This window comes from Phyllobates terribilis, unplaced genomic scaffold (genome assembly GCF_046119375.1).
Source record: "Phyllobates terribilis strain yellow unplaced genomic scaffold, ASM4611937v1 Scaffold_42__1_contigs__length_11168841, whole genome shotgun sequence".
NCBI classification, from domain to species: Eukaryota; Metazoa; Chordata; class Amphibia; order Anura; family Dendrobatidae; genus Phyllobates; species Phyllobates terribilis.
The window spans coordinates 1,515,014-1,587,102 of record NW_027362802.1 but is presented as its reverse complement, the minus strand read 5'-3'; positions in this window follow the sequence as shown (position 1 = coordinate 1,587,102).

The window sequence follows — 72,089 nt, the reverse complement described above, 5'->3', positions numbered from 1 at the left end:
CTTAGAGGAGCATGAAAAAGCAAAAAATTTCAGAATTGCACCTTGTAATGCGGAGAAATTACTGTTTGTACATTGACATTATTCATTGATTTTTGCCATGAAAAACAGCATGTTACTCATATACCAGAAATGTTTGAAGGTACTGGCTGAAATAAAGAAGCTGGCAACTCACTCTCTTTGAATCTTCTTTAGCATGCTAAGAGGAGCAGGAAAAAGCAAAAAATTTCAGAATTGCACCTTGCAATGCAGAGAAATCAATGTTTGAGCATTGACATTATTCATTGATTTTTGCCATTGTAAAACGTCCAGAAATGTTTGAAGCTACAGACTGAATGAAAGGAGCTGGCATCTCACTCTCTCTGAATCTTCTTTAGCATTCTAATAGGAGCATAAAAAAGCAAAAAATTTCAGAATTGTACCTTGCAATGCGGAGAAATTACTGTTTGTACATTGACATTATTCATTGATTTTTGCCATTGAAAAACATCATGTTACTCATATACCAGAAATGTTTGAAGGTACTGGTTGAAAGAAAGGAGCTGGCATCTCACTCTCTTTGAATCTTCTTTAGCATGCTAAGAGGAGCAGGAAAAAGCAAAAAATTTCAGAATTACACTTTGCAATGCAGAGAAATCAATGTTTGTGCATTCACATTATTCATTGATTTTTGCCATTGTAAAACGTCCAGAAATGTTTGAAGCTACTGACTGAAGGAAAGGTGCTGGCATCTCACTCTCTCTGAATCTTCTTTAGCATGCTAAGAGGAGCATGAAAAAGCAAAAAAATTCAGAATTGCACCTTGCAATGCGGAGAAATTATTGTTTGTACATAGATATTATTCATTGATTTTTGCCATTGAAAAAGATCATGTTACTCATATACCAGAAATGTTTGAAGGTACTGGCTGAAATAAAGAAGCTGGCATCTCACTCTCTTTAAATCTTCTTTAGCATGCTAAGAGGAGCAGGAAAAAGCAAAAAATTTCAGAATTGCACCTTGCAATGTAGAGAAATCAATGTTTGAGCATTGACATTATTCATTGATTTTTGCCATTGTAAAACGTCCAGAAATGTTTGAAGCTACAGACTGAATGAAAGAGCTGGCATCTCACCCTCTCTGAATCTTCTTTAGCATTCTAAGAGGAGCATAAAAAAGCAAAAAATTTCAGAATTGCACCTTGCAATGTGGAGAAATTGCTGTTTGTACATTAACATTATTCATTGAGTTTTGCCATTGAAAAACATCATGTTACTCATATACCAGACATGTTTGAAGGTACTGGCTGAAAGAAAGGAGCTGGCATCTCACTCTCTTTGAATCTTCTTTAGCATGCTAAGAGGAGCATGAAAAAGCAAAAAAATTTCAGAATTGCACCTTGCAATGCGGAGAAATTACTGTTTGTACATTGATAATATTCATTGATTTTTGCCATTGAAAAAGATCATGTTACTCATATACCAGAAATGTTTGAAGGTACTGGCTGAAATAAAGAAGCTGGCATCTCACTCTCTTTAAATCTTCTTTAGCATGCTAAGAGGAGTAGGAAAAAGCAAAAAATTTCAGAATTGCACCTTGCAATGTAGAGAAATCAATGTTTGAGCATTGACATTATTCATTGATTTTTGCCATTGTAAAACGTCCAGAAATGTTTGAAGCTACAGACTGAATGAAAGAGCTGGCATCTCACCCTCTCTGAATCTTCTTTAGCATTCTAAGAGGAGCATAAATAAGCAAAAAATTTCAGAATTGTACCTTGCAATGCGGAGAAATTACTGTTTGTACATTGACATTATTCATTGATTTTTGCCATTGAAAAACATCATGTTACTCATATACCAGAAATGTTTGAAGGTACTGTTTGAAAGAAAGGAGCTGGCATCTCACTCTCTTTGAATCTTCTTTAGCATGCTAAGAGGAGCAGGAAAAAGCAAAAAATTTCAGAACTACACCTTGCAATGCAGAGAAATCAATGTTTGTGCATTCACATTATTCATTGATTTTTGCCATTGAAAAACATCATGTTACTCATATACCAGAAATGTTTGAAGGTACTGGCTGAAAGAAAGGAGCTGGCATCTCACTCTCTTTGAATCTTCTTTATCATGCTAAGAAGAGCAGGAAAAAGCAAAAAAAATCAGTATTGCACCTTGCAATGCAGAGAAATCAATGTTTGTGCATTCACATTATTCATTGATTTTTGCCATTGTAAAACATCCAGAAATGTTTGAAGCTACTGACTGAATGAAAGGAGCTGGCATCTCACTCTCTCTGAATCTTCTTTAGCATGCTTAGAGGAGCATGAAAAAGCAAAAAATTTCAGAATTGCACCTTGTAATGCGGAGAAATTACTGTTTGTACATTGACATTATTCATTGATTTTTGCCATTGAAAAACATCATGTTACTCATATACAGGAAATGTTTGAAGGTACTGGCTGAAAGAAAGGAGCTGGCATCTCACTCTCTTTGAATCTTCTTTATCATGCTAAGAAGAGCATGAAAAAGCAAAAAATTTCAGAATTGCACCTTGCAATGCGGAGAAATTATTGTTTGTACATTGACATTATTCATTGATTTTTGCCATTGAAAAACAGCATGTTACTCATATACCAGAAATGTTTGAAGGTACTGGCTGAAATAAAGAAGCTGGCATCTCACTCTCTTTGAATCTTCTTTAGCATGCTAAGAGGAGCAGGAAAAAGCAAAACATTTCAGAATTGCACCTTGCAATGCAGAGAAATCAATGTTTGAGCATTCACATTTTTCTTTGATTTTTGCCATTGAAAAACATCATGTTACTCATATACCAGAAATGTTTGAAGGTACTGGCTGAAAGAAAGAAGCTGGCATCTCATTCACTTTGAATCTTCTTTAGCATGCTAAGAGGAGCATGAAAAAGCAAAAAAATTCAGAATTGCACCTTGCAATGCGGAGAAATTACTGTTTGTACATAGACATTATTTATTGATTTTTGCCATTGAAAAACATCATGTTACTCATATACCAGAAATGTTTGAAGGTTCTGGCTGAAAGAAAGGAGCTGGCATCTCACTCTCTTTGAATCTTCTTTAGCATGCTAAGAGGAGCAGGAAAAAGCAAAAAATGTCAGAATTGCAACTTGCAATGCAGAGAAATCAATGTTTGTGCATTCACATTATTCATTGATTTTTGCCATTTTAAAATGTCCAGAAATGTTTGAAGCTACTGACTGAATGAAAGGAGCTGGCATCTCACTCTCTCTGAATCTTCTTTACCATGCTAAGAGGAGCATGAAAAAGCAAAAAAATTCAGAATTGCACCTTGCAATGCGGAGAAATTATTGTTTGTACATTGACATTATTCATTGATTTTTGCCATTGAAAAACATCATGTTACTCATATACCAGAAATGTTTGAAGGTACTGGCTGAAAGAAAGGAGCTGGATCTCACTCTCTTTGAATCTTCTTTATCATGCTAAGAGGAGCAGGAAAAAGCAAAAAATTTCAGAATTGCACCTTGCAATGCAGAGGAATCAATGTTTGTGCATTCACATTATTCATTGATTTTTGCCATTGAAAAACATCATGTTACTCATATACCAGAAATGTTTGAAGGTACTGGCTGAAAGAAAGAAGCTGGCATCTCATTCACTTTGAATCTTCTTTAGCATGCTAAGAGGAGCATGAAAAAGCAAAAAAATTCAGAATTGCACCCTGCAATGCGGAGAAATTACTGTTTGTACATTGACATTATTCATTGATTTTTGCCATTGAAAAACATCATGTTACTCATATACCAGAAATGTTTGAAGGTACTGGTAGAAAGAAAGGAGCTGGCATCTCACTCTCTTTGAATCTTCTTTAGCATGCTAAGAGGAGCAGGAAAAAGCAAAAAATTTCAGAATTACACCTTGCAATGCAGAGAAATCAATGTTTGTGCCTTCACATTATTCATTGATTTTTTCCATTGTAAAACATCAAGAAATGTTTGAAGCTACTGACTGAATGAAAGGAGCTGGCATCTCACTCTCTCTGAATCTTCTTTAGCATGCTAAGAGGAGCATGATAAAGCAAAAAATTTCAGAATTGCACCTTGCAATGCGGAGAAATTATTGTTTGTACATTGACATTATTCATTGATTTTTGCCATTGAAAAACAGCATGTTACTCATATACCAGAAATGTTTGAAGCTACTGTCTGAAAGAAAGGAGCTGGCATCTCACTCTCTTTAAATCTTCTTTAGCATGCTAAGAGGAGCAGGAAAAAGCAAAAAAATTCAGAATTGCACCTTGCAATGCAGAGAAATCAATGTTTGTGCATTCACATTATTCATTGATTCTTGCCATTGTAAAACGTCCAGAAATGTTTGAAGCTACTGACTGAATGAAAGTAGCTGGCATCTCACTCTCTCTGAATCTTCTTTATCATGCTAAGAGGAGCATGAAAAAGCAAAAAATTTCAGAATTGCACCTTGCAATGCGGAGAAATTACTGTTTGTACATTGATATTATTCATTGATTTTTGCCATTGAAAAACATCATGTTACTCATATGCCAGAATTGTTTGAAGGTACTGGCTGAAAGAGAGGAGCTGGCATCTCACTCTGTTTGAATCTTCTTTAGCATTCTAAGAGGAGCATCAAAAAGCAAAAAAAATCAGAATTGCACCTTGCAATGTGGAGAAATTGCTGTTTGTACATTAACATTATTCATTGAGTTTTGCCATTGAAAAACATCATGTTACTCATATACCAGACATGTTTGAAGGTACTGGCTGAAAGAAAGGAGCTGGCATCTCACTCTCTTTGAATCTTCTTTAGCATGCTAAGAGGAGCAGGAAAAAGCAAAAAATGTCAGAACTACACCTTGCAATGCAGAGAAATCAATGTTTGTGCATTCACATTATTCATTGATTTTTGCCATTGAAAAACATCATGTTACTCATATACCAGAAATGTTTGAAGGTACTGGCTGAAAGAAAGGAGCTGGCATCTCACTCTCTTTGAATCTTCTTTATCATGCTAAGAAGAGCAGGAAAAAGCAAAAAAAATCAGTATTGCACCTTGCAATGCAGAGAAATCAATGTTTGTGCATTCACATTATTCATTGATTTTTGCCATTGTAAAACATCCAGAAATGTTTGAAGCTACTGACTGAAAGAAAGGAGCTGGCATCTCACTCTCTCTGAATCTTCTTTAGCATGCTTAGAGGAGCATGAAAAAGCAAAAAATTTCAGAATTGCACCTTGTAATGCGGAGAAATTACTGTTTGTACATTGACATTATTCATTGATTTTTGCCATTGAAAAACATCATGTTACTCATATACCAGAAATGTTTGAAGGTACTGGTTGAAAGATAGGAGCTGGCATCTCACTCTCTTTGAATCTTCTTTAGCATGCTAAGAGGAGCAGGAAAAAGCAAAAAATTTCAGAATTACACTTTGCAATGCAGAGAAATCAATGTTTGTGCATTCACATTATTCATTGATTTTTGCCATTGTAAAACGTCCAGAAATGTTTGAAGCTACTGACTGAATGAAAGGTGCTGGCATCTCACTCTCTCTGAATCTTCTTTAGCATGCTAAGAGGAGCATGAAAAAGCAAAAAAATTCAGAATTGCACCTTGCAATGCGGAGAAATTATTGTTTGTACATTGACATTATTCATTGATTTTTGCCATTGAAAAAGATCATGTTACTCATATACCAGAAATGTTTGAAGGTACTGGCTGAAATAAAGAAGCTGGCATCTCACTCTCTTTAAATCTTCTTTAGCATGCTAAGAGGAGCAGGAAAAAGCAAAAAATTTCAGAATTGCACCTTGCAATGTAGAGAAATCAATGTTTGAGCATTGACATTATTCATTGATTTTTGCCATTGTAAAACGTCCAGAAATGTTTGAAGCTACAGACTGAATGAAAGAGCTGGCATCTCACCCTCTCTGAATCTTCTTTAGCATTCTAAGAGGAGCATAAAAAAGCAAAAAATTTCAGAATTGCACCTTGCAATGTGGAGAAATTGCTGTTTGTACATTAACATTATTCATTGAGTTTTGCCATTGAAAAACATCATGTTACTCATATACCAGACATGTTTGAAGGTACTGGCTGAAAGAAAGGAGCTGGCATCTCACTCTCTTTGAATCTTCTTTAGCATGCTAAGAGGAGCATGAAAAAGCAAAAAAATTTCAGAATTGCACCTTGCAATGCGGAGAAATTACTGTTTGTACATTGATAATATTCATTGATTTTTGCCATTGAAAAAGATCATGTTACTCATATACCAGAAATGTTTGAAGGTACTGGCTGAAATAAAGAAGCTGGCATCTCACTCTCTTTAAATCTTCTTTAGCATGCTAAGAGGAGCAGGAAAAAGCAAAAAATTTCAGAATTGCACCTTGCAATGTAGAGAAATCAATGTTTGAGCATTGACATTATTCATTGATTTTTGCCATTGTAAAACGTCCAGAAATGTTTGAAGCTACAGACTGAATGAAAGAGCTGGCATCTCACCCTCTCTGAATCTTCTTTAGCATTCTAAGAGGAGCATAAATAAGCAAAAAATTTCAGAATTGTACCTTGCAATGCGGAGAAATTACTGTTTGTACATTGACATTATTCATTGATTTTTGCCATTGAAAAACATCATGTTACTCATATACCAGAAATGTTTGAAGGTACTGTTTGAAAGAAAGGAGCTGGCATCTCACTCTCTTTGAATCTTCTTTAGCATGCTAAGAGGAGCAGGAAAAAGCAAAAAATTTCAGAACTACACCTTGCAATGCAGAGAAATCAATGTTTGTGCATTCACATTATTCATTGATTTTTGCCATTGAAAAACATCATGTTACTCATATACCAGAAATGTTTGAAGGTACTGGCTGAAAGAAAGGAGCTGGCATCTCACTCTCTTTGAATCTTCTTTATCATGCTAAGAAGAGCAGGAAAAAGCAAAAAAAATCAGTATTGCACCTTGCAATGCAGAGAAATCAATGTTTGTGCATTCACATTATTCATTGATTTTTGCCATTGTAAAACATCCAGAAATGTTTGAAGCTACTGACTGAATGAAAGGAGCTGGCATCTCACTCTCTCTGAATATTCTTTAGCATGCTTAGAGGAGCATGAAAAAGCAAAAAATTTCAGAATTGCACCTTGTAATGCGGAGAAATTACTGTTTGTACATTGACATTATTCATTGATTTTTGCCATGAAAAACAGCATGTTACTCATATACCAGAAATGTTTGAAGGTACTGGCTGAAATAAAGAAGCTGGCAACTCACTCTCTTTGAATCTTCTTTAGCATGCTAAGAGGAGCAGGAAAAAGCAAAAAATTTCAGAATTGCACCTTGCAATGCAGAGAAATCAATGTTTGAGCATTGACATTATTCATTGATTTTTGCCATTGTAAAACGTCCAGAAATGTTTGAAGCTACAGACTGAATGAAAGGAGCTGGCATCTCACTCTCTCTGAATCTTCTTTAGCATTCTAATAGGAGCATAAAAAAGCAAAAAATTTCAGAATTGTACCTTGCAATGCGGAGAAATTACTGTTTGTACATTGACATTATTCATTGATTTTTGCCATTGAAAAACATCATGTTACTCATATACCAGAAATGTTTGAAGGTACTGGTTGAAAGAAAGGAGCTGGCATCTCACTCTCTTTGAATCTTCTTTAGCATGCTAAGAGGAGCAGGAAAAAGCAAAAAATTTCAGAATTACACCTTGCAATGCAGAGAAATCAATGTTTGTGCATTCACATTATTCATTGATTTTTGCCATTGTAAAACGTCCAGAAATGTTTGAAGCTACTGACTGAATGAAAGGTGCTGGCATCTCACTCTCTCTGAATCTTCTTTAGCATGCTAAGAGGAGCATGAAAAAGCAAAAAAATTCAGAATTGCACCTTGCAATGCGGAGAAATTATTGTTTGTACATTGACATTATTCATTGATTTTTGCCATTGAAAAAGATCATGTTACTCATATACCAGAAATGTTTGAAGGTACTGGCTGAAATAAAGAAGCTGGCATCTCACTCTCTTTAAATCTTCTTTAGCATGCTAAGAGGAGCAGGAAAAAGCAAAAAATTTCAGAATTGCACCTTGCAATGTAGAGAAATCAATGTTTGAGCATTGACATTATTCATTGATTTTTGCCATTGTAAAACGTCCAGAAATGTTTGAAGCTACAGACTGAATGAAAGAGCTGGCATCTCACCCTCTCTGAATCTTCTTTAGCATTCTAAGAGGAGCATAAAAAAGCAAAAAATTTCAGAATTGTACCTTGCAATGCGGAGAAATTACTGTTTGTACATTGACATTATTCATTGATTTTTGCCATTGAAAAACATCATGTTACAAATATACCAGAAATGTTTGAAGGTACTGTTTGAAAGAAAGGAGCTGGCATCTCACTCTCTTTGAATCTTCTTTAGCATGCTAAGAGGAGCAGGAAAAAGCAAAAAATTTCAGAACTACACCTTGCAATGCAGAGAAATCAATGTTTGTGCATTCACATTATTCATTGATTTTTGCCATTGAAAAACATCATGTTACTCATATACCAGAAATGTTTGAAGGTACTGGCTGAAAGAAAGGAGCTGGCATCTCACTCTCTTTGAATCTTCTTTATCATGCTAAGAAGAGCAGGAAAAAGCAAAAAAAATCAGTATTGCACCTTGCAATGCAGAGAAATCAATGTTTGTGCATTCACATTATTCATTGATTTTTGCCATTGTAAAACATCCAGAAATGTTTGAAGCTACTGACTGAATGAAAGGAGCTGGCATCTCACTCTCTCTGAATCTTCTTTAGCATGCTTAGAGGAGCATGAAAAAGCAAAAAATTTCAGAATTGCACCTTGTAATGCGGAGAAATTACTGTTTGTACATTGACATTATTCATTGATTTTTGCCATTGAAAAACATCATGTTACTCATATACCAGAAATGTTTGAAGGTACTGGTTGAAAGAAAGGAGCTGGCATCTCACTCTCTTTGAATCTTCTTTAGCATGCTAAGAGGAGCAGGAAAAAGCAAAAAATTTCAGAATTACACTTTGCAATGCAGAGAAATCAATGTTTGTGCATTCACATTATTCATTGATTTTTGCCATTGTAAAACGTCCAGAAATGTTTGAAGCTACTGACTGAATGAAAGGTGCTGGCATCTCACTCTCTCTGAATCTTCTTTAGCATGCTAAGAGGAGCATGAAAAAGCAAAAAAATTCAGAATTGCACCTTGCAATGCGGAGAAATTATTGTTTGTACATTGACATTATTCATTGATTTTTGCCATTGAAAAAGATCATGTTACTCATATACCAGAAATGTTTGAAGGTACTGGCTGAAAAAAAGAAGCTGGCATCTCACTCTCTTTAAATCTTCTTTAGCATGCTAAGAGGAGCAGGAAAAAGCAAAAAATTTCAGAATTGCACCTTGCAATGTAGAGAAATCAATGTTTGAGCATTGACATTATTCATTGATTTTTGCCATTGTAAAACGTCCAGAAATGTTTGAAGCTACAGACTGAATGAAAGAGCTGGCATCTCACCCTCTCTGAATCTTCTTTAGCATTCTAAGAGGAGCATAAAAAAGCAAAAAATTTCAGAATTGCACCTTGCAATGTGGAGAAATTGCTGTTTGTACATTAACATTATTCATTGAGTTTTGCCATTGAAAAACATCATGTTACTCATATACCAGACATGTTTGAAGGTACTGGCTGAAAGAAAGGAGCTGGCATCTCACTCTCTTTGAATCTTCTTTAGCATGCTAAGAGGAGCATGAAAAAGCAAAAAAATTTCAGAATTGCACCTTGCAATGCGGAGAAATTACTGTTTGTACATTGATAATATTCATTGATTTTTGCCATTGAAAAAGATCATGTTACTCATATACCAGAAATGTTTGAAGGTACTGGCTGAAATAAAGAAGCTGGCATCTCACTCTCTTTAAATCTTCTTTAGCATGCTAAGAGGAGCAGGAAAAAGCAAAAAATTTCAGAATTGCACCTTGCAATGTAGAGAAATCAATGTTTGAGCATTGACATTATTCATTGATTTTTGCCATTGTAAAACGTCCAGAAATGTTTGAAGCTACAGACTGAATGAAAGAGCTGGCATCTCACCCTCTCTGAATCTTCTTTAGCATTCTAAGAGGAGCATAAATAAGCAAAAAATTTCAGAATTGTACCTTGCAATGCGGAGAAATTACTGTTTGTACATTGACATTATTCATTGATTTTTGCCATAGAAAAACATCATGTTACTCATATACCAGAAATGTTTGAAGGTACTGTTTGAAAGAAAGGAGCTGGCATCTCACTCTCTTTGAATCTTCTTTAGCATGCTAAGAGGAGCAGGAAAAAGCAAAAAATTTCAGAACTACACCTTGCAATGCAGAGAAATCAATGTTTGTGCATTCACATTATTCATTGATTTTTGCCATTGAAAAACATTATGTTACTCATATACCAGAAATGTTTGAAGGTACTGGCTGAAAGAAAGGAGCTGGCATCTCACTCTCTTTGAATCTTCTTTATCATGCTAAGAAGAGCAGGAAAAAGCAAAAAAAATCAGTATTGCACCTTGCAATGCAGAGAAATCAATGTTTGTGCATTCACATTATTCATTGATTTTTGCCATTGTAAAACATCCAGAAATGTTTGAAGCTACAGACTGAATGAAAGGAGCTGGCATCTCACTCTCTCTGAATCTTCTTTAGCATTCTAATAGGAGCATAAAAAAGCAAAAAATTTCAGAATTGTACCTTGCAATGCGGAGAAATTACTGTTTGTACATTGACATTATTCATTGATTTTTGCCATTGAAAAACATCATGTTACTCATATACCAGAAATGTTTGAAGGTACTGGTTGAAAGAAAGGAGCTGGCATCTCACTCTCTTTGAATCTTCTTTAGCATGCTAAGAGGAGCAGGAAAAAGCAAAAAATTTCAGAACTACACCTTGCAATGCAGAGAAATCAATGTTTGTGCATTCACATTATTCATTGATTTTTGCCATTGAAAAACATCATGTTACTCATATACCAGAAATGTTTGAAGGTACTGGCTGAAAGAAAGGAGCTGGCATCTCACTCTCTTTGAATCTTCTTTATCATGCTAAGAAGAGCAGGAAAAAGCAAAAAAAATCAGTATTGCACCTTGCAATGCAGAGAAATCAATGTTTGTGCATTCACATTATTCATTGATTTTTGCCATTGTAAAACATCCAGAAATGTTTGAAGCTACTGACTGAATGAAAGGAGCTGGCATCTCACTCTCTCTGAATCTTCTTTAGCATGCTTAGAGGAGCATGAAAAAGCAAAAAATTTCAGAATTGCACCTTGTAATGCGGAGAAATTACTGTTTGTACATTGACATTATTCATTGATTTTTGCCATTGAAAAACATCATGTTACTCATATACCAGAAATGTTTGAAGGTACTGGTTGAAAGAAAGGAGCTGGCATCTCACTCTCTTTGAATCTTCTTTAGCATGCTAAGAGGAGCAGGAAAAAGCAAAAAATTTCAGAATTACACTTTGCAATGCAGAGAAATCAATGTTTGTGCATTCACATTATTCATTGATTTTTGCCATTGTAAAACGTCCAGAAATGTTTGAAGCTACTGACTGAATGAAAGGTGCTGGCATCTCACTCTCTCTGAATCTTCTTTAGCATGCTAAGAGGAGCATGAAAAAGCAAAAAAATTCAGAATTGCACCTTGCAATGCGGAGAAATTATTGTTTGTACATTGACATTATTCATTGATTTTTGCCATTGAAAAAGATCATGTTACTCATATACCAGAAATGTTTGAAGGTACTGGCTGAAAAAAAGAAGCTGGCATCTCACTCTCTTTAAATCTTCTTTAGCATGCTAAGAGGAGCAGGAAAAAGCAAAAAATTTCAGAATTGCACCTTGCAATGTAGAGAAATCAATGTTTGAGCATTGACATTATTCATTGATTTTTGCCATTGTAAAACGTCCAGAAATGTTTGAAGCTACAGACTGAATGAAAGAGCTGGCATCTCACCCTCTCTGAATCTTCTTTAGCATTCTAAGAGGAGCATAAAAAAGCAAAAAATTTCAGAATTGCACCTTGCAATGTGGAGAAATTGCTGTTTGTACATTAACATTATTCATTGAGTTTTGCCATTGAAAAACATCATGTTACTCATATACCAGACATGTTTGAAGGTACTGGCTGAAAGAAAGGAGCTGGCATCTCACTCTCTTTGAATCTTCTTTAGCATGCTAAGAGGAGCATGAAAAAGCAAAAAAATTTCAGAATTGCACCTTGCAATGCGGAGAAATTACTGTTTGTACATTGATAATATTCATTGATTTTTGCCATTGAAAAAGATCATGTTACTCATATACCAGAAATGTTTGAAGGTACTGGCTGAAATAAAGAAGCTGGCATCTCACTCTCTTTAAATCTTCTTTAGCATGCTAAGAGGAGCAGGAAAAAGCAAAAAATTTCAGAATTGCACCTTGCAATGTAGAGAAATCAATGTTTGAGCATTGACATTATTCATTGATTTTTGCCATTGTAAAACGTCCAGAAATGTTTGAAGCTACAGACTGAATGAAAGAGCTGGCATCTCACCCTCTCTGAATCTTCTTTAGCATTCTAAGAGGAGCATAAATAAGCAAAAAATTTCAGAATTGTACCTTGCAATGCGGAGAAATTACTGTTTGTACATTGACATTATTCATTGATTTTTGCCATAGAAAAACATCATGTTACTCATATACCAGAAATGTTTGAAGGTACTGTTTGAAAGAAAGGAGCTGGCATCTCACTCTCTTTGAATCTTCTTTAGCATGCTAAGAGGAGCAGGAAAAAGCAAAAAATTTCAGAACTACACCTTGCAATGCAGAGAAATCAATGTTTGTGCATTCACATTATTCATTGATTTTTGCCATTGAAAAACATTATGTTACTCATATACCAGAAATGTTTGAAGGTACTGGCTGAAAGAAAGGAGCTGGCATCTCACTCTCTTTGAATCTTCTTTATCATGCTAAGAAGAGCAGGAAAAAGCAAAAAAAATCAGTATTGCACCTTGCAATGCAGAGAAATCAATGTTTGTGCATTCACATTATTCATTGATTTTTGCCATTGTAAAACATCCAGAAATGTTTGAAGCTACAGACTGAATGAAAGGAGCTGGCATCTCACTCTCTCTGAATCTTCTTTAGCATTCTAATAGGAGCATAAAAAAGCAAAAAATTTCAGAATTGTACCTTGCAATGCGGAGAAATTACTGTTTGTACATTGACATTATTCATTGATTTTTGCCATTGAAAAACATCATGTTACTCATATACCAGAAATGTTTGAAGGTACTGGTTGAAAGAAAGGAGCTGGCATCTCACTCTCTTTGAATCTTCTTTAGCATGCTAAGAGGAGCAGGAAAAAGCAAAAAATTTCAGAATTACACCTTGCAATGCAGAGAAATCAATGTTTGTGCATTCACATTATTCATTGATTTTTGCCATTGTAAAACGTCCAGAAATGTTTGAAGCTACTGACTGAATGAAAGGTGCTGGCATCTCACTCTCTCTGAATCTTCTTTAGCATGCTAAGAGGAGCATGAAAAAGCAAAAAAATTCAGAATTGCACCTTGCAATGCGGAGAAATTACTGTTTGTACATTGACATTATTCATTGATTTTTGCCATTGAAAAACATCATGTTACTCATATACCAGAAATGTTTGAAGGTACTGGCTGAAATAAAGAAGCTGGCATCTCACTCTCTTTGAATCTTCTTTAGCATGCTAAGAGGAGCAGGAAAAAGCAAAAAATTTCAGAATTGCACTTTGCAATGCAGAGAAATCAATGTTTGAGCATTGACATTATTCATTGATTTTTGCCATTGTAAAACGTCCAGAAATGTTTGAAGCTACAGACTGAATGAAAGGAGCTGGCATCTCACTCTCTCTGAATCTTCTTTAGCATTCTAATAGGAGCATAAAAAAGCAAAAAATTTCAGAATTGTACCTTGCAATGCGGAGAAATTACTGTTTGTACATTGACATTATTCATTGATTTTTGCCATTGAAAAACATCATGTTACAAATATACCAGAAATGTTTGAAGGTACTGTTTGAAAGAAAGGAGCTGGCATCTCACTCTCTTTGAATCTTCTTTAGCATGCTAAGAGGAGCAGGAAAAAGCAAAAAATTTCAGAACTACACCTTGCAATGCAGAGAAATCAATGTTTGTGCATTCACATTATTCATTGATTTTTGCCATTGAAAAACATCATGTTACTCATATACCAGAAATGTTTGAAGGTACTGGCTGAAAGAAAGGAGCTGGCATCTCACTCTCTTTGAATCTTCTTTATCATGCTAAGAAGAGCAGGAAAAAGCAAAAAAAATCAGTATTGCACCTTGCAATGCAGAGAAATCAATGTTTGTGCATTCACATTATTCATTGATTTTTGCCATTGTAAAACATCCAGAAATGTTTGAAGCTACTGACTGAATGAAAGGAGCTGGCATCTCACTCTCTCTGAATCTTCTTTAGCATGCTTAGAGGAGCATGAAAAAGCAAAAAATTTCAGAATTGCACCTTGTAATGCGGAGAAATTACTGTTTGTACATTGACATTATTCATTGATTTTTGCCATGAAAAACAGCATGTTACTCATATACCAGAAATGTTTGAAGGTACTGGCTGAAATAAAGAAGCTGGCAACTCACTCTCTTTGAATCTTCTTTAGCATGCTAAGAGGAGCAGGAAAAAGCAAAAAATTTCAGAATTGCACCTTGCAATGCAGAGAAATCAATGTTTGAGCATTGACATTATTCATTGATTTTTGCCATTGTAAAACGTCCAGAAATGTTTGAAGCTACAGACTGAATGAAAGGAGCTGGCATCTCACTCTCTCTGAATCTTCTTTAGCATTCTAATAGGAGCATAAAAAAGCAAAAAATTTCAGAATTGTACCTTGCAATGCGGAGAAATTACTGTTTGTACATTGACATTATTCATTGATTTTTGCCATTGAAAAACATCATGTTACTCATATACCAGAAATGTTTGAAGGTACTGGTTGAAAGAAAGGAGCTGGCATCTCACTCTCTTTGAATCTTCTTTAGCATGCTAAGAGGAGCAGGAAAAAGCAAAAAATTTCAGAATTACACCTTGCAATGCAGAGAAATCAATGTTTGTGCATTCACATTATTCATTGATTTTTGCCATTGTAAAACGTCCAGAAATGTTTGAAGCTACTGACTGAATGAAAGGTGCTGGCATCTCACTCTCTCTGAATCTTCTTTAGCATGCTAAGAGGAGCATGAAAAAGCAAAAAAATTCAGAATTGCACCTTGCAATGCGGAGAAATTATTGTTTGTACATTGACATTATTCATTGATTTTTGCCATTGAAAAACATCATGTTACTCATATACAAGAAATGTTTGAAGGTACTGGCTGAAAGAAAGGAGCTGGATTTCACTCTCTTTGAATCTTCTTTATCATGCTAAGAGGAGCAGGAAAAAGCAAAAAAATTCAGAATTGCACCTTGTAATGCAGAGAAATCAATGTTTGTGCATTCACATTATTCATTGATTTTTGTCATTGAAAAACATCATGTTACTCATATACCAGAAATGTTTGAAGGTACTGGCTGAAAGAAAGAAGCTGGCATCTCATTCACTTTGAATCTTCTTTAGCATGCTAAGAAGAGCAGGAAAAAGCAAAAAATTTCAGAACTACACATTGCAATGCAGAGAAATCAATGTTTGTGCATTCACATTATTCATTGATTTTTGCCATTGAAAAACATCATGTTACTCATATACCAGAAATGTTTGAAGGTACTGGCTGAAAGAAAGAAGCTGGCATCTCATTCACTTTGAATCTTCTTTAGCATGCTAAGAGGAGCATGAAAAAGCAAAAAATTTCAGAATTGCACCTTGCAATGCGGAGAAATTACTGTTTGTACATTGACATTATTCATTGATTTTTGCCATTGAAAAACATCATGTTACTCATATACCAGAAATGTTTGAAGGTACTGGCTGAAATAAAGAAGCTGGCATCTCACTCTCTTTGAATCTTCTTTAGCATGCTAAGAGGAGCAGGAAAAAGCAAAAAATTTCAGAATTGCACTTTGCAATGCAGAGAAATCAATGTTTGAGCATTGACATTATTCATTGATTTTTGCCATTGTAAAACGTCCAGAAATGTTTGAAGCTGCAGACTGAATGAAAGGAGCTGGCATCTCACTCTCTCTGAATCTTCTTAAGCATTCTAATAGGAGCATAAAAAAGCAAAAAATTTCAGAATTGTACCTTGCAATGCGGAGAAATTACTGTTTGTACATTGACATTATTCATTGATTTTTGCCATTGAAAAACATCATGTTACTCATATACCAGAAATGTTTGAAGGTACTGGTTGAAAGAAAGGAGCTGGCATCTCACTCTCTTTGAATCTTCTTTAGCATGCTAAGAGGAGCAGGAAAAAGCAAAAAATTTCTGAATTACACCTTGCAATGCAGAGAAATCAATGTTTGTTCATTCACATTATTCATTGATTTTTGCCATTGTAAAACGTCCAGAAATGTTTGAAGCTACTGACTGAATGAAACGTGCTGGCATCTCACTCTCTCTGAATCTTCTTTAGCATGCTAAGAGGAGCATGAAAAAGCAAAAAAATTCAGAATTGCACCTTGCAATGCGGAGAAATTATTGTTTGTACATTGACATTATTCATTGATTTTTGCCATTGAAAAACATCATGTTACTCATATACCAGAAATGTTTGAAGGTACTGGCTGAAAGAAAGGAGCTGGATCTCACTCTCTTTGAATCTTCTTTATCATGCTAAGAGGAGCAGGAAAAAGCAAAAAATTTCACAATTGCACCTTGTAATGCAGAGAAATCAATGTTTGTGCATTCACATTATTCATTGATTTTTGCCATTGAAAAACATCATGTTACTCATATACCAGAAATGTTTGAAGGTACTGGATGAAAGAAAGAAGCTGGCATCTCATTCACTTTGAATCTTCTTTAGCATGCTAAGAGGAGCATGAAAAAGCAAAAAAATTCAGAATTGCACCTTGCAATGCGGAGAAATTATTGTTTGTACATTGTCATTTTCCATTGATTTTTGCCAATGAAAAACAGCATGTTACTCATATACCAGAAATGTTTGAAGGTACTGGCTGAAATAAAGAAGCTGGCATCTCACTCTCTTTGAATCTTCTTTAGCATGCTAAGAGGAGCAGGAAAAAGCAAAAAATTTCAGAATTGCACTTTGCAATGCAGAGAAATCAATGTTTGAGCATTGACATTATTCATTGATTTTTGCCATTGTAAAACGTCCAGAAATGTTTGAAGCTACAGACTGAATGAAAGGAGCGGGCATCTCACTCTCTCTGAATCTTCTTTAGCATTCTAATAGGAGCATAAAAAAGCAAAAAATTTCAGAATTATACCTTGCAATGCGGAGAAATTACTGTTTGTACATTGACATTATTCATTGATTTTTGCCATTGAAAAACATCATGTTACTCATATACCAGAAATGTTTGAAGGTACTGGTTGAAAGAATGGAGCTGGCATCTCACTCTCTTTGAATCTTCTTTAGCATGCTAAGAGGAGCAGGAAAAAGCAAAAAATTTCTGAATTACACCTTGCAATGCAGAGAAATCAATGTTTGTGCATTCACATTATTCATTGATTTTTGCCATTGTAAAACGTCCAGAAATGTTTGAAGCTACTGACTGAATGAAAGGTGCTGGCATCTCACTCTCTCTGAATCTTCTTTAGCATGCTAAGAGGAGCATGAAAAAGCAAAAAAATTCAGAATTGCACCTTGCAATGCGGAGAAATTATTGTTTGTACATTGACATTATTCATTGATTTTTGCCATTGAAAAACATCATGTTACTCATATACCAGAAATGTTTGAAGGTACTGGCTGAAAGAAAGAAGCTGGCATCTCATTCACTTAGAATCTTCTTTAGCATGCTAAGAGGAGCATGAAAAAGCAAAAAAATTCAGAATTGCACCTTGCAATGCGGAGAAATTATTGTTTGTACATTGTCATTTTTCATAGATTTTTGCCATTGAAAAACATCATGTTGCTCATATACCAGAAATGTTTGAAGGTTCTGGCTGAAAGAAAGGAGCTGGCATCTTACTCTCTTTGAATATTCTTTAGCATGCTAAGAGGAGCAGGAAAAAGCAAAAAATTTCAGAATTGCACCTTGCAATGCAGAGAAATCAATGTTTGTGCATTCACATTATTCATTGATTCTTGCCATTGTAAAACGTCCAGAAATGTTTGAAGCTACTGACTGAATGAAAGTAGCTAGCATCTTATTCTCTCTGAATCTTCTTTAGCATGCTAAGAGGAGCATGAAAAAGCAAAAAATATCAGAATAGCATCTTGCAATGCGGAGAAATTACTGTTTGTACATTGACATTATTCATTGATTTTTGCCATTGAAAAACATCATGTTACTCATATACCAGACATGTTTGAAGGTACTGGCTGAAAGAAAGGAGCTGGCATCTCACTCTCTTTGAATCTTCTTTAGCATGCTAAGAGGAGCATGAAAAAGCAAAAAATTTCAAAATTGCACCTTGTAATGCGGAGAAATTACTGTTTGTACATTGACATTATTCATTGATTTTTGCCATTGAAAAATATCATGTTACTCATATACCAGAAATGTTTGAAGGTACTGGTTGAAAGAAAGGAGCTGGCATCTCACTCTCTTTGAATCTTCTTTAGCATGCTAAGAGGAGCATGAAAAAGCAAAAAAATTCAGAATTGCACCTTGCAATGCGGAGAAAAAGCTGTTTGTACATTGACATTATTCATTGATTTTTGCCATTGAAAAACATCATGTTACTCATATACCAGAAATGTTTGAAGGTACTGATTGAAAGAAAGGAGCTGGCATCTCACTCTCTTTGAATCTTCTTTAGCATGCTAAGAGGAGCAGGAAAAAGCAAAAAATTTCAGAATTACACCTTGCAATGCATTGAAATCAATGTTTGTGCATTGACATTATTCATTGATTTTTGCCATTGTAAAACGTCCAGAAATGTTTGAAGCTACAGACTGAATGAAAGGAGCAGGCATCTCACTCTCTCTGAATCTTCTTTAGCATTCTAAGAGGAGCATAAAAAAGCAAAAAATATCAGAATTGCACCTTGCAATGCGGAGAAATTATTGTTTGTACATTGACATTATTCATTGATTTTTGCCATTGTAAAACATCAAGAAATGTTTGAAGCTACTGACTGAATGAAAGGAGCTGGCATCTCACTCTCTCTGAATCTTCTTTAGCATGCTAAAAGGAGCATGATAAAGCAAAAAATTTCAGAATTGCACTTTGCAATGCGGAGAAATTATTGTTTGTACATTGACATTATTCATTGATTTTTGCCATTGAAAAACAGCATGTTACTCATATACCAGAAATGTTTGAAGGTACTGTCTGAAAGAAAGGAACTGGCATCACACTCTCTTTATATCTTCTTTAGCATGCTAAGAGGAGCATGAAAAAGCAAAAAAATTCAGCATTGCACCTTGCAATGCAGAGAAATCAATGTTTGTGCATTCACATTATTCATTGATTCTTGCCATTGTAAAACATCCAGAAATGTTTGAAGCTACTGACTGAATGAAAGGAGCTGGATCTCACTCTCTTTGAATATTCTTTATCATGCTAAGAGGAGCAGGAAAAAGCAAAAAATTTCAGAATTGCACCTTGTAATGCAGAGAAATCAATGTTTGTGCATTCACATTATTCATTGATTTTTGCCATTGAAAAACATCATGTTACTCATATACCAGAAATGTTTGAAGCTACTGGCTGAAAGAAAGAAGCTGGCATCTCATTCACTTTGAATCTTCTTTAGCATGCTAAGAGGAGCAGGAAAAAGCAAAATATTTCAGAACTACACCTTGCAATGCAGAGAAATCAATGTTTGTGCATTCACATTATTCATTGATTTTTGCCATTGAAAAACATCATGTTACTCATATTCCAGAAATGTTTGAAGGTACTGGCTGAAAGAAAGAAGCTGGCATCTCATTCACTTTGAATCTTCTTTATCATGCTAAGAAGAGCAGGAAAAAGCAAAAAAATTCAGTATTGCACCTTGCAATGCAGATAAATCAATGTTTGTGCATTCACATTATTCATTGATTTTTGCCATTGTAAAACATCCAGAAATGTTTGAATCTACTGACTGAATGAAAGGAGCTGGCATCTCACTCTCTCTGAATCTTCTTTAGCATGCTAAGAGGAGCATGAAAAAGCAAAAAATTTCAGAATTGCACCTTGCAATGCGGAGAAATTACTGTTTGTACATTGACATTATTCATTGATTTTTGCCATTGAAAAACAGCATGTTACTCATATACCAGAAATGTTTGAAGGTACTGGCTGAAATAAAGAAGCTGGCATCTCACTCTCTTTGAATCTTCTTTAGCATGCTAAGAGGAGCAGGAAAAAGGAAAAAATTTCAGAATTGCACCTTGCAATGCAGAGAAATCAATGATTGAGCTTTGACATTATTCATTGATTTTTGCCATTGTAAAACGTCCAGAAATGTTTGAAGCTACAGACTGAATGAAAGGAGCTGGCATCTCACTCTCTCTGAATCTTCTTTAGCATTCTAATAGGAGCATAAAAAAGCAAAAAATTTCAGAATTGTACCTTGCAATGTGGAGAAATTACTGTTTGTACATTGACATTATTCATTGATTTTTGCCCTTGAAAAACATCATGTTACTCATATTCCAGAAATGTTTGAAGGTACTGGTTGAAAGAAAGGAGCTGGATCTCACTCTCTTTGAATCTTCTTTATCATGCTAAGAGGAGCAGGAAAAAGCAAAAAAATTCAGAATTGCACCTTGTAATGCAGAGAAATCAATGTTTGTGCATTCACATTATTCATTGATTTTTGCCATTGAAAAACATCATGTTACTCATATACCAGAAATGTTTGAAGGTACTGGCTGAAAGAAAGAAGCTGGCATCTCATTCACTTTGAATCTTCTTTAGCATGCTAAGAGGAGCAAGAAAAAGCAAAAAAATTCAGAATTGCACCTTGCAATGCGGAGAAATTACTGTTTGTACATTGACATTATTCATTGATTTTTGCCATTGAAAAACATCATGTTACTCTAATACCAGAAATGTTTGAAGGTACTGGTTGAAAGAAAGGAGCTGGCATCTCACTCTCTTTGAATCTTCTTTAGCATGCTAAGAGGAGCATGAAAAAGCAAAAAAATTCAGAATTGCACCTTGCAATTCGGAGAAATTACTGTTTGTACATTGACATTATTCATTGAATTTTGCCATTGAAAAGCAGCATGTTACTCATATACCAGAAATGTTTAAAGGTACTGGCTGAAATAAAGAAGCTAGCATCTCACTCTCTTTGAATCTTCTTTAGCATGCTAAGAGGAGCAGGAAAAAGCAAAAAATTTCAGAATTGCACCTTGCAATGCAGAGAAATCAATGTTTGAGCATTGACATTATTCATTGATTTTTGCCATTGTAAAACGTCCAGAAATGTTTGAAGCTACTGACTGAATGAATGTAGCTGGCATCTTATTCTCTCTGAATCTTCTTTAGCATGCTAAGAGGAGCATGAAAAAGCAAAAAATATCAGAATTGCACCTTGCAATGCGGAGAAATTACTGTTTGTACATTGACATTATTCATTGATTTTTGCCATTGAAAAACATCATGTTACTCATATACCAGACATGTTTGAAGGTACTGGCTGAAAGAAAGGAGCTGGCATCTCACTCTCTTTGAATCTTCTTTAGCATGCTAAGAGGAGAATGAAAAAGCAAAAAATTTCAGAATTGCACCTTGCAATGCGGAGAAATTACTGTTTGTACATTGACATTATTCATTGATTTTTGCCATTTAAAAACATCATGTTACTCATATTCCAGAAATGTTTGAAGGTACTGGCTGAAAGAAAGAAGCTGGCATCTCATTCACTTTGAATCTTCTTTATCATGCTAAGAAGAGCAGGAAAAAGCAAAAAAATTCAGTATTGCACCTTGCAATGCAGATAAATCAATGTTTGTGCATTCACATTATTCATTGATTTTTGCCATTGTAAAACATCCAGAAATGTTTGAATCTACTGACTGAATGAAAGGAGCTGGCATCTCACTCTCTCTGAATCTTCTTTAGCATGCTAAGAGGAGCATGAAAAAGCAAAAAATTTCAGAATTGCACCTTGCAATGCGGAGAAATTACTGTTTGTACATTGACATTATTCATTGATTTTTGCCATTGAAAAACAGCATGTTACTCATATACCAGAAATGTTTGAAGGTACTGGCTGAAATAAAGAAGCTGGCATCTCACTCTCTTTGAATCTTCTTTAGCATGCTAAGAGGAGCAGGAAAAAGGAAAAAATTTCAGAATTGCACCTTGCAATGCAGAGAAATCAATGATTGAGCATTGACATTATTCATTGATTTTTGCCATTGTAAAACGTCCAGAAATGTTTGAAGCTACAGACTGAATGAAAGGAGCTGGCATCTCACTCTCTCTGAATCTTCTTTAGCATTCTAATAGGAGCATAAAAAAGCAAAAAATTTCAGAATTGTACCTTGCAATGTGGAGAAATTACTGTTTGTACATTGACATTATTCATTGATTTTTGCCCTTGAAAAACATCATGTTACTCATATTCCAGAAATGTTTGAAGGTACTGGTTGAAAGAAAGGAGCTGGATCTCACTCTCTTTGAATCTTCTTTATCATGCTAAGAGGAGCAGGAAAAAGCAAAAAAATTCAGAATTGCACCTTGTAATGCAGAGAAATCAATGTTTGTGCATTCACATTATTCATTGATTTTTGCCATTGAAAAACATCATGTTACTCATATACCAGAAATGTTTGAAGGTACTGGCTGAAAGAAAGAAGCTGGCATCTCATTCACTTTGAATCTTCTTTAGCATGCTAAGAGGAGCAAGAAAAAGCAAAAAAATTCAGAATTGCACCTTGCAATGCGGAGAAATTACTGTTTGTACATTGACATTATTCATTGATTTTTGCCATTGAAAAACATCATGTTACTCTAATACCAGAAATGTTTGAAGGTACTGGTTGAAAGAAAGGAGCTGGCATCTCACTCTCTTTGAATCTTCTTTAGCATGCTAAGAGGAGCATGAAAAAGCAAAAAAATTCAGAATTGCACCTTGCAATTCGGAGAAATTACTGTTTGTACATTGACATTATTCATTGAATTTTGCCATTGAAAAGCAGCATGTTACTCATATACCAGAAATGTTTAAAGGTACTGGCTGAAATAAAGAAGCTAGCATCTCACTCTCTTTGAATCTTCTTTAGCATGCTAAGAGGAGCAGGAAAAAGCAAAAAATTTCAGAATTGCACCTTGCAATGCAGAGAAATCAATGTTTGAGCATTGACATTATTCATTGATTTTTGCCATTGTAAAACGTCCAGAAATGTTTGAAGCTACTGACTGAATGAATGTAGCTGGCATCTTATTCTCTCTGAATCTTCTTTAGCATGCTAAGAGGAGCATGAAAAAGCAAAAAATATCAGAATTGCACCTTGCAATGCGGAGAAATTACTGTTTGTACATTGACATTATTCATTGATTTTTGCCATTGAAAAACATCATGTTACTCATATACCAGACATGTTTGAAGGTACTGGCTGAAAGAAAGGAGCTGGCATCTCACTCTCTTTGAATCTTCTTTAGCATGCTAAGAGGAGAATGAAAAAGCAAAAAATTTCAGAATTGCACCTTGCAATGCGGAGAAATTACTGATTGTACAATGACATTCTTCATTGATTTTTGCCATTGAAAAACATCATGTTACTCATATACCAGAAATGTTTGAAGGTACTGGTTGAAAGAAAGGAGCTGGCATCTCACTCTCTTTGAATCTTCTTTAGCATGCTAAGAGGAGCAGGAAAAAGCAAAAAATTTCAGAATTACACCTTGCAATGCAGAGAAATCAATGTTTGTGCATTCACATTATTCATTGATTTTTGCCATTGTAAAATGTCCAGAAATGTTTGAAGCTACTGACTGAATGAAATGTGCTGGCATCTCACTTTCTCTGAATCTTCTTTAGCATGCTAAGAGGAGCATGAAAAAGCAAAAAAATTAAGAATTGCACCTTGCAATGCGGAGAAATTATTGTTTGTACATTGACATTATTCATTGATTTTTGTCATTGAAAAACATCATGTTACTCATATACCAGAAATGTTTGAAGGTACTGGCTGAAAGAAAGGAGCTGGATCTCACTCTCTTTGAATCATCTTTATCATGCTAAGAGGAGCAGGAAAAAGCAAAAAAATTCAGAATTGCACTTTGCAATGCAGAGAAATCAATGTTTGTGCATTCACATTATTCATTTTTTTTGCCATTGAAAAACATCATGTTACTCATATACCAGAAATGTTTGAAGGTACTGGCTGAAAGGAAGAAGCTGGCATCTCATTCACTTTGAATCTTCTTTAGCATGCAAAGAGGAGCATGAAAAAGCAAAAAAATTCAGAATTGCACCTTGCAATGCGGAGAAAAAGCTGTTTGTACATTGACATTATTCATTGATTTTTGCCATTGAAAAACATCATGTTGCTCATATACCAGAAATGTTTGAAGGTACTGGTTGAAAGAAAGGAGCTGGCATCTCACTCTCTTTGAATCTTCTTTAGCATGCTAAGAGGAGCAGAAAAAAGCAAAAAAATTCAGAATTACACCTTGCAATGCAGAGAAATCAATGTTTGTGCATTGACATTACTCATTGATTTTTGCCATTGTAAAACGTCCAGAAATGTTTGAAGCTACAGACTGAATGAAAGGAGCTGGCATCTCAATCTCTCTGTATCTTCTTTAGCATTCTAAGAGAAGCATAAAAAAGCAAAAAATTTCAGAATTGTACCTTGCAATGCGGAGAAATTACTGTTTGTACATTGACATTATTCATTGATTTTTACCATTGAAAATCATCATGTTACTCATATACCAGAAATGTTTGAAGGTACTAGTTGAAAAAAGGAGCTGGCATCTCACTCTCTTTGAATCTTCTTCACCATGCTAAGAGTAGCAGGAAAAAGCAAAAAATTTCAGAATTACACTTTGCAATGCAGAGAAATCAATGTTTGTGCATTCACATTATTCATTGATTTTTGCCATTGTAAAACATCCAGAAATGTTTGAAGCTACTGACTGAATGAAAGGAGCTGGCATCTCACTCTCTCTGAATCTTCTTTAGCATGCTAAAAGAAGCATGATAAAGCAAAAAATTTCAGAATTGCACCTTGCAATGCGGAGAAATTATTGTTTGTACAATGACATTATTCATTGTTTTTTGCCATTGAAAAACAGCATTTTACTCATATACCAGAAATGTTTGAAGGTACTGTCTGAAAGAAAGGAGCTGGCATCTCACTCTCTTTATATCTTCTTTAGCATGCTAAGAGGAGCAGGAAAAAGCAAAAAAATTCAGAATTGCACCTTGCAATGCAGAGAAATCAATGTTTGTGCATGCACATTATTCATTGATTCTTGCCATTGTAAAACGTCCAGAAATGTTTGAAGCTACTGACTGAATGAAAGTAGCTGGCATCTCACTCTCTCTGAATCTTCTTTATCATGCTAAGAGGAGCATGAAAAAGCAACAAAATTTCAGAATTGCACCTTGCAATGCGGAGAAATTACTGTTTGTACATTGACATTATTCATTGATTTTTGCCATTGAAAAACATCATGTTACTCATATACCAGAATTGTTTGAAGGTACTGGCTGAAAGAGAGGAGCTGGCATCTCACTCTCTTTGAATCTTCTTTATCATGCTAAGAGGAGCAGGAAAAAGCAAAAAATTTCAGAATTGCACCTTGCAATGCAGAGAAATCAATGTTTGTGCATTCACATTATTCATTGATTTTTGCCATTGTAAAACGTCCAGAAATGTTTGAAGTTACTGACTGAAAGAAAGGAGCTGGCATCTCACTCTCTCTGAATCTTCTTTAGTATGCTAAGAGGAGCATGAAAAAGCAAAAAATTTCAGAATTGCACCTTGCAATGCGGAGAAATTATTGTTTGCACATTGTCATTTTTCATAGATTTTTGCCTTTGAAAAACATCATGTTGCTCATATACCAGAAATGTTTGAAGGTTCTGGCTGAAAGAAAGGAGCTGGCATCTCACTCTCTTTGAATATTCTTTAGCATGCTAAGAGGAGCAGGAAAAAGCAAAAATTATCAGCATTGCACCTTGCAATGCAGAGAAATCAGTGTTTTTGCATTCACATTATTTATTGATTCTTGCCATTGTAAAACGTCCAGAAATGTTTGAAGCTACTGACTGAATGAAAGTAGCTGGCATCTTATTCTCTCTGAATCTTCTTTAGCATGCTAAGAGGAGCATGAAAAAGCAAAAAATATCAGAATTGCACCTTGCAATGCGGAGAAATTACTGTTTGTACATTGACATTATTCATTGATTTTTGCCATTGAAAAACATCATGTTACTCATATACCAGACATGTTTGAAGGTACTGGCTGAAAGAAAGGAGCTGGCATCTCACTCTCTTTGAATCTTCTTTAGCATGCTAAGACGAGCATGAAAAAGCAAAAAATTTCAGAATTGCACCTTGCAATGCGGAGAAATTACTGTTTGTACATTGACATTATTCATTGATTTTTGCCATTGGAAAACATCATGTTACTCATATACCAGAAATGTTTGAAGGTACTGGTTGAAAGAAAGGAGCTGGCATCTCACTCTCTTTGAATCTTCTTTAGCATGCTAAGAGGAGCAGGAAAAAGCAAAAAATTTCAGAATTACACCTTGCAATGCAGAGAAATCAATGTTTGTGCATTCACATTATTCATTGATTTTTGCCATTGTAAAATGTCCAGAAATGTTTGAAGCTACTGACTGAATGAAAGGTGCTGGCATCTCACTTTCTCTGAATCTTCTTTAGCATGCTAAGAGGAGCATGAAAAAGCAAAAAAATTCAGAATTGCACCTTGCAATGCGGAGAAATTATTGTTTGTACATTGACATTATTCATTGATTTTTGTCATTGAAAAACATCATGTTACTCATATACCAGAAATGTTTGAAGGTACTGGCTGAAAGAAAGGAGCTGGATCTCACTCTCTTTGAATCTTCTTTATCATGCTAAGAGGAGCAGGAAAAAGCAAAAAAATTCAGAATTGCACTTTGCAATGCAGAGAAATCAATGTTTGTGCATTCACATTATTCATTGATTTTTGCCATTGAAAAACATCATGTTACTCATATACCAGAAATGTTTGAAGGTACTGGCTGAAAGAAAGAAGCTGGCATCTCATTCACTTTGAATCTTCTTTAGCATGCTAAGAGGAGCATGAAAAAGCAAAAAAAGTCAGAATTGCACCATGCAATGCGGAGAAATTACTGTTTGTACATTGACATTATTCATTGATTTTTGACATTGAAAAACATCATGTTACTCATATACCAGAAATGTTTGAAGGTACTGGCTGAAATAAAGGAGCTGGCATCTCACTCTCTTTGAATCTTCTTTAGCATGCTAAGAGGAGCAGGAAAAAGCAAAAAATTTCAGAATTGCACCTTGCAATGCAGAGAAATCAATGTTTGTGCATTGACATTATGCATTGATTTTTGCCATTGTAAAACGTCCGGAAATGTTTGAAGCTACAGACTGAATGAAAGGAGCTGGCATCTCACTCTCTCTGAATCTTCTTTAGCATTCTAAGAGGAGCATGAAAATGCAAAAAATTTCAGAATTGTACCTTGCAATGCGGAGAAATTACTGTTTGTACATTGACATTATTCATTGATTTTTGCCATTGAAAAACATCATGTTACTCATATACCAGAAATGTTTGAAGGTACTGTCTGAAATAAAGGAGCTGGCCTCTCACTCTCTTTAAATCTTCTTTAGCATGCTAAGAGGAGCAGGAAAAAGCAAAAAAATTCAGAATTGCACCTTGCAATGCAGAGAAATCAATGTTTGTGCATTCACATTATTCATTGATTTTTGCCATTGTAAAAAGTCCAGAAATGTTTGAAGTTACTGACTGAATGAAAGGAGCGGGCATGTCACTCTCTCTGAATCTTCTTTAGCATGCTAAGAGGAGCATGAAAAAGCAAAAAATTTCAGAATTGCACCTTGCAATGCGGAGAAATTATTGTTTGTACATAGTCATTTTTCATAGATTTTTGCCATTGAAAAACATCATGTTACTCATATACCAGAAATGTTTGAAGGTACTGGCTGAAAGAAAGGAGCTGGCATCTCACTATCTTTGAATATTCTTTAGCATGCTAAGAGGAGCAGGAAAAAGCAAAAAATTTCAGAATTGCACCTTCCAATGCGGAGAAATCACTGTTTGTACATTGATATTATTCATTGATTTTTGCCATTGAAAAACATCATGTTACTCATATACCAGAAATGTTTGAAGGTACTGGCTGAAAGAAAGGAGCTGGATCTCACTCTCTTTGAATCTTCTTTATCATGCTAAGAGGAGCAGGAAAAAGCAAAAAATTTCAGAATTGCACCTTGCAATGCAGAGAAATCAATTTTTGAGAATTCACATTATTCATAGATTTTTGCCATTGAAAAACATCATGTTGCTCATATAACAGAAATGTTTGAAGGTACTGGCTGAAAGAAAGAAGCTGGCATCTCATTCTCTTTGAATCTTCTTTAGCATGCTAAGAGGAGCATGAAAAAGCAAAAAATTTCAGAATTGCACCTTGCAATGCAGAGAAATCAATGTTTGTGCATTCACATTATTCATTGATTTTTGCCATTGTAAAACGTCCAGAAATGTTTGAAGTTACTGACTGAATGAAAGGAGCTGGCATCTCACTCTTTCTGAATCTTCTTTAGCATGCTAAGAGGAGCATGAAAAAGCAAAAAATTTCAGAATTGCACCTTGCAATGCGGAGAAATTATTGTTTGTACATTGACATTATTTATTGATTTTTGACATTGAAAAACATCATGTTACTCATATACCAGAAATGTTTGAAGGTACTGGCTGAAATAAAGGAGCTGGCATCTCACTCTCTTTGAATCTTCTTTAGCATGCTAAGAGGAGCAGGAAAAAGCAAAAAATTTCAGAATTGCACCTTGCAATGCAGAGAAATCAATGTTTGTGCATTGACATTATTCATTGATTTTTGCCATTGTAAAACGTCCAGAAATGTTTGAAGCTACAGACTGAATGAAAGGAGCTGGCATCTCACTCTCTCTGAATCTTCTTTAGCATTCTAAGAGGAGCATGAAAATGCAAAAACTTTCAGAATTGTACCTTGCAATGCGGAGAAATTACTGTTTGTACATTGACATTATTCATTGATTTTTGCCATTGAAAAACATCATGTTACTCATATACCAGAAATGTTTGAAGGTACTGGCTGAAAGAAAGGAGCTGGCATCTCACTCTCTTTGAATATTCTTTAGCATGCTAAGAGGAGCAGGAAAAAGCAAAAAATTTCAGAATTGCACCTTGCAATGCAGAGAAATCAATGTTTGTGCATTCACATTATTCATTGATTTTTGCCATTGTAAAACGTCCAGAAATGTTTGAAGTTACTGACTGAAAGAAAGGAGCTGGCATCTCACTCTCTCTGAATCTTCTTTAGTATGCTAAGAGGAGCATGAAAAAGCAAAAAATTTCAGAATTGCACCTTGCAATGCGGAGAAATTATTGTTTGCACATTGTCATTTTTCATAGATTTTTGCCTTTGAAAAACATCATGTTGCTCATATACCAGAAATGTTTGAAGGTTCTGGCTGAAAGAAAGGAGCTGGCATCTCACTCTCTTTGAATATTCTTTAGCATGCTAAGAGGAGCAGGAAAAAGCAAAAATTATCAGCATTGCACCTTGCAATGCAGAGAAATCAGTGTTTTTGCATTCACATTATTTATTGATTCTTGCCATTGTAAAACGTCCAGAAATGTTTGAAGCTACTGACTGAATGAAAGTAGCTGGCATCTTATTCTCTCTGAATCTTCTTTAGCATGCTAAGAGGAGCATGAAAAAGCAAAAAATATCAGAATTGCACCTTGCAATGCGGAGAAATTACTGTTTGTACATTGACATTATTCATTGATTTTTGCCATTGAAAAACATCATGTTACTCATATACCAGACATGTTTGAAGGTACTGGCTGAAAGAAAGGAGCTGGCATCTCACTCTCTTTGAATCTTCTTTAGCATGCTAAGACGAGCATGAAAAAGCAAAAAATTTCAGAATTGCACCTTGCAATGCGGAGAAATTACTGTTTGTACATTGACATTATTCATTGATTTTTGCCATTGGAAAACATCATGTTACTCATATACCAGAAATGTTTGAAGGTACTGGTTGAAAGAAAGGAGCTGGCATCTCACTCTCTTTGAATCTTCTTTAGCATGCTAAGAGGAGCAGGAAAAAGCAAAAAATTTCAGAATTACACCTTGCAATGCAGAGAAATCAATGTTTGTGCATTCACATTATTCATTGATTTTTGCCATTGTAAAATGTCCAGAAATGTTTGAAGCTACTGACTGAATGAAAGGTGCTGGCATCTCACTTTCTCTGAATCTTCTTTAGCATGCTAAGAGGAGCATGAAAAAGCAAAAAAATTCAGAATTGCACCTTGCAATGCGGAGAAATTATTGTTTGTACATTGACATTATTCATTGATTTTTGTCATTGAAAAACATCATGTTACTCATATACCAGAAATGTTTGAAGGTACTGGCTGAAAGAAAGGAGCTGGATCTCACTCTCTTTGAATCTTCTTTATCATGCTAAGAGGAGCAGGAAAAAGCAAAAAAATTCAGAATTGCACTTTGCAATGCAGAGAAATCAATGTTTGTGCATTCACATTATTCATTGATTTTTGCCATTGAAAAACATCATGTTACTCATATACCAGAAATGTTTGAAGGTACTGGCTGAAAGAAAGAAGCTGGCATCTCATTCACTTTGAATCTTCTTTAGCATGCTAAGAGGAGCATGAAAAAGCAAAAAAAGTCAGAATTGCACCATGCAATGCGGAGAAATTACTGTTTGTACATTGACATTATTCATTGATTTTTGACATTGAAAAACATCATGTTACTCATATACCAGAAATGTTTGAAGGTACTGGCTGAAATAAAGGAGCTGGCATCTCACTCTCTTTGAATCTTCTTTAGCATGCTAAGAGGAGCAGGAAAAAGCAAAAAATTTCAGAATTGCACCTTGCAATGCAGAGAAATCAATGTTTGTGCATTGACATTATGCATTGATTTTTGCCATTGTAAAACGTCCGGAAATGTTTGAAGCTACAGACTGAATGAAAGGAGCTGGCATCTCACTCTCTCTGAATCTTCTTTAGCATTCTAAGAGGAGCATGAAAATGCAAAAAATTTCAGAATTGTACCTTGCAATGCGGAGAAATTACTGTTTGTACATTGACATTATTCATTGATTTTTGCCATTGAAAAACATCATGTTACTCATATACCAGAAATGTTTGAAGGTACTGTCTGAAATAAAGGAGCTGGCCTCTCACTCTCTTTAAATCTTCTTTAGCATGCTAAGAGGAGCAGGAAAAAGCAAAAAAATTCAGAATTGCACCTTGCAATGCAGAGAAATCAATGTTTGTGCATTCACATTATTCATTGATTTTTGCCATTGTAAAAAGTCCAGAAATGTTTGAAGTTACTGACTGAATGAAAGGAGCGGGCATGTCACTCTCTCTGAATCTTCTTTAGCATGCTAAGAGGAGCATGAAAAAGCAAAAAATTTCAGAATTGCACCTTGCAATGCGGAGAAATTATTGTTTGTACATAGTCATTTTTCATAGATTTTTGCCATTGAAAAACATCATGTTACTCATATACCAGAAATGTTTGAAGGTACTGGCTGAAAGAAAGGAGCTGGCATCTCACTATCTTTGAATATTCTTTAGCATGCTAAGAGGAGCAGGAAAAAGCAAAAAATTTCAGAATTGCACCTTCCAATGCGGAGAAATCACTGTTTGTACATTGATATTATTCATTGATTTTTGCCATTGAAAAACATCATGTTACTCATATACCAGAAATGTTTGAAGGTACTGGCTGAAAGAAAGGAGCTGGATCTCACTCTCTTTGAATCTTCTTTATCATGCTAAGAGGAGCAGGAAAAAGCAAAAAATTTCAGAATTGCACCTTGCAATGCAGAGAAATCAATTTTTGAGAATTCACATTATTCATAGATTTTTGCCATTGAAAAACATCATGTTGCTCATATAACAGAAATGTTTGAAGGTACTGGCTGAAAGAAAGAAGCTGGCATCTCATTCTCTTTGAATCTTCTTTAGCATGCTAAGAGGAGCATGAAAAAGCAAAAAATTTCAGAATTGCACCTTGCAATGCAGAGAAATCAATGTTTGTGCATTCACATTATTCATTGATTTTTGCCATTGTAAAACGTCCAGAAATGTTTGAAGTTACTGACTGAATGAAAGGAGCTGGCATCTCACTCTTTCTGAATCTTCTTTAGCATGCTAAGAGGAGCATGAAAAAGCAAAAAATTTCAGAATTGCACCTTGCAATGCGGAGAAATTATTGTTTGTACATTGACATTATTTATTGATTTTTGACATTGAAAAACATCATGTTACTCATATACCAGAAATGTTTGAAGGTACTGGCTGAAATAAAGGAGCTGGCATCTCACTCTCTTTGAATCTTCTTTAGCATGCTAAGAGGAGCAGGAAAAAGCAAAAAATTTCAGAATTGCACCTTGCAATGCAGAGAAATCAATGTTTGTGCATTGACATTATTCATTGATTTTTGCCATTGTAAAACGTCCAGAAATGTTTGAAGCTACAGACTGAATGAAAGGAGCTGGCATCTCACTCTCTCTGAATCTTCTTTAGCATTCTAAGAGGAGCATGAAAATGCAAAAACTTTCAGAATTGTACCTTGCAATGCGGAGAAATTACTGTTTGTACATTGACATTATTCATTGATTTTTGCCATTGAAAAACATCATGTTACTCATATACCAGAAATGTTTGAAGGTACTGGCTGAAAGAAAGGAGCTGGCATCTCACTCTCTTTGAATATTCTTTAGCATGCTAAGAGGAGCAGGAAAAAGCAAAAAATTTCAGAATTGCACCTTCCAATGCGGAGAAATTACTGTTTGTACATTGATATTCTTCAATGATTTTTGCCTTTGAAAAACATCATGTTACTCATATACCAGAAATGTTTGAAGGTACTGGCTGAAAGAAAGGAGCTGAATCTCACTTTCTTTGAATCTTCTTTATCATGCTAAGAGGAGCAGGAAAAAGCAAAAAATTTCAGAATTGCACCTTGCAATGCAGAGAAATCAATGTTTGTGCATTCACATTATTCATTAATTCTTGCCATTGTAAAACGTCCAGAAATGTTTGAAGCTTCTGACTGAATGAAAGGAGCTGGCATCTCACTCTCTCTGAATCTTCTTTAGCATGCTAAGAGGAGCAGGAAAAAGCAAAAAATTTCAGAATTACATCTTGCAATGCGGAGAAATTACTTTTTGTACATTGATATTACTCATTGATTTTTGCCATTGAAAAACATCATGCTACTCATATACCAGAAATTTTTGAAGGTACTGGCTGAAAGAAAGGAGCTCGATCTCACTCTCTATGAATCTTCTTTATCATGCTAAGAGGAGCAGGAAAAAGCAAACAATTTCAGAATTGCACTTTGCAATGCAGAGAAATCAATGTTTGTGCATACACATTATTTATAGATTTTTGCCATTGAAAAACATCATGTTACTCATATACCAGAAATGTTTGAACGTACTGGCTGAAAGAAAGAAGCTGGCATCTCATTTTCTTTGAATCTTCTTTAGCATACTAAAAGGAGCATGAAAAAGCAAAAAAATTCAGAATTGCACCTTGCAATGCGGAAAAATTACTGTTTGTACATTGACATTATTCATTGATTTTTGCCATTGTAAAACGTCCAGAAATGTTTGAAGCTACTGACTGAATGAAAGGAGCTGGATATGACTCTCTATGAATCTTCTTTAGCATGCTAATAGGAGCATGAAAAAGCAAAAAATTTCAGAATTGCACCTTGCAATGCAGAGAAATTACTGTTTGTACATTGACATTATTCATTGATTTTTGCCATTGAAAAACATCATGTTACTCATATACCAGAAATGTTTGAAGGTACTGGCTGAAAGAATGGAGCTGGCATCTCACTCTCTTTGAATCTTCTTTAGCATGCTAAGAGGAGCAGGAAAAAGCAAAAAAATTCAGAATTGAACCTTGCAATGCGGAGAAATTACTGTTTGTACATTGACATTATTCATTGATTTTTGCCATTGAAAAACATCATGTTACTCATATACCAGAAATGTTTGAAGGTACTGGCTGAAAGAAAGGAGCTGGCATCTCACTCTCTTTGAATCTTCTTTAGCATGCTAAGAGGAGCAGGGAAAAGCAAAAAATTTCAGAATTGCACCTTGCAATGCAGAGAAATCAATGTTTGTGCATTCACATTATTCATTGATTTTTGCCATTGTAAAACATCCAGAAATGTTTGAAGCTACTGACTGAATGAAAGGAGCTGGCATCTCACTCTCTCTGAATCTTCTTTAGCATGGTAAGAGGAGCATGAAAAAGCAAAAAAATTCAGAATTGCACCTTGCAATGCAGAGAAATTACTGTTTGTACATTGATATTATTCATTGATTTTTGCCATTGAAAAACATCATGTTACTCATATACCAGAAATGTTTGAAGGTACTGGCTGAAAGAAAGGAGTTGGCATCTCACTCTCTTTGAATCTTCTTTATCATGCTAAGAGGAGCATGAAAAAGCAAAAATTTCAGAATTGCACCTTGCAATGCGGAGAAATTACTGTTTGTACATTGCCATTATTCAGTGATTTTTGCCATTGGAAAACATCATGTTACTCACATACCAGAAATGTTTGAAGGTACTGCCTGAAAGAAAGGAACTGGCATCTCACTCTCTTTGAATCTTCTTTAGCATGCTAAGAGGAGCAGGAAAAGGCAAAAAATTCAGAATTGCACCTTGCAATGCAGAGAAATCAATACTTGTGCATTCACATTATTCATTGATTTTTGCCATTGTAAAATGTCCAGAAATGTTTGAAGCTACAGACTGAATGAGAGGAGCTGGCATCTCACTCTCTCTGAATCTTCTTTAGCATGGTAAGAGGAGCATGAAAAAGCAAAAAATGTCAGAATTGCACCTTGCAATGCAGAGAAATTACTGTTTGTACATTGACATTATTCATTGATTTTTGCCATTGAAAAACATCATGTTACTCATATACCAGAAATATTTGAAGGTACTGGCTGAAAGAAAGGAGCTGGCATCTCACTCTATTTGAATCTTCTTTATCATGCTAAGAGGAGCAGGAAAAAGCAAAACAATTCAGAATTGCACCTTGCAATGCAGAGAAATCAATGTTTGTGCATTCACATTATTCATTGATTTTTGCCATTGTAAAACGTCCAGAAATGTTTGACGCTATTGACTGAATGAAAGGAGCTGGATATCACTCTCTCTGAATCTTCTTTAGCATGCTAAGAGGAGCATGAAAAAGCAAAAAATTTCAGAATTGTACCTTGCAATGCGGAGAAATTACTGTTTGTACATTGACATTATTCATTGATTTTTGCCATTGAAAAACATCATGTTACTCATATAACAGAAATGTTTGAAGGTACTGGCTGAAAGAAAGGGGCTGGCATCTCACTCTCTTTGAATCTTCTTTAGCATGCTAAGAGGAGCATGAAAAAGGAAAAATTTCAGAATTGCACCTTGCATTGCGGAGAAATTACTGTTTGTACATTGCCATTATTCATTGATTTTTGCCATTGAAAAACATCATGTTACTCATTTACCAGAAATGTTTGTAGGTACTGGCTGAAAGAATGGTGCTGGCATCTCAATCTCTTTGAATCTTCTTTATCATGCTAAGAGGAGCAGGAAAAAGCAAAACATTTCAGAATTGCACCTTGCAATGCAGAGAAATCAATGTTTGTGCATTCACATTATTCATTGATTTTTGCCATTGTAAAACGTCCAGAAATGTTTGAAGCTACTGACTGCATGAAAGGTGCTGGCATCTCACTCTCTCTGAATCTTCTTTAGCATGCTAAGAAGAGCATGAAAAAGCAAAAAAATTCAGAATTGCACCTTGCAATGCAGAGCAATCAATGTTTGTGCAATCACCGTATTCATTGATTTTTGCCATTGAAAAACATCATGTTACTCATATACCAGAAATGTTTGAAGGTACTGGCTGAAAGAAAGAAGCTGGCATCTCATTCACTTTGAATCTTCTTTAGCATGCTAAGAGGAGCATGAAAAAGCAAATAAATTCAGAATTGCACCTTGCAATGCGGAGAAATTACTGTTTGTACATTGACATTATTCATTGATTTTTGCCATTGAAAAACATCATGTTACTCATATACCAGAAATGTTTGAAGGTACCGGCTGAAAAAAAGGGGCTGGCATCTCACTCTCTTTAAATCTTCTTTAGCATGCTAAGAGGAGCATGAAAAAGCAAAAATTTCAGAATTGCACCTTGCAATGCAGAGAAATTACTGTTTGTACATTCACATTATTCATTGATTTTTGCCATTGAAAAACATCATGTTACTCATATACCAGAAATGTTTGAAGGTACTGGCTGAAAGAAAGGAGCTGGCATCTCACTCTCTTTGAATCTTCTTTAGCATGCTAAGAGGAGCAGGGAAAAGCAAAAAATTTCAGAATTACACCTTGCAATGCAGAGAAATCAATGTTTGTGCATTCACATTATTCATTGATTTTTGCCATTGTAAAACGTTCAGAAATGTTTGAAGCTACTGACTGAATGAAAGGAGCTGGCATCTCCCTCTCTCTGAATCTTCTTTATCATGCTAAGAGGAGCATGAAAAAGCAAAAAATTTCAGAATTGCACCTTGCAATGCGGAGAAATTACTGTTTGTACATTGACATTATTCATTGATTTTTGCCATTGAAAAACATCATGTTACTCATATACAAGAAATGTTTGAAGGTACTGGCTGAAAGAGAGGAGCTGGCATCTCACTCTATTTGAATCTTCTTTATCATGCTAAGAGTAGCAGGAAAAAGCAAAAAATTTCAGAATTGCACCTTGCAATGAAGAGAAATCAATGTTTGTGCATTCACATTATTCATTGATTTTTGCCATTGTAGAACGTCCAGAAATGTTTGAAGCTACTGACTGAATGAAAGGAGCTGGATATGACTCTCTCTGAATCTTCTTTAGCATGCTAAGAGGAGCATGAAAAAGCAAAATATTTCAGAATTGCACCTTGCAATGCAGAGAAATTACTGTTTGTACATTGACATTATTCATTGATTTTTGCCATTGAAAAACATCATGTTACTCATATACCAGAAATGTTTGAAGGTACTGGCTGAAAGAAAGGAGCTGGCATCTCACGCTCTTTAAATCTTCTTTAGCATGCTAAGAGGAGCATGAAAAAGCAAAACATTTCAGAATTGCACCTTGCAATGCAGAGAAATTACTGTTTGTACATTGACATTATTCATTGATTTTTGCCATTGAAAAACATCATGTTACTCATATACCAGAAATGTTTGAAGGTACTGGCTGAAAGAAAGGGGCTGGCATCTCACTCTCTTTAAATCTTCTTTAGCATGCTAAGAGGAGCATGAAAAAGCAAAAATTTCAGAATTGCACCTTGCAATGCGGAGAAATTACTGTTTGTACATTCACATTATTCATAGATTTTTGCCATTGAAAAACATCATGTTACTCATATACCAGAAATGTTTGAAGGTACTGGCTGAAAGAATGGAGATGGCATCTCACTCTCTTTGAATCTTCTTTAGCATGCTAAGAGGAGCAGGAAAAAGCAAAAAAATTCAGAATTGAACCTTGCAATGCGGAGAAATTACTCTTTGTACATTGACATTATTCATTGATTTTTGCCATTGAAAAACATCATGTTACTCATATACCAGAAATGTTTGAAGGTACTGGCTGAAAGAAAGGAGCTGGCATCTCACTCTCTTTGAATCTTCTTTAGCATGCTAAGAGGAGCAGGGAAAAGCAAAAAATTTCAGAATTGCACCTTGCAATGCAGAGAAATCAATGTTTGTGCATTCACATTATTCATTGATTTTTGCCATTGTAAAACATCCAGAAATGTTTGAAGCTACTGACTGAATGAAAGGAGCTGGCATCTCACTCTCTCTGAATCTTCTTTAGCATGGTAAGAGGAGCATGAAAAAGCAAAAAAATTCAGAATTGCACCTTGCAATGCGGAGAAATTACTGTTTGTACATTGATATTATTCATTGATTTTTGCCATTGAAAAACATCATGTTACTCATATACCAGAAATGTTTGAAGGTACTGGCTGAAAGAAAGGAATTGGCATCTCACTCTATTTGAATCTTCTTTATCATGCTAAGAGGAGCAGGAAAAAGCAACAAATTTCAGAATTGCACCTTGCAATGCAGAGAAATCAATGTTTGTGTATTCACATTATTCATTGATTTTTGCCATTGTAAAACGTCCAGAAATGTTTGAAGCTACTGACTGAATGAAAGGAGCTGGCATCTCCCTCTCTCTGAATCTTCTTTATCATGCTAAGAGGAGCATGAAAAAGCAAAAAATTTCAGAATTGCACCTTGCAATGCGGAGAAATTACTGTTTGTACATTGACATTATTCATTGATTTTTGCCATTGAAAAACATCATGTTACTCATATACAAGAAATGTTTGAAGGTACTGGCTGAAAGAGAGGAGCTGGCATCTCACTCTATTTGAATCTTCTTTATCATGCTAAGAGTAGCAGGAAAAAGCAAAAAATTTCAGAATTGCACCTTGCAATGAAGAGAAATCAATGTTTGTGCATTCACATTATTCATTGATTTTTGCCATTGTAGAACGTCCAGAAATGTTTGAAGCTACTGACTGAATGAAAGGAGCTGGATATGACTCTCTCTGAATCTTCTTTAGCATGCTAAGAGGAGCATGAAAAAGCAAAAAAATTTCAGAATTGCACCTTGCAATGCAGAGAAATTACTGTTTGTACATTGACATTATTCATTGATTTTTGCCATTGAAAAACATCATGTTACTCATATACCAGAAATGTTTGAAGGTACTGGCTGAAAGAAAGGAGCTGGCATCTCACGCTCTTTAAATCTTCTTTAGCATTCTAAGAGGAGCATGAAAAAGCAAAACATTTCAGAATTGCACCTTGCAATGCAGAGAAATTACTGTTTGTACATTGACATTATTCATTGATTTTTGCCATTGAAAAACATCATGTTACTCATATACCAGAAATGTTTGAAGGTACTGGCTGAAAGAAAGGGGCTGGCATCTCACTCTCTTTAAATCTTCTTTAGCATGCTAAGAGGAGCATGAAAAAGCAAAAATTTCAGAATTGCACCTTGCAATGCGGAGAAATTACTGTTTGTACATTCACATTATTCATAGATTTTTGCCATTGAAAAACATCATGTTACTCATATACCAGAAATGTTTGAAGGTACTGGCTGAAAGAATGGAGATGGCATCTCACTCTCTTTGAATCTTCTTTAGCATGCTAAGAGGAGCAGGAAAAAGCAAAAAAATTCAGAATTGAACCTTGCAATGCGGAGAAATTACTCTTTGTACATTGACATTATTCATTGATTTTTGCCATTGAAAAACATCTTGTTACTCATATACCAGAAATGTTTGAAGGTACTGGCTGAAAGAAAGGAGCTGGCATCTCACTCTCTTTGAATCTTCTTTAGCATGCTAAGAGGAGCAGGGAAAAGCAAAAAATTTCAGAATTGCACCTTGCAATGCAGAGAAATCAATGTTTGTGCATTCACATTATTCATTGATTTTTGCCATTGTAAAACATCCAGAAATGTTTGAAGCTACTGACTGAATGAAAGGAGCTGGCATCTCACTCTCTCTGAATCTTCTTTAGCATGGTAAGAGGAGCATGAAAAAGCAAAAAAATTCAGAATTGCACCTTGCAATGCGGAGAAATTACTGTTTGTACATTGATATTATTCATTGATTTTTGCCATTGAAAAACATCATGTTACTCATATACCAGAAATGTTTGAAGGTACTGGCTGAAAGAAAGGAACTGGCATCTCACTCTATTTGAATCTTCTTTATCATGCTAAGAGGAGCAGGAAAAAGCAACAAATTTCAGAATTGCACCTTGCAATGCAGAGAAATCAATGTTTGTGCATTCACATTATTCATTGATTTTTGCCATTGTAAAACGTCCAGAAATGTTTGACGCTACTGACTGAATGAAAGGAGCTGGCATCTCACTCTCTCTGAATCTTCTTTAGCATGCTAAGAGGAGCATGAAAAAGCAAAAAATTTCAGAATTGCACCTTGCAATGCAGAGAAATTACTGTTTGTACATTGACATTATTCATTGATTTTTGCCATTGAAAAACATCATGTTACTCATATACCAGAAATATTTGAAGGTACTGGCTGAAAGAAAGGAGTTGGCATCTCACTCTATTTGAATCTTCTTTATCATGCTAAGAGGAGCAGGAAAAAGTAAAAAAAATCAGAATTGCACCTTGCAATGCAGAGAAATCAATGCTTGTGCATTCACATTATTCATTGATTTTTGCCATTGTAAAACGTCGAGAAATGTTTGAAGCTACTAACTGAATGAAAGGAGCTGGCATCTCACTCTCTCTGAATCTTCTTTAGCATACTAAGAGGAGCATGAAAAAGCAAAAAATTCAGAATTGCACCTTGCAATGCGGAGAAATTACTGTTTGTACATTGACATCATTCATTGATTTTTGCCATTGAAAAACATCATGTTACTCATATGCCAGAAATGTTTGAAGGTACTGGCTGAAAGAAAGGAGCTGGCATCTCAATCTCCTTGAATCTTCTTTATCATGCTAAGAGGAGCATGAAAAAGCAAAAAATTTCAGAATTGCACCTTGCAATGCAGAGAAATTACTGTTTGTACATTGACAATATTCATTGATTTTTGCCATTGAAAAACACCATGTTACTCATATAACTGAAATGTTTGAAGGTTCCTCGCTGAAAGAAAGGGGCTGGCATCTCACTCTCTTTGAATCTTCTTTAGCATGCTAAGAGGAGCATGAAAAAGCAAAAATTTCAGAATTGCACCTTGCAATGCGGAGAAATTACTGTTTGTACATTGCCATTATTCAGTGATTTTTGCCATTGGAAAACAACATGTTACTCATATACCAGAAATGTTTGAAGGTACTGCCTGAAAGAAAGGAACTGGCATCTCACTCTCTTTGAATCTTCTTTAGCATGCTAAGAGGAGCAGGAAAAGGCAAAAAATTCAGAATTGCACCTTGCAATGCAGAGAAATCAATACTTGTGCATTCACATTATTCATTGATTTTTGCCATTGTAAAACGTCCAGAAATGTTTGAAGCTACAGACTGAATGAAAGGAGCTGGCATCTCACTCTCTCTGAATCTTCTTTAGCATGGTAAGAGGAGCATGAAAAAGCAAAAAATTTCAGAATTGCACCTTGCAATGCAGAGAAATTACTGTTTGTACATTGACATTATTCATTGATTTTTGCCATTGAAAAACATCATGTTACTCATATACCAGAAATGTTTGAAGGTACTGGCTGAAAGAAAGGGGCTGGCATCTCACTCTCTTTAAATCTTCTTTAGCATGCTAAGAGGAGCATGAAAAAGCAAAAATTTCAGAATTGCACCTTGCAATGCGGAGAAATTACTGTTTGTACATTCACATTATTCATAGATTTTTGCCATTGAAAAACATCATGTTACTCATATACCAGAAATGTTTGAAGGTACTGGCTGAAAGAATGGAGATGGCATCTCACTCTCTTTGAATCTTCTTTAGCATGCTAAGAGGAGCAGGAAAAAGCAAAAAAATTCAGAATTGAACCTTGCAATGCGGAGAAATTACTCTTTGTACATTGACATTATTCATTGATTTTTGCCATTGAAAAACATCATGTTACTCATATACCAGAAATGTTTGAAGGTACTGGCTGAAAGAAAGGAGCTGGCATCTCACTCTCTTTGAATCTTCTTTAGCATGCTAAGAGGAGCAGGGAAAAGCAAAAAATTTCAGAATTGCACCTTGCAATGCAGAGAAATCAATGTTTGTGCATTCACATTATTCATTGATTTTTGCCATTGTAAAACATCCAGAAATGTTTGAAGCTACTGACTGAATGAAAGGAGCTGGCATCTCACTCTCTCTGAATCTTCTTTAGCATGGTAAGAGGAGCATGAAAAAGCAAAAAAATTCAGAATTGCACTTTGCAATGCGGAGAAATTACTGTTTGTACATTGATATTATTCATTGATTTTTGCCATTGAAAAACATCATGTTACTCATATACCAGAAATGTTTGAAGGTACTGGCTGAAAGAAAGGAGTTGGCATCTCACTCTATTTGAATCTTCTTTATCATGCTAAGAGGAGCAGGAAAAAGCAACAAATTTCAGAATTGCACCTTGCAATGCAGAGAAATCAATGTTTGTGCATTCACATTATTCATTGATTTTTGCCATTGTAAAACGTCCAGAAATGTTTGACGCTACTGACTGAATGAAAGGAGCTGGCATCTCACTCTCTCTGAATCTTCTTTAGCATGCTAAGAGGAGCATGAAAAAGCAAAAAATTTCAGAATTGCACCTTGCAATGCAGAGAAATTACTGTTTGTACATTGACATTATTCATTGATTTTTGCCATTGAAAAACATCATGTTACTCATATACCAGAAATATTTGAAGGTACTGGCTGAAAGAAAGGAGTTGGCATCTCACTCTATTTGAATCTTCTTTATCATGCTAAGAGGAGCAGGAAAAAGCAAAAAAATTCAGAATTGCACCTTGCAATGCAGAGAAATCAATGCTTGTGCATTCACATTATTCATTGATTTTTGCCATTGTAAAACGTCCAGAAATGTTTGAAGCTACTAACTGAATGAAAGGAGCTGGCATCTCACACTCTCTGAATCTTCTTTAGCATACTAAGAGGAGCATGAAAAAGCAAAAAATTCAGTATTGCACCTTGCAATGCGGAGAAATTACTGTTTGTACATTGACATTATTCATTGATTTTTGCCATTGAAAAACATCATGTTACTCATATGCCAGAAATGTTTGAAGGTACTGGCTGAAAGAAAGGAGCTGGCATCTCAATCTCCTTGAATCTTCTTTATCATGCTAAGAGGAGCATGAAAAAGCAAAAAATTTCAGAATTGCACCTTGCAATGCAGAGAAATTACTGTTTGTACATTGACAATATTCATTGATTTTTGCCATTGAAAAACATCATGTTACTCATATAGCTGAAATGTTTGAAGGTACTGGCTGAAAGAAAGGGGCTGGCATCTCACTCTCTTTGAATCTTCTTTAGCATGCTAAGAGGAGCATGAAAAAGCAAAAATTTCAGAATTGCACCTTGCAATGCGGAGAAATTACTGTTTGTACATTGCCATTATTCAGTGATTTTTGCCATTGGAAAACATCATGTTACTCATATACCAGAAATGTTTGAAGGTACTGCCTGAAAGAAAGGAACTGGCATCTCACTCTCTTTGAATCTTCTTTAGCATGCTAAGAGGAGCAGGAAAAGGCAAAAAATTCAGAATTGCACCTTGCAATGCAGAGAAATCAATACTTGTGCATTCACATTATTCATTGATTTTTGCCATTGTAAAACGTCCAGAAATGTTTGAAGCTACAGACTGAATGAAAGGAGCTGGCATCTCACTCTCTCTGAATCTTCTTTAGCATGGTAAGAGGAGCATGAAAAAGCAAAAAATTTCAGAATTGCACCTTGCAATGCAGAGAAATTACTGTTTGTACATTGACATTATTCATTGATTTTTGCCATTGAAAAACATCATGTTACTCATATACCAGAAATATTTGAAGGTACTGGCTGAAAGAAAGGAGCTGGCATCTCACTCTATTTGAATCTTCTTTATCATGCTAAGAGGAGCAGGAAAAAGCAAAACAATTCAGAATTGCACCTTGCAATGCAGAGAAATCAATGTTTGTGCATTCACATTATTCATTGATTTTTGCCATTGTAAAACGTCCAGAAATGTTTGAAGCTACTGACTGAATGAAAGGAGCTGGATATCACTCTCTCTGAATCTTCTTTAGCATGCTAAGAGGAGCATGAAAAAGCAAAAAATTTCAGAATTGCACCTTGCAAAGCGGAGAAATTACTGTTTGTACATTGACATTATTCATTGATTTTTGTCATTGAAAAACATCATGTTACTCATATAACAGAAATGTTTGAAGGTACTGGCTGAAAGAAAGGGGCTGGCATCTCACTCTCTTTGAATCTTCTTTAGCATGCTAAGAGGAGCATGAAAAAGGAAAAATTTCAGAATTGCACCTTGCATTGCGGAGAAATTATTGTTTGTACATTGCCATTATTCATTGATTTTTGCCATTGAAAAACATCATGTTACTCATTTACCAGAAATGTTTGAAGGTACTGGCTGAAAGAATGGTGCTGGCATCTCAATCTCTTTGAATCTTCTTTATCATGCTAAGAGGAGCAGGAAAAAGCAAAAAATTTCAGAATTGCACCTTGCAATGCAGAGAAATCAATGTTTGTGCATTCACATTATTCATTGATTTTTGCCATTGTAAAACGTCCAGAAATGTTTGAAGCTACTGACTGAATGAAAGGTGCTGGCATCTCACTCTCTCTGAATCTTCTTTAGCATGCTAAGAGGAGCATGAAAAAGCAAAAAAATTCAGAATTGCACCTTGCAATGCAGAGCAATCAATGTTTGTGCAATCACCGTATTCATTGATTTTTGCCATTGAAAAACATCATGTTACTCATATACCAGAAATGTTTGAAGGTACTGGCTGAAAGAAAGAAGCTGGCATCTCATTCACTTTGAATCTTCTTTAGCATGCTAAGAGGAGCATGAAAAAGCAAATAAATTCAGAATTGCACCTTGCAATGCGGAGAAATTACTGTTTGTACATTGACATTATTCATTGATTTTTGCCATTGAAAAACATCATGTTACTCATATACCAGAAATGTTTGAAGGTACTGGCTGAAAGAAAGGAGCTGGCATCTCATTCTCTTTGAATCTTCTTTATCATGCTAAGAAGAGCAGTAAAAAGCAAAAAAATTCAGAATTGCACCTTGCAATGCAGAGAAATCAATGTTTGTGCATTCACATTATTCATTGATTTTTGCCATTGTAAAACATCCAGAAATGTTTGAAGCTACTAACTGAATGAAAGGAGCTGGCATCTCACTCTCTCTGAATCTTCTTTAGCATGCTAAGAGGAGCATGAAAAAGCAAAAAATTTCAGAATTGCACCTTGCAATGCAGAGAAATTACTGTTTGTACATTGACATTATTCATTGATTTTTGCCATTGAAAAACATCATGTTACTCATATACCAGAAATGTTTGAAGGTACTGGCTGAAAGAAAGGTGCTGGCATCTCAATCTCTTTGAATCTTCTTTATCATGCTAAGAGGAGCAGGAAAAAGCAAAAAATTTCAGAATTGCACCTTGCAATGCAGAGAAATCAATGTTTGTGCATTCACATTATTCATTGATTTTTGCCATTGTAAAACGTCCAGAAATGTTTGAAGCTACTGACTGAATGAAAGGTGCTGGCATCTCACTCTCTCTGAATCTTCTTTAGCATGCTAAGAGGAGCATGAAAAAGCAAAAAAATTCAGAATTGCACCTTGCAATGCAGAGCAATCAATGTTTGTGCAATCACCGTATTAATTGATTTTTGCCATTGAAAAACATCATGTTACTCATATACCAGAAATGTTTGAAGGTACTGGCTGAAAGAAAGAAGCTGGCATCTCATTCACTTTGAATCTTCTTTAGCATGCTAAGAGGAGCATGAAAAAGCAAATAAATTCAGAATTGCACCTTGCAATGCGGAGAAATTACTGTTTGTACATTGACATTATTCATTGATTTTTGCCATTGAAAAACATCATGTTACTCATATACCAGAAATGTTTGAAGGTACTGGCTGAAAGAAAGGAGCTGGCATCTCATTCTCTTTGAATCTTCTTTATCATGCTAAGAAGAGCAGTAAAAAGCAAAAAAATTCAGAATTGCACCTTGCAATGCAGAGAAATCAATGTTTGTGCATTCACATTATTCATTGATTTTTGCCATTGTAAAACATCCAGAAATGTTTGAAGCTACTGACTGAATGAAAGGAGCTGGCATCTCACTCTCTCTGAATCTTCTTTAGCATGCTAAGAGGAGCATGAAAAAGCAAAAAATTTTAGAATTGCACCATGCAATGTGGAGAAATTACTGTTTGTACATTGACATTATTCATTGATTTTTGCCATTGAAAAACATCATGTTACTCATATACCAGAAATGTTTGAAGGTACCGGCTGAAAAAAAGGGGCTGGCATCTCACTCTCTTTAAATCTTCTTTAGCATGCTAAGAGGAGCATGAAAAAGCAAAAATTTCAGAATTGCACCTTGCAATGCGGAGAAATTACTGTTTGTACATTAACATTATTCATTGATTTTTGCCATTGAAAAACATCATGTTACTCATATACCAGAAATGTTTGAAGGTACTGGCTGAAAGAAAGGAGCTGGCATCTCACTCTCTTTGAATCTTCTTTAGCATGCTAAGAGGAGCAGGGAAAAGCAAAAAATTTCAGAATTACACCTTGCAATGCAGAGAAATCAATGTTTGTGCATTCACATTATTCATTGATTTTTGCCATTGTAAAACGTCCAGAAATGTTTGAAGCTACTGACTGAATGAAAGGAGCTGGCATCTCCCTCTCTCTGAATCTTCTTTATCATGCTAAGAGGAGCATGAAAAAGCAAAAAATTTCAGAATTGCACCTTGCAATGCGGAGAAATTACTGTTTGTACATTGACATTATTCATTGATTTTTGCCATTGAAAAACATCATGTTACTCATATACAAGAAATGTTTGAAGGTACTGGCTGAAAGAGAGGAGCTGGCATCTCACTCTCTTTGAATCTTCTTTATCATGCTAAGAGGAGCAGGAAGAAGCAAAAAATTTCAGAATTGCACCTTGCAATGAAGAGAAATCAATGTTTGTGCATTCACATTATTCATTGATTTTTGCCATTGTAGAACGTCCAGAAATGTTTGAAGCTACTGACTGAATGAAAGGAGCTGGATATGACTCTCTCTGAATCTTCTTTAGCATGCTATGAGGAGCACGAAAAAGCAAAAAATTTCAGAATTGCACCTTGCAATGCGGAGAAATTACTGTTTGTACATTGACATCATTCATTGATTTTTGCTATTGAAAAACATCATGTTACTCATATACCAGAAATGTTTGAAGGTACTGGCTGAAAGAAAGGAGCTGGATCTCACTCTCTTTGAATTTTCTTTATCATGCTAAGAGGAGCAGGAAAAAGCAAAAAATTTCAGAATTGCACCTTGCTATGCAGTGAAATCAATGTTTGTGCATTCACATTATTCATTGATTTTTGCCATTGTAAAACGTCCAGAAATGTTTGAAGCTACTGACTGAATGAAAGGAGCTGGATATCACTCTCTCTGAATCTTCTTTAGCATGCTAAGAGGAGCATGAAAAAGCAAAAAATTTCAGAATTGCACCTTGCAATGCGGAGAAATTACTGTTTGTACATTGACATTATTCATTGATTTTTGCCATTGAAAAACAACATGTTACTCAGATACCAGAAATGTTTGGAGGTACTGGCTGAAAGAAAGGAGCTGGCATCTCACTCTCTTTGAATCTTCTTTATCATGCTAAGAGGAGCAGGAAAAAGCAAAAAAATTCTGAATTGCACCTTGCAATGCAGAGAAATCAATGTTTGTCCATTCACATTATTCATTGATTTTTGCCATTGTAAAACGTCCAGAAATGTTTGAAGGTACTGACTGAATGAAAGGAGCTGGATATCACTCTCTCTGAATCTTCTTTAGCATGCTAAGAGGAGCACGAAAAAGCAAAAAATTTCAGAATTGCACCTTGCAATGCGGAGAAATTACTGTTTGTACATTGACATTATTCATTGATTTTTGCCATTGAAAAACATCATGTTACTCATATACCAGAAATGTTTGAAGGTACTGGCTGAAAGAAAGGAGCTGGCATCTCACTCTCTTTGAATCTTCTTTAGCATGCTAAGAGGAGCATGAAAAAGCAAAAAATTTCAGAATTGCACCTTGCAATGCTGAGAAATTACTGTTTGTACATTGCCATTATTCAATGATTTTTGTCATTGAAAAACATCATGTTACTCATATACCAGAAATGTTTGAAGGTACTGGCTGAAAGAGAGTAACTGGCATCTCACTCTCTTTGAATCTTCTTTAGCATGCTAAGAGGAGCAGGAAAAAGCAAAAAATTTCAGAATTGCACCTTGCAATGCAGAGAAATCAATGTTTGTGCATTCACATTATTTATTGATTTTTACCATTGTAAAACGTCCAGAAATGTTTGAAGCTACTGACTGAATGAAAGGAGCTGGCATCTCACTCTCTCTGAATCTTCTTTAGCATGCTAAGCTGAGCATGAAAAAGCAAAACATTTCAGAATTGCACCTTGCAATGCGGAGAAATTACTGTTTGTACATTGATATTATTCATTGATTTTTGCCATTGAAAGACATCATGTTAGTCATATACCAGAAATGTTTGAAGGTACTGGCTGAAACTAAGGAGCTGTCATCTCACTCTCTTTGAATCTTCTTTAGCATGCTAAGAGGAGCAGGAAAAAGTAAAAAATTTGAAGCTAATGACTGAATGAAAGGAGCTGGTATCTCACGCTCTCTGAATCTTCTTTAGCATGCTAAGAGGAGCATGAAAAAGCAAAAAATTTCAGAATTGCTCCTTGCAATGCGGAGAAATTACTGTTTGTACATTGACATTATTCATTGATTTTTGCCATTGAAAAATATCATGTTACTCATATACCAGAAATGTTTGAAGGTACTGGATGAAAGAGAGGAGCTGGCATCTCACTCTCTTTGAATCTTCTTTAGCATGCTAAGAGGAGCAGGAAAAAGCAAAAAATTTCAGAATTGCACCTTGCAATGCAGAGAAATCAATGTTTGTGCATTCACATTATTCATTGATTTTTGCCATTCTAAATGTCCAGAAATGTTTGAAGCTACTGACTGAATGAAAAAAGCTGGCATCTCACTCTCTCTGAATCTTCTTTAGCATGCTAAGAGGAGCATGAAAAAGCAAAAAAATTCAGAATTTCACCTTCCAATGCGGAGAAATTACGGTTTGTACATTCACATTATTCATTGATTTTTGCCATTGAAAAACATCATGTTACTCAGATACCAGAAATGTTTGAAGGTACTGGCTTAAAGAAAGGAGCTGGCATCTCACTCTCTTTGAATCTTCCTTATCATGCTAAGAGGAGCAGGAAAAGCAAAAAAATTCAGAATTGCACCTTGCAATGCAGAGAAATCAATGTTTGTGCATTCACATTATTTATTGATTTTTGCCATTGTAAAACGTCCAGTAATGTTTGAAGCTACTGACTGAATGAAAGGAGCTGGCATCTCACTCTCTCTGAATCTTCTTTAGCATGCTAAGAGGAGCATGAAAAAGCAATAAATTTCAAAATTACACCTTGCAATGCGGAGAAATTACTGTTTGTACATTGACATTATTCATTGATTTTTGCCATTGAAAAATATCATGTTACTCATATACCAGAAATGTTTGAAGGTACTGGCTGAAAGAAAGGAGCTGGCATCTCACTCTCTTTGAATCTTCTTTAGCATGCTAAGAGGAGCATGAAAAAGCAAAAAATTTCAGAATTGCACCTTGCAATACAGAGAAATTACTGTTTGTACATTGACATTATTCATTGATTTTTGCCATTGAAAAACATCATGTTACTCAGATACCAGAAATGATTGGAGGTACTGGCTGAAAGAAAGGAGCTGGCATCTCACTCTCTTTGAATTTTCTTTATCATGCTAAGAGGAGCAGGAAAAAGCAAAAAAATTCAGAATTGCAACTTGCAATGCAGAGAAATCAATGTTTGTGCATACACATTATTCATTGATTTTTGCCATTGTAAAACGTCCAGAAATGTCTGAATCTACTGACTGAATGAAAGGAGGTGGATATCACTCTCTCTGAATCTTCTTTAGCATGCTAAGAGGAGCATGAAAAAGCAAAAAATTTCAGAATTGCACCTTGCAATGCAGAGAAATTAGTGTTTGTACATTGACATAATTGATTGATTTTTGCCATTGAAAGACATCATGTTACTCATATACCAGAAATGTTTGAAGGTACTGGCTGAAAGAAAGGAGTTGGCATCTCACTCTCTTTGAATCTTCTTTATCATGGTAAGAGGAGCAAGAAAAAGCAAAAAAATTCAGAATTGCACCTTGCAATGCAGAGACATCAATGTTTGTGCATTCACATTATTTATTGATTTTTGCCATTGTAAAACGTCCAGAAATGTTTGAAGCTACTGACTGAATGAATGGAGCTGGCATCTCACTCTCTCTGAATCTTCTTTAGCATGCTAAGAGGAGCATGAAAAATCAAAAAATTTCAGAATTGCACCTTGCAATGCAGAGAAATTACTGTTTGTACATTGACATTATTCATTGATTTTCGCCATTGAAAAACATCATGTTACTCAGATAAAAGAAATGTTTGGAGGTACTGGCTGAAAGAAAGGAGCTGGCATCTCACTCTCTTTGAATCTTCTTTATCATGCAAAGAGGAGCAGGAAAAAGCAAAAAAATTCAGAATTGCACCTTGCAATGCAGAGAAATTACTGTTTGTACATTGACATTATTCATTGATTTTCGCCATTTAAAAACATCATGTTACTCAGATACCAGAAATGTTTGGAGGTACTGGCTGAAAGAAAGGAGCTGGCATCTCACTCTCTTTGAATCTTCTTTATCATGCTAAGAGGAGCAGGAAAAAGTAAAAAAATTCAGAATTGCAACTTGCAATGCAGAGAAATCAATGTTTGTGCATTCACATTATTCATTGATTTTTGCCATTGTAAAACGTCCAGAAATGTTTGAAGCTACTGACTGAATGAAAGGAGGTGGATATCACTCTCCCTGAATCTTCTTTAGCATGCTAAGAGGAGCATGAAAAAGCAAAACATTTCAGAATTGCACCTTGCAATGTGGAGAAATTACTGTTTGTACATTGACATTATTCATTGATTTTTGCCATTGAAAGACATCATGTTACTCATATACCAGAAATGTTTGAAGGTACTGGCTGAAAGAGAGGAGCTGGCATCTCACTCTCTTTGAATCTTCTTTAGCATGCTAAATGGAGCAGGAAAAAGCAAAAAATTTCAGAATTGCACCTTGCAATTCAGAGAAATCAATGTTTGTGCATTCACATTATTCATTGATTTTTGCCATTCTAAATGTCCAGAAATGTTTGAAGCTACTGACTGAATGAAAAACCTGGCATCTCACTCTCTCTGAATCTTCTTTAGCATGCTAAGAGGAGCATGAAAAAGCAAAAAAATTCAGAATTTCACCTTGCAATGCGGAGATATTACGGTTTGTATATTCACATTATTCATTGATTTTTGCCATTGAAAAACATCATGTTACTCAGATACCAGAAATGTTTGAAGGTACTGGCTTAAAGAAAGGAGCTGGCATCTCACTCTCTTTGAATCTTCTTTATCATGGTAAGAGGAGCAAGAAAATGCAAAAAAATTCAGAATTGCACCTTGCAATGCAGAGACATCAATGTTTGTGCATTCACATTATTTATTGATTGTAAAACGTCCAGAAATGTTTGAAGCTACTGACTGAATGAATGGAGCTGGCATCTCACTCTCTCTGAATCTTCTTTAGCATGCTAAGAGGAGCATGAAAAATCAAAAAATTTCAGAATTGCACCTTGCAATGCAGAGAAATTACTGTTTGTACATTGACATTATTCATTGATTTTCGCCATTGAAAAACATCATGTTACTCAGATACCAGAAATGTTTGGAGGTACTGGCTGAAAGAAAGGAGCTGGCATCTCACTCTCTTTGAATCTTCTTTATCATGCTAAGAGGAGCAGGAAAAAGCAAAAAAATTCTGAATTGCACCTTGCAATGCAGAGAAATCAATGTTTGTCCATTCACATTATTCATTGATTTTTGCCATTGTAAAACGTCCAGAAATGTTTGAAGGTACTGACTGAATGAAAGGAGCTGGATATCACTCTCTCTGAATCTTCTTTAGCATGCTAAGAGGAGCACGAAAAAGCAAAAAATTTCAGAATTGCACCTTGCAATGCGGAGAAATTACTGTTTGTACATTGACATTATTCATTGATTTTTGCGATTGAAAAACATCATGTTACTCATATACCAGAAATGTTTGAAGGTACTGGCTGAAAGAAAGGAGCTGGCATCTCACTCTCTTTGAATCTTCTTTAGCATGCTAAGAGGAGCATGAAAAAGCAAAAAATTTCAGAATTGCACCTTGCAATGCGGAGAAATTACTGTTTGTACATTGCCATTATTCAATGATTTTTGTCATTGAAAAACATCATGTTACTCATATACCAGAAATGTTTGAAGGTACTGGCTGAAAGAGAGTAACTGGCATCTCACTCTCTTTGAATCTTCTTTAGCATGCTAAGAGGAGCAGGAAAAAGCAAAAATTTCAGAATTGCACCTTGCAATGCAGAGAAATCAATGTTTGTGCATTCACATTATTTATTGATTTTTACCATTGTAAAACGTCCAGAAATGTTTGAAGCTACTGACTGAATGAAAGGAGCTGGCATCTCACTCTCTCTGAATCTTCTTTAGCATGCTAAGCTGAGCATGAAAAAGCAAAACATTTCAGAATTGCACCTTGCAATGCGGAGAAATTACTGTTTGTACATTGATATTATTCATTGATTTTTGCCATTGAAAGACATCATGTTAGTCATATACCAGAAATGTTTGAAGGTACTGGCTGAAACTAAGGAGCTGTCATCTCACTCTCTTTGAATCTTCTTTAGCATGCTAAGAGGAGCAGGAAAAAGTAAAAAATTTGAAGCTAATGACTGAATGAAAGGAGCTGGTATCTCACGCTCTCTGAATCTTCTTTAGCATGCTAAAAGGAGCATGAAAAAGCAAAAAATTTCAGAATTGCTCCTTGCAATGCGGAGAAATTACTGTTTGTACATTGACATTATTCATTGATTTTTGCCATTGAAAAATATCATGTTACTCATATACCAGAAATGTTTGAAGGTACTGGATGAAAGAGAGGAGCTGGCATCTCACTCTCTTTGAATCTTCTTTAGCATGCTAAGAGGAGCAGGAAAAAGCAAAAAATTTCAGAATTGCACCTTGCAATGCAGAGAAATCAATGTTTGTGCATTCACATTATTCATTGATTTTTGCCATTCTAAATGTCCAGAAATGTTTGAAGCTACTGACTGAATGAAAAAAGCTGGCATCTCACTCTCTCTGAATCTTCTTTAGCATGCTAAGAGGAGCATGAAAAAGCAAAAAAATTCAGAATTTCACCTTCCAATGCGGAGAAATTACGGTTTGTACATTCACATTATTCATTGATTTTTGCCATTGAAAAACATCATGTTACTCAGATACCAGAAATGTTTGAAGGTACTGGCTTAAAGAAAGGAGCTGGCATCTCACTCTCTTTGAATCTTCCTTATCATGCTAAGAGGAGCAGGAAAAGCAAAAAAATTCAGAATTGCACCTTGCAATGCAGAGAAATCAATGTTTGTGCATTCACATTATTTATTGATTTTTGCCATTGTAAAACATCCAGTAATGTTTGAAGCTACTGACTGAATGAAAGGAGCTGGCATCTCACTCTCTCTGAATCTTCTTTAGCATGCTAAGAGGAGCATGAAAAAGCAATAAATTTCAAAATTACACCTTGCAATGCGGAGAAATTACTGTTTGTACATTGACATTATTCATTGATTTTTGCCATTGAAAAATATCATGTTACTCATATACCAGAAATGTTTGAAGGTACTGGCTGAAAGAAAGGAGCTGGCATCTCACTCTCTTTGAATCTTCTTTAGCATGCTAAGAGGAGCATGAAAAAGCAAAAAATTTCAGAATTGCACCTTGCAATACAGAGAAATTACTGTTTGTACATTGACATTATTCATTGATTTTTGCCATTGAAAAACATCATGTTACTCAGATACCAGAAATGATTGGAGGTACTGGCTGAAAGAAAGGAGCTGGCATCTCACTCTCTTTGAATTTTCTTTATCATGCTAAGAGGAGCAGGAAAAAGCAAAAAAATTCAGAATTGCAACTTGCAATGCAGAGAAATCAATGTTTGTGCATACACATTATTCATTGATTTTTGCCATTGTAAAACGTCCAGAAATGTCTGAATCTACTGACTGAATGAAAGGAGGTGGATATCACTCTCTCTGAATCTTCTTTAGCATGCTAAGAGGAGCATGAAAAAGCAAAAAATTTCAGAATTGCACCTTGCAATGCAGAGAAATTAGTGTTTGTACATTGACATAATTCATTGATTTTTGCCATTGAAAGACATCATGTTACTCATATACCAGAAATGTTTGAAGGTACTGGCTGAAAGAAAGGAGTTGGCATCTCACTCTCTTTGAATCTTCTTTATCATGGTAAGAGGAGCAAGAAAAAGCAAAAAAATTCAGAATTGCACCTTGCAATGCAGAGACATCAATGTTTGTGCATTCACATTATTTATTGATTTTTGCCATTGTAAAACGTCCAGAAATGTTTGAAGCTACTGACTGAATGAATGGAGCTGGCATCTCACTCTCTCTGAATCTTCTTTAGCATGCTAAGAGGAGCATGAAAAATCAAAAAATTTCAGAATTGCACCTTGCAATGCAGAGAAATTACTGTTTGTACATTGACATTATTCATTGATTTTCGCCATTGAAAAACATCATGTTACTCAGATAAAAGAAATGTTTGGAGGTACTGGCTGAAAGAAAGGAGCTGGCATCTCACTCTCTTTGAATCTTCTTTATCATGCAAAGAGGAGCAGGAAAAAGCAAAAAAATTCAGAATTGCACCTTGCAATGCAGAGAAATTACTGTTTGTACATTGATATTATTCATTGATTTTCGCCATTTAAAAACATCATGTTACTCAGATACCAGAAATGTTTGGAGGTACTGGCTGAAAGAAAGGAGCTGGCATCTCACTCTCTTTGAATCTTCTTTATCATGCTAAGAGGAGCAGGAAAAAGTAAAAAAATTCAGAATTGCAACTTGCAATGCAGAGAAATCAATGTTTGTGCATTCACATTATTCATTGATTTTTGCCATTGTAAAACGTCCAGAAATGTTTGAAGCTACTGACTGAATGAAAGGAGGTGGATATCACTCTCCCTGAATCTTCTTTAGCATGCTAAGAGGAGCATGAAAAAGCAAAACATTTCAGAATTGCACCTTGCAATGTGGAGAAATTACTGTTTGTACATTGACATTATTCATTGATTTTTGCCATTGAAAGACATCATGTTACTCATATACCAGAAATGTTTGAAGGTACTGGCTGAAAGAGAGGAGCTGGCATCTCACTCTCTTTGAATCTTCTTTAGCATGCTAAGTGGAGCAGGAAAAAGCAAAAAATTTCAGAATTGCACCTTGCAATGCAGAGAAATCAATGTTTGTGCATTCACATTATTCATTGATTTTTGCCATTCTAAATGTCCAGAAATGTTTGAAGCTACTGACTGAATGAAAAAAGCTGGCATCTCACTCTCTCTGAATCTTCTTTAGCATGCTAAGAGGAGCATGAAAAAGCAAAAAAATTCAGAATTTCACCTTGCAATGCGGAGATATTACGGTTTGTATATTCACATTATTCATTGATTTTTGCCATTGAAAAACATCATGTTACTCAGATACCAGAAATGTTTGAAGGTACTGGCTTAAAGAAAGGAGCTGGCATCTCACTCTCTTTGAATCTTCTTTATCATGGTAAGAGGAGCAAGAAAAAGCAAAAAAATTCAGAATTGCACCTTGCAATGCAGAGACATCAATGTTTGTGCATTCACATTATTTATTGATTGTAAAACGTCCAGAAATGTTTGAAGCTACTGACTGAATGAATGGAGCTGGCATCTCACTCTCTCTGAATCTTCTTTAGCATGCTAAGAGGAGCATGAAAAATCAAAAAATTTCAGAATTGCACCTTGCAATGCAGAGAAATTACTGTTTGTACATTGACATTATTCATTGATTTTCGCCATTGAAAAACATCATGTTACTCAGATACCAGAAATGTTTGGAGGTACTGGCTGAAAGAAAGGAGCTGGCATCTCACTCTCTTTGAATCTTCTTTATCATGCAAAGAGGAGCAGGAAAAAGCAAAAAAATTCAGAATTGCACCTTGCAATGCAGAGAAATTACTGTTTGTACATTGACATTATTCATTGATTTTCGCCATTGAAAAACATCATGTTACTCAGATACCAGAAATGTTTGGAGGTACTGGCTGAAAGAAAGGAGCTGGCATCTCACTCTCTTTGAATCTTCTTTATCATGCTAAGAGGAGCAGGAAAAAGTAAAAAAATTCAGAATTGCAACTTGCAATGCAGAGAAATCAATGTTTGTGCATTCACATTATTCATTGATTTTTGCCATTGTAAAACGTCCAGAAATGTTTGAAGCTACTGACTGAATGAAAGGAGGTGGATATCACTCTCCCTGAATCTTCTTTAGCATGCTAAGAGGAGCATGAAAAAGCAAAACATTTCAGAATTGCACCTTGCAATGTGGAGAAATTACTGTTTGTACATTGACATTATTCATTGATTTTTGCCATTGAAAGACATCATGTTACTCAGATACCAGAAATGTTTGAAGGTACTGGCTGAAAGAGAGGAGCTGGCATCTCACTCTCTTTGAATCTTCTTTAGCATGCTAAGAGGAGAAGGAAAAATCAAAAAATTTCAGAATTGCACCTTGCAATGCGGAGAAATTAGTGTTTGTACATTGACATAATTCATTGATTTTTGCCATTGAAAGACATCATGTTACTCATATACCAGAAATGTTTGAAGGTACTGGCTGAAAGAAAGGAGTTGGCATCTCACTCTCTTTGAATCTTCTTTATCATGGTAAGAGGAGCAAGAAAAAGCAAAAAAATTCAGAATTGCACCTTGCAATGCAGAGACATCAATGTTTGTGCATTCACATTATTTATTGATTTTTGCCATTGTAAAACGTCCAGAAATGTTTGAAGCTACTGACTGAATGAATGGAGCTGGCATCTCACTCTCTCTGAATCTTCTTTAGCATGCTAAGAGGAGCATGAAAAATCAAAAAATTTCAGAATTGCACCTTGCAATGCAGAGAAATTACTGTTTGTACATTGACATTATTCATTGATTTTCGCCATTGAAAAACATCATGTTACTCAGATACCAGAAATGTTTGGAGGTACTGGCTGAAAGAAAGGAGCTGGCATCTCACTCTCTTTGAATCTTCTTTATCACGCAAAGAGGAGTAGGAAAAAGCAAAAAAATTCAGAATTGCACCTTGCAATGCAGAGAAATTACTGTTTGTACATTGACATTATTCATTGATTTTCGCCATTGAAAAACATCATGTTACTCAGATACCAGAAATGTTTGGAGGTACTGGCTGAAAGAAAGGAGCTGGCATCTCACTCTCTTTGAATCTTCTTTATCATGCTAAGAGGAGCAGGAAAAAGTAAAAAAATTCAGAATTGCAACTTGCAATGCAGAGAAATCAATGTTTGTGCATTCACATTATTCATTGATTTTTGCCATTGTAAAACGTCCAGAAATGTTTGAAGCTACTGACTGAATGAAAGGAGGTGGATATCACTCTCCCTGAATCTTCTTTAGCATGCTAAGAGGAGCATGAAAAAGCAAAACATTTCAGAATTGCACCTTGCAATGTGGAGAAATTACTGTTTGTACATTGACATTATTCATTGATTTTTGCCATTGAAAGACATCATGTTACTCATATACCAGAAATGTTTGAAGGTACTGGCTGAAACAAAGGAGCTGTCATCTCACTCTCTTTGAATCTTCTTTAGCATGCTAAGAGGAGCAGGAAAAAGCAAAAAATTTGAAGCTAATGACTGAATGAAAGGAGGTGGATATCACTCTCTCTGAATCTTCTTTAGCATGTTAAGAGGAGCATGAAAAAGCAAAAAAATTCAGAATTGCACCTTGCAATGAGGAGAAATTACTGTTTGTACATTGGCATTATTCATTGATTTTTGCCTTTGAAAAACATCATGTTACTCATATACCAAAAATGTTTGAAGGTACTGGCTGAAAGAAAGGAGCTGGCATCTCACTCTCTTTGAATCTTCTTTATCATGCTAAGAGGAGCAGGAAAAAGCAAAAAATTTCAGAATTGCACATTGCAATGCAGAGAAATCAATGTTTGTGCATTCACATTATTCATTGATTTTTGCCATTGTAAAATGTCCAGAAATGTTTGAAGCTACTGACGGAATGAAAGGAGCTGGCATCTCACTCTCTCAGAATCTTCTTTAGCATGCTAAGAGGAGCATGAAAAAGCAATAAATTTCAAAATTGCACCTTGCAATGCGGAGAAATTACTGTTTGTACATTGACATTATTCATTGATTTTTGCCATTGAAAAACATCATGTTGCTCATATACCAGAAATGTTTGAAGGTACTGGCTGAAAGAAAGGAGGTGGCATCTCACTCTCTTTGAATCTTCTTTAGCATGCTAAGAGGAGCATGAAAAAGCAAAAAATTTCAGAATTGCACCTTGCAATGCAGAGAAATTACTGTTTGTACATTGACATTATTCATTGATTTTTGCCATTGAAAAACATCATGTTACTCAGATACCAGAAATGTTTGGAGGTACTGGCTGAAAGAAAGGAGCTGGCATCTCACTCTCTTTGAATCTTCTTTATCATGCTAAGAAGAGCAGGAAAAAGCAAAAAAAATCAGAATTGCAACTTGCAATGCAGAGAAATCAATGTTTGTGCATTCACATTATTCATTGATTTTTGCTATTGTAAAACGTCCAGAAATGTTTGAAGCTACTGACTGAATGAAAGGAGCTGGCATCTCACTCTCTCTGAATCTTCTTTAGCATGCTAAGAGGAGCAGGAAAAAGCAAAAAATTTGAAGCTAATGACTGAATGAAAGGAGGTGGATATCACTCTCTCTGAATCGTCTTTAGCATTCTAAGAGGAGCATGAAAAAGCAAAAAATTTCAGAATTGCACCTTGCAATGAGGAGAAATTACTGTTTGTACATTGGCATTATTCATTGATTTTTGCCATTGAAAAACATCATGTTACTCATATACCAGAAATGTTTGAAGGTACTGGCTGAAATAAAGGAGCTGGCATCTCACTCTCTTTAAATCTTCTTTAGCATGCTAAGAGGAGCAGGAAAAAGCAAAAAAATTCAGAATTGCAACTTGCAATGCAGAGAAATCAATGTTTGTGCATTCACATTATTCATTGATTTTTGCCATTGTAAAACGTCCAGAAATGTTTGAAGCTACTGACTGAATGAAAGGAGCTGGCATCTCACTCTCTCTGAATCTTCTTTAGCATGCTAATAGGAGCATGAAAAAGCAAAACATTTCAAAATTGCACGTAGCAATGTGGAGAAATTACTTTTTGTACATTGACATTATTCATTGATTTTTGCCATTGAAAGACATCATCTTACTCATATACCAGAAATGTTTGAAGGTACTGGCTGAAACAAAGAAGCTGTCATCTCACTCTCTTTGAATCTTCTTTAGCATGCTAAGAGGAGCAGGAAAAAGCAAAAAATTTGAAGCTAATGACTGAATGAAAGGAGGTGGTTATCACTTTCTCTGAATCTTCTTTAGCATGCTAAGAGGAGCATGAAAAAGCAAAAAATTTCAGAATTACACCTTGCAATGAGGGGTAATTACTGTTTGTACATTGATATTATTCATTGATTTTTGCCATTGAAAAACATCATGTTACTCATATACCAGAAATGTTTGAAGGTACTTAATGAAAGAAAGGAGCTGGCATCTCACTCTCTTTGAATCTTCTTTAGCATGCTAAGAGGAGCAGGAAAAAGCAAAAAATTTCAGAATTACACATTGCAATGCAGAGAAATCAATGTTTGTTCATTCACATTATTCATTGATTTTTGCCATTGTAAAACGTCGAGAAATGTTTGAAGCTACAGACTGAATGAAAGGAGCTGGCATCTCACTCTCTCTGAATCTTCTTTAGCATGCTAATAGGAGCATGAAAAAGCAAAACATTTCAAAATTGCACGTAGCAATGTGGAGAAATTACTTTTTGTACATTGACATTATTCATTGATTTTTGCCATTGAAAGACATCATGTTACTCATATACCAGAAATGTTTGAAGGTACTGGCTGAAACAAAGAAGCTGTCATCTCACTCTCTTTGAATCTTCTTTAGCATGCTAAGAGGAGCAGGAAAAAGCAAAAAAATTGAAGCTAATGACTGAATGAAAGGAGGTGGATATCACTTTCTCTGAATCTTCTTTAGCATGCTAAGAGGAGCATGAAAAAGCAAAAAATTTCAGAATTGCACCTTGCAATGAGGAGTAATTACTGTTTGTACATTGACATTATTCATTGATTTTTGCCATTGAAAAACATCATGTTACTCATATACCAGAAATGTTTGAAGGTACTTACTGAAAGAAAGGAGCTGGCAACTCACTCTCTTTGAATCTTCTTTAGCATGCTAAGAGGAGCAGGAAAAAGCAAAAAATTTCAGAATTGCACATTGCAATGCAGAGAAATCAATGTTTGTGCATTCACATTATTCATTGATTTTTGCCATTGTAAAACGTCCAGAAATGTTTGAAGCTACAGACTGAATGAAAGGAGCTGGCATCTCACTCTCTCTGAATCTTCTTTAGCATGCTAAGAGGAGCATGAATAAGCAAAAAAATTCAGAATTGCTCCTTGCAATGCGGAGAAATTACTGTTTGTACATTGACATTATTCATTGATTTTTGCCATTGAAAAAAATCATGTTACTCATATACCAGAAATGTTTGAAGGTACTGGCTGAAAGAACGGAGCTGGCATCTCACTCTCTTTGAATCTTCTTTAGCATGCTAAGAGGAGCATGAAAAAGCAAAAAATTTCAGAATTGCAACTTGCAATGCAGAGAAATTACTGTTTGTACATTGACATTATTCATTGATTTTTGCCATTGAAAAACATCATGTTACTCAGATACCAGAAATGTTTGGAGGTACTGGCTGAAAGAAAGGAGCTGGCATCTCACTCTCTTGAATCTTCTTCTTCATGCTAAGAGGAGCAGGAAAAAGCAAAAAAATTCAGAATTGCAACTTGCAATGCAGAGAAATCAATGTTTGTGTATTCACATAATTCATTGATTTTTGCCATTGTAAAACATCCAGAAATCTTTGAAGCTACTGACTGAATGAAAGGAGGTGGATATCGATCTCTCTGAACCTTCTTTAGCATGCTAAGAGGAGCAGGAAAAAGCAAAACATTTCAGAATTGCACCTTGCAATGCGGAGAAATTACTGTTTGTACATTGACATTATTCATTGATTTTTGCCATTGAAATACATCATGTTACTCATATACCAGAAATGTTTGAAGGTACTGGCTGAAACAAAGGAGCTGTCTTCTCACTCTCTTTGAATCTGCGTAAGCATGCTAAGAGGAGCAGGAAAAAGCAAAAAATTTGAAGCTAATGACTGAATGAAAGGAGCTGGCATCTCACGCTCTCTGAATCTCCTTTAGCATGCTAAGAGGAGCATGAAAAAGCAAAAAATTTCAGAATTGCACCGTGCAATGCAGAGAAATTACTGTTTGTACATTGACATTATTCATTGATTTTTGCCATTGAAAAACATCATGTTACTCAGATACCAGAAATGTTTGGAGGTACTGGCTGAAAGAAAGGAGCTGGCATCTCACTCTCTTTGAATCTTCTTTACCATGCTAAGAGGAGCAGGAAAAAGCAAAAAAAATCAGAATTGCAACTTGCAATGCAGAGAAATCAATGTTTGTGCATTCACATTACTCATTGATTTTTGCCATTGTAAAACGTCCAGAAATGTTTGAAGCTACTGACTGAATGAAAGGAGCTGGCATCTCACTCTCTCTGAATCTTCTTTAGCATGCTAAGAGGAGCAGGAAAAAGCAAAAAGTTTGAAGCTAATGACTGAATGAAAGGAGGTGGATATCACTCTCTCTGAATCTTCTTTAGCATGCTAAGAGGAGCATGAAAAAGCAAAAAATTTCAGAATTGCACCTTGCAATGAGGAGAAATTACTGTTTGTACATTGGCATTATTCATTGATTTTTGCCATTGAAAAACGTCATGTTACTCATATACCAGAAATGTTTGAAGGTACTGGCTGAAAGAAAGGAGCTGGCATCTCACTCTCTTTGAATCTTCTTTAGCATGCTAAGAGGAGCAGGAAAAAGCAAAAAATTTCTGAATTGCACATTGCAATGCAGAGAAATCAATGTTTGTGCATTCACATTATTCATTGATTTTTGCCATTGTAAAACGTCCAGAAATGTTTGAAGCTACTGACGGAATGAAAGGAGCTAGTATCGCACTCTCTCAGAATCTTCTTTAGCATGCTAAGAGGAGCATGAAAAAGCAATAAATTTCAAAATTGCACCTTGCAATGCGGAGAAATTACTGTTTGTACATTGACATTATTCATTGATTTTTGCCATTGAAAAACATCATGTTACTCATATACCAGAAATGTTTGAAGGTACTGGCTGAAAGAGAGGAGCTGGCATCTCACTCTCTTTGAATCTTCTTTAGCATGCTAAGAGGAGCAGGAAAAATCAAAAAATTTCAGAATTGCACCTTGCAATGCAGAGAAATCAATGTTTGTGCATTCACATTATTCATTGATTTTTGCCATTGTAAACGTCCAGAAATGTTTGAAGCTACAGACTGAATGAAAGGAGCTGGCATCTCTCTCTCTTTGAATCTTCTTTATCATGCTAAGAGAAGCATGAAAAAGCAAAACATTTCAGAATTGCACCTTGCAATGCGGAGAAATTACTGTTTGTACATTGACATTATTCATTGTTTTTTGTCATTGAAAGACATCATGTTACTCATATACCAGAAATGTTTGAAGGTACTGGCTGAAGCAAAGGAGCTCTCATCTCACTCTCTTTGAATCTTCTTTAGCATACTAAGAGGAGCAGGAAAAAGCAAAAAATTTGAAGTTAATGACTGAATGAAAGGAGCTGGCATCTCACGCTCTCTGAATCTTCTTTAGCATGCTAAGAGGAGCATGAAAAAGCAAAAAATTTCAGAATTGCACATTCCAATGCAGAGAAATTACTGTTTGTACTTTGACATTATTCATTGATTTTTGCCATTGAAAAACATCATGTTACTCAGATACCAGAAATGTTTGAAGGTACTGGCTGAAAGAAAGGAGCTGGCATCTCACTCTCTTTGAATCTTCTTTAGTATGCTAAGAGGAGCAGGAAAAAGCAAAAAATTTCAGAATTGCTCCTTGCAACGCAGAGAAATCAATGTTTGTGAATTCACATTATTCATTGATTTTTGCCATTGTAAACGTCCAGAAATGTTTGAAGCTACTGACTGAATGAAAGGAGCTGGCATCTCACTCTCTCTGAATCTTCTTTAGCATGCTAAGAGGAGCATGAAAAAGCAAAACATTTCAGAATTTCACCTTGCAATGCGGAGAAATTACTGTTTGTACATTGACATTATTCATTGATTTTTGCCATTGAAAAACATCATGTTACTCAGATACCAGAAATGTTTGGAGGTACTGGCTGAAAGAAAGGAGCTGGCATCTCACTCTCTTTGAATCTTCTTTACCATGCTAAGAGGAGCAGGAAAAAGCAAAAAAAATCAGAATTGCAACTTGCAATGCAGAGAAATCAATGTTTGTGCATTCACATTACTCATTGATTTTTGCCATTGTAAAACGTCCAGAAATGTTTGAAGCTACTGACTGAATGAAAGGAGCTGGCATCTCACTCTCTCTGAATCTTCTTTAGCATGCTAAGAGGAGCAGGAAAAAGCAAAAAGTTTGAAGCTAATGACTGAATGAAAGGAGGTGGATATCACTCTCTCTGAATCTTCTTTAGCATGCTAAGAGGAGCATGAAAAAGCAAAAAATTTCAGAATTGCACCTTGCAATGAGGAGAAATTACTGTTTGTACATTGGCATTATTCATTGATTTTTGCCATTGAAAAACGTCATGTTACTCATATACCAGAAATGTTTGAAGGTACTGGCTGAAAGAAAGGAGCTGGCATCTCACTCTCTTTGAATCTTCTTTAGCATGCTAAGAGGAGCAGGAAAAAGCAAAAAATTTCTGAATTGCACATTGCAATGCAGAGAAATCAATGTTTGTGCATTCACATTATTCATTGATTTTTGCCATTGTAAAACGTCCAGAAATGTTTGAAGCTACAGACTGAATGAAAGGAGCTGGCATCTCACTCTCTCTGAATCTTCTTTAGCATGCTAAGAGGAGCATGAATAAGCAAAAAAATTCAGAATTGCTCCTTGCAATGCGGAGAAATTACTGTTTGTACATTGACATTATTCATTGATTTTTGCCATTGAAAAAAATCATGTTACTCATATACCAGAAATGTTTGAAGGTACTGGCTGAAAGAAAGGAGCTGGCATCTCACTCTCTTTGAATCTTCTTTAGCATGCTAAGAGGAGCATGAAAAAGCAAAAAACTTCAGAATTGCACTTGCAATGCAGAGAAATTACTGTTTGTACATTGACATTATTCATTGATTTTTGCCATTGAAAAACATCATGTTACTCAGATACCAGAAATGTTTGGAGGTACTGGCTGAAAGAAAGGAGCTGGCATCTCACTCTCTTGAATCTTCTTCTTCATGCTAAGAGGAGCAGGAAAAAGCAAAAAAATTCAGAATTGCAACTTGCAATGCAGAGAAATCAATGTTTGTGTATTCACATAATTCATTGATTTTTGCCATTGTAAAACATCCAGAAATCTTTGAAGCTACTGACTGAATGAAAGGAGGTGGATATCGATCTCTCTGAACCTTCTTTAGCATGCTAAGAGGAGCAGGAAAAAGCAAAACATTTCAGAATTGCACCTTGCAATGCGGAGAAATTACTGTTTGTACATTGACATTATTCATTGATTTTTGCCATTGAAATACATCATGTTACTCATATACCAGAAATGTTTGAAGGTACTGGCTGAAACAAAGGAGCTGTCTTCTCACTCTCTTTGAATCTTCGTAAGCATGCTAAGAGGAGCAGGAAAAAGCAAAAAATTTGAAGCTAATGACTGAATGAAAGGAGCTGGCATCTCACGCTCTCTGAATCTCCTTTAGCATGCTAAGAGGAGCATGAAAAAGCAAAAAATTTCAGAATTGCACCGTGCAATGCAGAGAAATTACTGTTTGTACATTGACATTATTCATTGATTTTTGCCATTGAAAAACATCATGTTACTCAGATACCAGAAATGTTTGGAGGTACTGGCTGAAAGAAAGGAGCTGGCATCTCACTCTCTTTGAATCTTCTTTACCATGCTAAGAGGAGCAGGAAAAAGCAAAAAAAATCAGAATTGCAACTTGCAATGCAGAGAAATCAATGTTTGTGCATTCACATTACTCATTGATTTTTGCCATTGTAAAACGTCCAGAAATGTTTGAAGCTACTGACTGAATGAAAGGAGCTGGCATCTCACTCTCTCTGAATCTTCTTTAGCATGCTAAGAGGAGCTTGAAAAAGCAAAAAATTTCAGAATTGCACCTTGCAATGAGGAGAAATTACTGTTTGTACATTGGCATTATTCATTGATTTTTGCCATTGAAAAACGTCATGTTACTCATATACCAGAAATATTTGAAGGTACTGGCTGAAAGAAAGGAGCTGGCATCTCACTCTCTTTGAATCTTCTTTAGCATGCTAAGAGGAGCAGGAAAAAGCAAAAAATTTCTGAATTGCACATTGCAATGCAGAGAAATCAATGTTTGTGCATTCACATTATTCATTGATTTTTGCCATTGTAAAACGTCCAGAAATGTTTGAAGCTACTGACGGAATGAAAGGAGCTAGTATCGCACTCTCTCAGAATCTTCTTTAGCATGCTAAGAGGAGCATGAAAAAGCAATAAATTTCAAAATTGCACCTTGCAATGCGGAGAAATTACTGTTTGTACATTGACATTATTCATTGATTTTTGCCATTGAAAAACATCATGTTACTCATATACCAGAAATGTTTGAAGGTACTGGCTGAAAGAGAGGAGCTGGCATCTCACTCTCTTTGAATCTTCTTTAGCATGCTAAGAGGAGCAGGAAAAATCAAAAAATTTCAGAATTGCACCTTGCAATGCAGAGAAATCAATGTTTGTGCATTCACATTATTCATTGATTTTTGCCATTGTAAACGTCCAGAAATGTTTGAAGCTACAGACTGAATGAAAGGAGCTGGCATCTCTCTCTCTTTGAATCTTCTTTATCATGCTAAGAGAAGCATGAAAAAGCAAAACATTTCAGAATTGCACCTTGAAATGCGGAGAAATTACTGTTTGTACATTGACATTATTCATTGTTTTTTGTCATTGAAAGACATCATGTTACTCATATACCAGAAATGTTTGAAGGTACTGGCTGAAGCAAAGGAGCTCTCATCTCACTCTCTTTGAATCTTCTTTAGCATACTAAGAGGAGCAGGAAAAAGCAAAAAATTTGAAGTTAATGACTGAATGAAAGGAGCTGGCATCTCACGCTCTCTGAATCTTCTTTAGCATGCTAAGAGGAGCATGAAAAAGCAAAAAATTTCAGAATTGCACATTCCAATGCAGAGAAATTAGTGTTTGTACTTTGACATTATTCATTGATTTTTGCCATTGAAAAACATCATGTTACTCAGATACCAGAAATGTTTGAAGGTACTGGCTGAAAGAAAGGAGCTGGCATCTCACTCTCTTTGAATCTTCTTTAGTATGCTAAGAGGAGCAGGAAAAAGCAAAAAATTTCAGAATTGCTCCTTGCAACGCAGAGAAATCAATGTTTGTGAATTCACATTATTCATTGATTTTTGCCATTGTAAACGTCCAGAAATGTTTGAAGCTACTGACTGAATGAAAGGAGCTGGCATCTCACTCTCTCTGAATCTTCTTTAGCATGCTAAGAGGAGCATGAAAAAGCAAAACATTTCAGAATTTCACCTTGCAATGCGGAGAAATTACTGTTTGTACATTCACATTATTTATTGATTTTTGCCATTGAAAAACATCACGTTACTCATATACCAGAAATGTTTGAAGGTACTGGCTATTAGAAAGGAGCTGGCATCTCACACTCTTTGCATCTTCTTTATCATGATAAGAGGAGCAGGAAAAAGCAAAATAATTCAGAAATGCACCTTGCAATGCAGAGAAATTACTTTTTGTACATTGACATTATTCATTGATTTTTGCCATTGAAAAACATCATGTTACTCAGATACCAGAAATGTTTGGAGGTACTGGCTGAAAGAAAGGAGCTGGCATCTCACTCTCTTTGAATATTCTTTATCATGCTAAGAGGAGCAGGAAAAAGCAAAAAAATTCAGAATTGCAACTTGCAATGCAGAGAAATCAATGTTTGTGCATTCACATTATTCATTGATTTTTGTCATTGTAAAATGTCCAGAAATGTTTGAAGCTACTGACTGAATGAAAGGAGGTGGATATCACTCTCTCTCAATCTTCTTTAGCATGCTAAGAGGAGCATGAAAAAGCAAAAAAATTCAGAATTGCATCTTGCAATGCGGAGAAATTACTGTTTGTACATTGACATTATTCATTGATTTTTGCCATTGAAAAACATCATGTTACTCATATACCAGAAATGTTTGAAGGTACTGGCTGAAAGAAAGGAGCTGGCATCTCACTCTCTTTGAATCTTCTTTATCATGCTAAGAGGAGCAGAAAAAAGCAAAAAAAATCAGAATTGCACCTTGCAATGCAGAGAAATCAATGTTTGTGCCTTCACATTATTTATTGATTTTTGCCATTGTAAAACATCCATAAATGTTTGAAGCTACTGACTGAATGAAAGGAGCTGGCATCTCACTCTCTCACAATCTTCTTTAGCATGCTAAGAGGAGCATGAAAAAGCAATAAATTTCCAAATTGCACCTTGCAATGAGGAGAAATTACTGTTTGTACATTGACATTATACATTGATTTTTGCCATTGAAAAACATCATGTTACTCATATACCAGAAATGTTTGAAGGTATTGGCTGAAAGAAAGGAGCTGGCATCTCAATCTCTTTGAATCTTCTTTAGCATGCTAAGAGGAGCAGGAAAAAGCAAAAAATTTCAGAATTGCACATTGCAATGCAGAGAAATCAATGTTTGTGCATTCACATTATTCATTGATTTTTGCCCTTGTAAAACGTCCAGAAATGTTTGAAGCTACAGACTGAATGAAAGGAGCTGGCATCTCACTCTCTCTGAATCTTCTTTCGCATGCTAAGAGGAGTATGAAGAAGCAAAAAATTTCACAATTGCTACTTGCAATGCGGAGAAATTACTGTTTGTACATTGACATTACTCATTGATTTTTGCCATTGAAAAACATCATGTTACTCATATACCAGAAATGTTTGAAGGTACTGGCTGAAAGAGAGGAGCTGGCATCTCACTCTCTTTGAATTTTCTTTAGCATGCTAAGAGGAGCATGAAAAAGCAAAAAATTTCAGAATTGCACCTTGCAATGCGGAGAAATTACTGTTTGTACATTGACATTATTCATTGATTTTTGCCATTGAAAAACATCATGTTACTCATATACCAGAAATGTTTGAAGGTACTGGCTGAAAGAAAGGAGCTGGCATCTCACTCTCTTTGAATCTTCTTTAGCATGCTAAGAGGAGCATGAAAAAGCAAAAAATTTCAGAATTGCACCTTGCAATGCAGAGAAATTACTGTTTGTACATTGCCATTATTCATTGATTTTTGCCATTGAAAAACATCATGTTACTCATATACCAGAAATGTTTGAAGGTACTGGCTGAAAGAAAGGAGCTGGCATCTCACTCTCTTTGAATCTTCTTTATCATGCTAAGAGGAGCAGGAAAAAGCAAAAAATTTCAGAATTGCACCTTGCAATGCAGAGAAATCAATGTTTGTGCATTCACATTATTCATTGATTTTTGCCATTGTAAAACGTCCAGAAATGTTTGAAGCTACTGACTGAATGAAAGTAGCTGGCATCTCACTCTCTCTGAATCTTCTTTAGCATGCTAAGAGGAGCATGAAAAAGCAAAACATTTCAGAATTTCACCTTGCAATGCGGAGAAATTACTGTTTGTACATTCACATTATTCATTGATTTTTGCCATTGAAAAACATCACGTTACTCATATACCAGAAATGTTTGAAGGTACTGGCTATAAGAAAGGAGCTGGCATCTCACACTCTTTGCATCTTCTTTATCATGCTAAGAGGAGCAGGAAAAAGCAAAATAATTCAGAAATGCACCTTGCAATGCAGAGAAATTACTTTTTGTACATTGACATTATTCATTGATTTTTGCCATTGAAAAACATCATGTTACTCAGATACCAGAAATGTTTGGAGGTACTGGCTGAAAGAAAGGAGCTGGCATCTCACTCTCTTTGAATATTCTTTATCATGCTAAGAGGAGCAGGAGAAAGCAAAAAATTTCAGAATTGCACCTTGTAATGCAGAGAAATCAATGTTTGTGCATTCACATTATTCATTGATTTTTGCCATTGTAAAACGTCCAGAAATGTTTGAAGCTACTGACTGAATGAAAGGAGCTGGCATCTCACTCTCTCTGAATCTTCTTTAGCATGCTAAGAGGAGCATGAAAAAGCAAAAAAAAATCAGAATTGCACCTTGCAATGAGGAGAAATTCCTGTTTGTACATTGACATTATTCATTGATTTTTGCCATTGTAAAACGTCCAGAAATGTTTGAAGCTACAGACTGAATGAAAGGAGCTGGCATCTTACTCTCTCTGAAGCTTCTTTAGCATGCTAAGAGGAGCATGAAAAAGCAAAAAATTTCACAATTGCTCCTTGCAATGCGGAGAAATTACTGTTTGTACATTGACATTATTCATTGATTTTTGCCATTGAAAAACATCATGTTATTCATATACCAGAAATGTTTGAAGGTACTGGCTGAAAGAGAGGAGCTGGCATCTCACTCTCTTTGAATCTTCTTTAGCATGCTAAGAGGAGCAGGAAAAAGCAAAAAATTTCAGAATTGCACCTTGCAATGCAGAGAAATTAATGTTTGTGCATTCACATTATTCATTGATTTTTGCCATTGTAAACGTCCAGAAATGTTTGAAGCTACTGACTGAATGAAAGGAGTTGGATATCACTCTCTCTGAATCTTCTTTAGCATGCTAAGAGGAGCATGAAAAAGCAAAAAATTTCAGAATTGCACCTTGCAATGCAGAGAAGTTACTGTTTGTACATAGACATTATTCATTGATTTTTGCCATTGAAAAACATCATGTTACTCATATACCAGAAATGTTTGAAGGTACTGGATGAAACAAAGGAACTGTCATCTCATTCTCTTTGAATCTTCTTTAGCATGCTAAGAGGAGCAGGAAAAAGTAAAAAATTTGAAGCTAATGACTGAATGAAAGGAGCTGGCATCTCACTCTCTTTGAATCTTCTTTATCATGCTAAATGGAGAAGGAAAAAGCAAAAAAAAATCAGAATTGCATCTTGTAATGCAGAGAAATCAATGTTTGTGCATTCTCATTATTTATTGATTTTTGCCATTGTAAAACGTCCAGAAATGTTTGAAGCTACTGACTGAATGAAAGGAGCTGGCATCTCACTCTCTCTGAATCTTCTTTAGCATGCTAAGAGGAGCATGAAAAAGCAAAACATTTCAGAATTGCACCTTGCAATGCAGAGAAATTACTGTTTGTACATTGACATTATTCATTGGTTTTTGCCAGTGAAAGACATCATGTTACTCATATACCAGAAATGTTTGAAGGTACTGGCTGAAACAAAGGAGCTGTCATCTCACTCTCTTTGAATCTTCTTTAGCATGCTAAGAGGAGCAGGAAAAAGCAAAAAATTTGAAGCTAATGACTGAATGAAAGGAGCTGGCATCTCACTCTCTCTGAATCTTCTTTAGCATGCTAAGAGGAGCATGAAAAAGCAAAAAAATTCAGAATTTCACCTTGCAATGCGGAGAAATTACTGTTTGTACATTCACATTATTCATTGATTTTTGCCATTGAAAAACATCATGTTATTCATATACCAGAAATGTTTGAAGGTACTGGCTGAAAGAGAGGAGCTGGCATCTCACTCTCTTTGAATCTTCTTTAGCATGCTAAGAGGAGCAGGAAAAAGCAAAAAATTTCAGAATTGCACCTTGCAATGCAGAGAAATTAATGTTTGTGCATTCACATTATTCATTGATTTTTGCCATTGTAAACATCCAGAAATGTTTGAAGCTACTGACTGAATGAAAGGAGTTGGATATCACTCTCTCTGAATCTTCTTTAGCATGCTAAGAGGAGCATGAAAAAGCAAAAAATTTCAGAATTGCACCTTGCAATGCAGAGAAATTACTGTTTGTACATAGACATTATTCATTGATTTTTGCCATTGAAAAACATCATGTTACTCATATACCAGAAATGTTTGAAGGTACTGGCTGAAACAAAGGAACTGTCATATCATTCTCTTTGAATCTTCTTTAGCATGCTAAGAGGAGCAGGAAAAAGCAAAAAATTTGAAGCTAATGACTGAATGAAAGGAGCTGCTATCTCACTGTCTTTGAATCTTCTTTATCATGCTAAGAGGAGAAGGAAAACGCAAAAAAAATTCAGAATTGCATCTTGCAATGCAGAGAAATCAATGTTTGTGCATTCTCATTATTTATTGATTTTTGCCATTGTAAAACGTCCAGAAATGTTTGAAGCTACTGACTGAATGAAAGGAGCTGGCATCTCACTCTCTCTGAATCTTCTTTAGCA